The sequence below is a fragment of the Lichenostomus cassidix genome, chromosome 13 (genome assembly GCF_008360975.1).
Source record: "Lichenostomus cassidix isolate B80296 chromosome 13, HeHo_3.0, whole genome shotgun sequence".
In the NCBI taxonomy this organism is placed as follows: Eukaryota; Metazoa; Chordata; class Aves; order Passeriformes; family Meliphagidae; genus Lichenostomus; species Lichenostomus cassidix.
The window spans coordinates 2,067,413-2,136,325 of record NC_139494.1 but is presented as its reverse complement, the minus strand read 5'-3'; the positions used below and the strand labels follow the sequence as shown (position 1 = coordinate 2,136,325).

General features: G+C 57.6%; 2 protein-coding genes across 2 annotated transcripts in view; both read left to right on the top strand.

Annotated features, from left to right (window-relative positions):
• The window catches only part of PCDH1 (protocadherin 1), a 12,268-nt gene extending 3,689 nt beyond the window's left edge, over positions 1–8,579 (top strand). Inside the window, exons 2-3 of the mRNA XM_085073265.1 lie at positions 2,768–3,582; positions 5,099–8,579. Coding sequence (XP_084929391.1) covers positions 2,768–3,582; positions 5,099–7,369 — 3,086 coding nt within the window. The 3' untranslated portion in view covers positions 7,370–8,579. The remainder of the gene's footprint in view (positions 1–2,767; positions 3,583–5,098) is intronic.
• Positions 8,580–23,548: 14,969 nt separating this feature from the next.
• Positions 23,549–52,910, top strand: LOC146431043 (protocadherin-9-like). Its single transcript, XM_085073266.1, has 3 exons — positions 23,549–23,732; positions 47,261–47,303; positions 49,022–52,910. The coding sequence occupies exons 1-3, from the start codon at positions 23,697–23,699 to the stop codon at positions 49,405–49,407; spliced, it is 465 nt and encodes a 154-aa protein (XP_084929392.1). The 5' UTR covers positions 23,549–23,696; the 3' UTR covers positions 49,408–52,910.
• The last annotated feature ends 16,003 nt before the right edge of the window (positions 52,911–68,913 follow it).

Sequence of the window (68,913 nt, the reverse complement as noted above, 5' to 3'; positions counted from 1 at the left end):
CACCTGGGCCGTGGTCCTGGAGCGGGCATGGATGTGTGTACAGGCGTGTGACATGTGCACACCCTGCTTGGGCACACGGGTGGTGTGTGTGCCTTTTCCTATGGACACAGAGCCCTGCTCTGGGCAGATGCACAGCAGGAATGTTCCCAGTGCACACCTGGATACGTGCACAGCCCCGGAATGCTCTCAGGATGTGTGCACACCCCTCAAATGCTCCCAGTGCACACCTGGATGCATGCACAGCCCTGGAATGCTCTCAGTGCACACCCAGAACAGCCACACAGTGTGTACACACACTGCCCGTGCTGGTGCAGGGATCTGTGTTGTGTTTCTGCTGGGCTCCTGATCTCCTCAAGCCTCAGCCTGATCCAGGGAAGGAAGAGGTCTTGCTTTCCTCATCCCTTCCTCCAGGAGTCACACATTCCAGTGCCAGTGTGGGCAGTTCTGCATGGCCTCAGCCAGCTAGGAATGGTGTTGCTCTTCACGAAGGACGTGGCAGGACAAGGGAGCAGAGGCAAACTTGGCTTTAGGGCCACAGTTTCCTCTCCAGGCATGGAGATGTATTTTCACTGCGGAGGGAGAGCTCATGTCTTCCCCATGTCCGTGGGGAAGTGGAAGGGTGGAGAGGCCGGGAGCTGTTGGCTTTTGGGAAGTACCAAGGAGGACAGAGCAGGGTGCTCCACTTGCTGACCATCTGTACAATGCCAGGGCAACCAGGAATTGGGCACTTGCTGTGTGGCACCACAGAGGGGGATGGAGATGGAGCACTTGCCATGGAGCTCTTGCTTATCCTTGGGTGCAGAGTACGGAGAGAGGGAATGATGGCAGTGGGGAGAGGAGGGTGATGCTTGGGGCCTTGGCAGATGTTTGTGGCTGTTCGTTTTAGGACACTCAGCCACTGGGTTTTTGGGTGCCAGTGAGCTGTGTTGAACCCCTTCACACTCACAGCTCAGCAGAAGCTGTGTGGGTGCTGCTGGACCCCAGAGGAGGAAAATGTGTTCCTGGAACGGAAACCAAGGGACGGGAAAGCTGGTGGCCAAGCACAACAGCGATCAGGGGCTTGGTGGCAGGGCATGTGGCTTGGCACAGGAGGGGACAGTGTGTGGGGCTGGCGGTGTGCCTGGCATGGCCTGGGCAGTGTGTGGGCATGGGGAGGAGGTGCCATGGTGGGGGCAGCGGTGCAGGGGTGTCTCTGCAATGCAGGGGGGCAGAGCTCCGGCACCGCTGCTGCAGCAGCGGGGTGGGCACTGGCACTGGGTGGGCACCCAGTGCGTGTGTGCCATGTCCCAGACTGGAGTGGGAGGGAACGGGAAGGAACAGTGTGTCTGCAGCGAGGAAGGGAACAGGAGCTGCTGGCGCAGGGTGTGGGGTTGCCTAGTGACTGTGCAGCGAGGGGGATGCTGTGCTGCCGTTGCAGTGTGCGGGGCTGGGCACTGCCGGGAGCTGCCCAGGGGGTTCCTGCACTGCAGCGCAACCTGGGCAGAGACCCGCTGTCCCTCTGCCTGCCAGGGACACGGGGGTGGCAGTGCTCCGCGTGCAGTGCAGGAGGGATGATGCTCAGGGCCCCTGCATCCCTGCAGTGCCGGGTGGGTGGTGCCTCTGCACCTTGCAGTGCGAGGCTGGCAGTGCCACTGTGCTGGCAGTGCAGCGAGGGCAGTCCTGCTCTGTCCCTGTCGGGACAGTGCCCCGCGGCCCTGCAGTGCTGGAGAGGTGGCAGCCCTGCAGCCCTGCATTGCCCCATGGCCCTGCAATGGTGCAGTTCCTGCAGTGCAGACAGTGCCCTGCAGTGCTGGATGGGCGACATCCCTGGAGTGCCCCATGTTCCTGCAATGCTGGATGGGTGGCAGCCCTGCATTCCTGCAGTGTCCTGTGTCCCCGAAGTGATGGCTGCTGCTGTTCCTGCAGTGCAGGCAGTGATGGATGGGAGGGAGCTGGATGCTGGCAGTGCCCCGTGTCCCTGCAGTGCTGGGCACATGGCAGCCCTGCAGCCCTGCAGCATTCCATGGCCCTGCATCCCTGCATGGGTGGCAGCCCTGCAGCCCTGCAGTGTCTTGTGTCCCTGGGTGGGTGTCAGCCCTGCTTCCCTACAGTGTCCCATGCCGCTGTGGTGCCAAATGGGTGTCAGTCCTGTATCCTTTCAGTGTCCCATGTCCCTGTGGCGTCAGATGGGTGTCAGTCCTGTATCCTTTCAGTGTCCCATGTCCCTGTGGTGCCAGGTGGGTGTCAGTCCCCCATCCCCTCAGAGCAGGCAGAGCTCCCGTTTGGTGCTCCCGTTTCTGCAGTGCTGGCAGCTGCGTGCAGTGCCTGTGTGTCCCTGCCGTGCGTGGCAGGCAGTGCCCCTGCACTGGTGGCACACAATGCTCCTGTGTTTGGGTGGTGAGAAGCTGTCTCGGAGCCTGGCCGGCTCCCATCGGGTTGTTGGCAGCAGGCTGCCTGCAGTCCACCCTGTTAGTGTGCCTCGTTGGGTCTAATTACAGTTGGTGTGGTGACGAAGAGGGTGGACAGTGGCAGTAGTGGCTTCCTGCAAGTGACAGGGCTGAGGTTTCAATGACGGGTTACTCACTCCAGCAGGGCGTTGCAAGAACTTTGCAAGCCGGGACGGGTCCTTCGGGCACCGGAGGCTGCCAGGAGCCCTCAGCTGGGCCAGCCCCAGCAGCCCCTTCCCTTCGGGAGCCGTGCCAGCTCCATGTGCAGTCCCACATGGCGCAGCGGGATAAGCCAGGGAAGTGGGCTGCTCCCTAACCTCCGGTGTCTGTGTCTCCTCCAGCTCCCCTGCAGCGCAGGATGAACCCGCTGGCATCCTGCCTGGGCCTGTGGCTCCTCTGCCAGCTCCCTGCCCTGGCCTCGGGGACACGTGTGGTCTACAAAGTGCAGGAGGAACAACCCCCCAACAGCCTCATAGGGAGCCTGGCCTCCGACTACGGCTTACCAGACATTGGGCACCTCTACAAGCTGGAAGTGGGGGCCCCGTACCTCCGTGTGGATGGCAAGACTGGGGACATCTACACCACAGAGACCTCCATCGACCGGGAGAGCCTGCGGGAGTGCCAGCACCTCCTGCCCGGAGAGCCCTGCTTCCTGGAGTTTGAGGTGTCCATCACCAACCTGAATGGGAACGGCAGCCCGCGCCTGCTCGAGGGGCAGATCGAGGTGCTCGATATCAATGACAACACCCCCAACTTCGCCTCGCCCGTCCTCACCCTCTCCATCCCCGAAAACACCAACATTGGGACGCTCTTCCCCATCCCCCTGGCCATGGACCGGGACTCAGGCCCCAACGGCGTTGCCTCCTACGAGCTGATGGCTGGTCCGGAGGCGCAGGAGCTCTTTGGGCTGCAGGTGGCCGAGGACCAGGACGAGAAGCAGCCGCAGCTGATCGTCATGGGGAACCTGGACCGGGAGCAGTGGGACTCCTACGATCTGACCATCAAGGTGCAGGATGGGGGGAACCCCCCACGGGCGAGCAGCGCCCTGCTCCGCATCACCATCCTGGACATGAACGACAATGCGCCCAAGTTCGAGAAGGCCCTGTACGAGGCGGAGCTCTCTGAAAACAGCCCCGTGGGGCACTCTGTCCTCCAGGTGAGTGTGGGGGGATCTCCTCCTCCTCGGCACCCCTCCTGCCTGGCTGCAGGGACAGCCCAGGGAGCATTGGCATGGCTGTGGTTCCTCCAGGGAGGAGGGAGGGTTGGATGGAGGAGCCCACAGTGTCACCCGGGGCCAGCGGGCAGGCAGGTCCCTGGGATGTCACATCTGCTCAAGCGAGGCTGGAGAGAATGCACAGGAAGACGTGGCCAGAGCAGGGCTGCAGGACACGGCTGAGGGGCAGCAGCAGGGCTGCAGGGAGCAGGGTTCCGGGTTACTGGGAGGGCTGGGACCTGAGGGCCACCAGGAGTCTGGCTTGGGGCTAGAGTGGTCTCAGTGCTGCCTGCAGACAAGACATAGAGCCTTTCATGAGTTGCATTCCCTTGGCTGCTCCATGGAAACTCAGGAGGTGGGGACAGAGAGCATCCCTGCTGCCTGTGTTGGGGCTGGCCATGGCTCCGGGAGTGCCATGCTGTCTGCAGGGAGCAGGGGCTCTGCCCCATCTCGGGCAGTGCTGCAAACTGTCCCAGGGAGCCCAGGGAGCTGGATCTTGGTGGATTTGGCTTGGAGGGGGCATTGAGATGATAGTAGTTGACATCTGTTTATCTGCAGCTGCCATCTTAATAAGCAGAGCGCGGCCAGCTCTCATCTGCCTGCTAATTCTGATGTGAATTTTTTAAGAATTCATTTTTCACTGTTAAGAGAATGGGAGTTGGAAGCAGATAAGGGAGCTGCATGGCCGGGAGGAGAATGGGCTGAGACGCTGCTGCTGCCATTGCTCAGCTTTTATCTTTCAGGGGGAAAATGACTTCCGCCTGTTTTGTGAGTGGAGGTAAAAGGTGGAATTTACATTTAACAACTTTCGTTCTCCATCCAAATCTGCTGAGCAAGATAACGGCAGAGCAGCAAATGGTGCAGAGAAGAGGCTGCTCAGAGAGCCGATTAGGGAGGCAAATGTTAGACAAACCTCATCTTCTTTAGAAAGCAAATAATAGGCATAGAGGCAGGTTTATGGGGATGCAGGGCTCCTGGCGGGCGGCAGGGATGGACGGTGCTGTGCAGGGCTTAGGCAGCCCCAATCCCTGCTCGGCTGCATCCCTGGATGCCGCGATGGAGCTGCTGCAGTTCCGCACGGCGTTGCCTCCCTCCTCGCCCTCACCTGAGCCAGGCAGCTGCTCCAGCCTCTCCTCGGGGGCACAGCTGGAGCTATCCCTCCCTGCTGCTGGCTGGGTCTCAGCGGCACGGTTCTGGAGGATTCCCTGCGTGCCAGAGCCGGCCGGGAGGGTAGCTCAGCCAACCGGCCCAGCCGGTTTCTCCGGAAGAGCGAGGCAAAGCCTCCATGCCTGAGGGCGGCTCCCAGCTGCTCTGCCGGTCCCAGGCTCTTTGCCCCACAGTCGTTGGCCCCAGAAGAGGAAATCCTGGTTTTTCCCCAGGGAAGGCCACGGCAGTTTGCAGAGGGGCTCACTCCGCCGTGCCTTCCTCCATTGTCATCGTTTGTCCCTCTGTCCCCCAGGTGAAAGCCAACGACTCAGACCAGGGTGCCAATGCCGAGATCGACTACTCCTTCCACCAGGCCTCGGACATGGTGCGGCGGCTGCTGCGCCTGGACCGCGCCACGGGGCTCATCACCGTGCAGGGCCCCATCGACCGCGAGGACATCGGCACCCTCAAGTTCTCCGTCATGGCCAAGGACAAGGGCGCCAACCCCAAGAGCGCCCGCGCACAGGTGGTGGTCACCATCAAGGACATGAACGACAACGCGCCCTCCATAGAGATACGAGGCATAGGGTTAGTCACCCACCAGGATGGCATGGCCAACATATCGGAGGACGTGCCAGTAGAGACAGCAGTGGCTCTGGTGCAGGTGTCTGACCGAGATGAGGGCGAAAATGCCGTGGTGACCTGCGTGGTGGCTGGTGACGTCCCATTCCAGCTGCGCCAGGCCAGTGAGACGGGGAGTGACAGCAAGAAGAAATACTTCCTGCAGACCACCACGCCGCTGGACTACGAGTCGGTGAAGGAGTACACGATTGAGATCGTGGCCGTGGACTCGGGGAACCCTCCCCTCTCCAGCACCAACTCCTTGAAGGTGCAGGTGATGGACGTCAATGACAACAAACCTGTCTTCAGCCAGAGTTTCACCGAGGTGGCCTTCCCTGAGAACAATGAGCCCGATGACCTGGTGATGGAGGTGAGTGCCACTGACGCTGACAGTGGCTCCAATGCCAAGCTGGTTTATTCCCTGGTGACAGACCCCGCCTCCAAGGGCTCCTTCACCATTGACCCCGACTCCGGGGAGATCCGGGTGAAGGCGGTGCTCGACCGAGAGCAGCGGGAACGCTACGAGTTCTTGGTGATGGCGGAAGATAAGGGCAGCCCCAGCTTGACGGGCACGGCATCTGTGGCCATCAACGTCATGGACAGGAATGACAATGACCCCAAGTTCATGCTGAGTGGCTACAACTTCTCAGTGATGGAGAACATGCCGCCTCTCAGCCCCGTGGGCATGGTGACAGTCATCGATGCTGACAAAGGAGAAAATGCCCGGATCCAACTGTCAGTGGAGCAGGACAATGGGGATTTTGTCATCCAGAATGGCACTGGCACCATCCTCTCCAGCATTTCTTTCGACCGGGAGCAGCAGAGCACCTATACCTTCCGACTCAAGGCGGTGGACGGTGGGGATCCCCCCAGGTCTGCCTACGTGGGTGTGACTATCAACGTGTTGGATGAGAATGACAATGCCCCCTTCATCACCTCCCCATCCAATGCCACCTACAAGCACATCCTGCCCCACACCAGCCCCGGCCAGCAGGTGAGCAAGGTCAAGGCAGAGGACATCGACTCTGGAATCAACGCCGAGCTGATCTACAGCATCACAGGAGGCAACCCCTTCGAGCTCTTCCAGATCTCCCCTCAGAGCGGAGACATCACTTTGGAGAAGGAGATCCTGCGCAAGCACCACGGCCTGCACCGCCTGGTTGTGCGTGTCAACGACAAGGGCAAGCCCTCGCGGCACGGCACGGCCCTGGTGCACTTCTACGTCAACGAGACACTGGCCAACCGCACCCTGCTGGACACGCTGGTGGGGCACAGCCTGGACACCCCGCTGGACATCGACATCGCCGGTGACCCCGAGTATGAGCGCAGCAAGCAGCGGAGCAACATCCTCTTTGGGGTCATCGCCGGCATTGTGGCCGTCACCCTGGTCATCGTGCTGGTAGTCCTGGTGCGCTACTGCCGGCAACGTGAGGCCAAGAGCGGCTACCAGGCGGGCAAGAAGGAGACCAAGGACCTGTATGCACCCAAGCAGGCCAGCAAGAGTGGGAAGAGCAAGGGCAAGGTGAAGAAGAGCAAGTCTCCCAAGCCGCCCAAGCCTACGGAGGATGAGGAGGAGACGGGGCTGCAGAAATCGCTCAAGTTCAACCTCATGAATGATTCCGTCAGCGACAGCCCCCGCATCCACCTGCCCCTGAACTACCCTCCGGGCAGCCCGGACCTGGGCCGCCACTACCGCTCCAACTCACCGCTGCCCTCCATCCAGCTGCAGCCTCAGTCACCCTCCGCCTCCAAGAAGCACCAAGTGGTGCAGGACCTGCCGGCCACCAACACCTTTGTTGGCACCGGGGACAACAACTCGACGGGCTCCGAGCAGTACTCGGACTACAGCTACCGCACCAACCCCCAGAAATACACCAACAAGCAGGTAGGAGAGCTCATCCTGAGGCCGGCAGCGGCGCCCCCGCTGCACCGGGGAGCCATCTGGACAGAGGTGTGGGAGTGAGCGTGGACTGGCCTCCAGCCCTGCATGTGTTGCCCAGGGGGCTGGCGTTGGACTACCCCGGAGCCAAGCCACGGAGCCTGGGCATGGTGCAGGGAGGGGAAGGGGATGGTGTGGGGGAGGCCAAAAACTGTCCGAGCCCTTGTCAGAGCGCCCGGGGCTGGGTCCTGGTGGCGCTGCCTGGGTGACGGTGACGCAAAGGGTGCTGCATGCGTTTGCCTCTGCATGTGGGGCTCTGGGCAGGGAATGCCACCTGCCTGCGTCCCCTTTGGGGACCAACTCTAAGAGCACCAAGGAGGGCAATGCCCACCCTCCCATCCCTCCCTTTGCTTGGGCTGGCTTGTGGGGAGGAGGGACTGGTCCTGCTCCTGCCACGGCCGTGTTGCAGCCCTGCCCTGCTTCAGGGAGCAGTTGGGAAGGCTCTGGCCTCGCTGTTGCCAGCCCTGCTCTGCTGGTGCGGCTGAACCTGCCACCATCCCTGCGCCAGGGCGCCTCAAAGGGAGCTCTGCACCCGCTGCGGCTGCCCGGGCAGGTGGGGCTGGGTGGAGGAGCAAAGATCTACCTTTTTCCCAGGCTCAGGCTCTGGCTTCCCCCAGGCTCGGGCCCTCTGCCACAGCCGGCGCGGGGAAATCCAGGCTTCTCTTAGCACGAAAGCTGGGCCCGGGGCTGTGGCTCTGTGGGAGAGGGAAGGTAGATCCTCGTGGCGCGGGAATGGTCCGTGTGGCAGGGCTGGGGCTGTGCTGGGGGCTGGGGGAGAGGGGCACGGAGGTCTCTGCTGCGGTCGGGTCACTGCTCTTGGTGTCACCGGGGGGTTCTCTGCGTGTGGGCAGGGTGGAGGCAGGTCTTGGCTGCTCGCTGGTGTGCACTGGAGCTTGGAGCTGAGCCACGAGGTCGTGGGCTGAGCGCGGAGCTTGCAGGACCCTCTTTCTTGGGCTGTCTGGCCACTTAGGAGCTTGCACCACATTTCTGCTTTGGCACCTCTGTCCTTAACCAGCCAGGGAGGGAGATGGGGAGCGAGTGCCTGTGGCTTTGCCTTCTTCCTGGGGCCCTGTGGGTGAGGACCACCCACTCCCCCCCGTGCTGTACCCCCTGTGCCCCATGAGACCCCTGCCCCCTTCTTTGTACCCCAGTGAGCGGCAGGCTGGGCTCCTGCCATGGCGCTGAGCTCAGCTGCCCTGTTGGATTTGACTTCAATAAAGTTTTCTATTTTTGACCACTTGTGCCTTATTTTCCCTGCTGCCCCTGAAGAGGCTCTTGCTCCCAGCAATTTCCCAGGCATATTTTCCATGTCCTCAGCCACTGGAGCACTCAGGCCCTGCGGAGGCCAGAAGTGATGCTCACGTGGGCTGGCCATCTCCACCAACCCTCTACCACACCCCAGCATGGCCAGTCCAGAGGCCTCATGGTGCTGACCCTTCATCCCCAGGTTGACTTCTCCCATGTCCAGGCCCTCTGAGGATGTTCCTCCAGGACGCATTCCCAACATGTGTACAAACACACACACACACATGCACATGTGTGGATGTGGACACAGTCCGAACCACAGACCAGCCTGCCCAGCTTTCTTCCACCCCAACACCCTCCCTCAAAGCTTCTCCTGGTTGATCCCCACATCCTCTTGAGCCACACCCACGTCCCAAAGCCAGAGCGTGGTGGAGCAGATCCCAGAGCCCGGCTAGCGTGACCCAAATCCCGCCGGCACGGGCTGGCAGCCGCCTGCTCCCGCCGCCGCAGTGCTGCAATGAGGGCGCACGCGGTTGCAGATGGAGCCTTGGCGTGTCAGCAGCACCCAGATCCCAGTGCTCCCCCACCCTCAGAGGTGATGGGAAGAGAGGTCCTTCCAGGAAGGCTCGCTGGAGCCAGGTGGTCCTGCTCCCCATGCAGATGGCTCTGGTCCTCCTGGCAGGATGGATGGGGGTGATGCCAACGCTGTGGGGTTTGCTCAGGGTCTTATCTCTGGCTGGCTGGAGGAAGGACGGATCCTGATAGGCAGGAGCAGTCCAACACCACCCTCATACCATCCAACCACCCCATCTCAGGGACCCCCTGCCTGGCCACCCGTTCCTGTTTCTCCTGGTTTTTCTTCCCAACTGGGACACCCATCCCTGCTCCTGTCACACCAGTTCACCTCTTCCTCAGGGCCTCCACGGGCTGCACCAGGCTGCCGGGGCAGAGGAGCTCCGGCGCTGGGAGAGATTAGATCAGCTGGGGAAACCAGTGGTTCTGGCTTCGGTGGTTTGAGCCCTGTGCCAGCCTTGGCTCTCACAGCCTCCTCGTTTGTTTTGCTAACAGCATAAGGTTTTATCTTGAACCATCCAGGAAGTGTCTGGGCCTCCTGGGCAGGCAGGGCTGGGACCCGCGGGGAGATGCGATGGCTGCAGAGGAGGAAAGGAGACACCAGCAACCACCTCAATAAGTGCTCCCCGCAGGGCTGGGCAGGGCAGTCTGGGGGCTTGACTCAGCCCTGCTATCTGCTTCCCTTTGGGAACTTTCTGAGAGAAGTTTCCCTTCCTTCCTCGTCCTCGGCAGCCCTTTGATGAACCTGGGGTGAGAACTCAGGCGCTGGCGTGGGGAGCGGCTCTTTCTTCTGCCTGGCTCCCAGGCTCCATCCCTGTTTACCGGGAGGGGATATTCTACATCGTTTCCCAAGGCTGCCCCGGGTCCTTACAGCCCCCCACAATCCGAGAAGGCAGCTGGAGTGGTGTGAACTTGAGCGAGCTCAGCAGAGGCTCCTGCACCTGCCCGCGGGCTCGGAGCGCGGTGCAGCATTAATTACTCTCTGCGGGGGGGGAGGAGAGGAATATTGTAGCTGTAATGGACAGAAATGAAATCGTCTTGTTTGAGAATTTAGCTCGGAGTCTCCATAAATTGCAGGTTTAGGTGCTGGCAGATGTCTGGGAAAGTCTCCCACTGTCCTGGGTCAGTGGGTTTTCTCAAGGTCGTTCACGTGGAATGAGCTGATAAATGGATCCAGCAAGGAGCTGCAGATGGAGCTGAGGGTTCATGGGGGACCTGCCCTGCTTTTCCCCAGTTTCAGAGACACGCTGTGCTGGGAGCAGTTCCTCGAGACTGTGAGTCAGCTCCTGCTCCCGGGATCAGCTGAGCTTGGGTCAGATCTGGCTCTGCCAGGCCGAGATCCAATGAGGGAGGTGTCGCTGAGGTCCCAGGGGCTGCAGATCTCTGGATCTGCTGAGAAGATCACCCCAGCTTGTGAGCATCCCTGGGGTGCCCGGGGGAGCACTGGAGGGGTGAGGAGTGGGTTGTACAGCGTGCTGGGGCATTGCTGAGGATGCTGAGGGCATCCCGGGTGAGGCAAGAAGGTGCGGTGGCTCCTGGCAGGTCTGTGCTGGGGACTTTGGTTGATGGCAGGGAGTGAGAGCACCGTGGGGTGTTTGGGAGCTCAAAATGAAGAGTTTCGGTGATGGGAGATGAGCAGCCCCATGGTACAGCCAGAGGCAGCGTGGGTGTGCGCAGGCTGTGCTGCAGGGGGAGGTGACAGCGGGGCGTACCAGCCTGCGCCCCGTGCGTGGGCGGTGACAGCGGGATGCTCACAGACAGCACCCCTCCGAGGTGGCACGGAGGGGAGCGCGGTGTCAGTGACATGGGGTGGCAGGGACACACGTACAGGCTGTGTATGGAATGCAGGGGATGCCACCAGAATGTCCCCTGGGAGAAGGTGGCACAGGGCAGGGTACAACCCCTGTCCCCAGGGAGGTGGCAGTGGGGGATGTGCAGCCTGGACATGGTGGGATGTGGCACAGCCCCAGGGAGAGGGGCACAGGGCTGTGTACAGGCTGTGCTGTGGGGAGGATGGCAGTGGGGTGCACACAGCCCCGGTGACAGCAGGTGACAGCAAGGTGCTCAGCCTTGGGCAGTGTCTGCAAGGAGATGGTGGCACTTACTGTCCCTAACCTATCGAGGAGGTCATCGGGTCTCTCCTGCCTGTCCCCAACCAGTACTGGGGACCTTGTCCTTTCCTCTTTTGAAGGCTCACCCAGCCTGTGCTCCTTGCCTGGGGATCTCCACATGGGGCTGAGTGACAGCACTGCCCAGTTCCCCTCTTGCCATTCCTCCCTGCTTCTCATTCCTCCCTGCCCTCCTCCTCCTCTCCCTTCTCACAGCTTCAGCCTCTCCCCTCCCTGATGCCCTTAAAGCCATCATTGGCCTTTCCCAGCTTCGATCTGGGGACCTCCTCCTTTTTCCCCCGAGTCTCCCCTCTTCTTTCCCAGCTGCGTCTGCTCCTCTCCACCCTCTCTCCTGATCTCTCCCTTCGCCCTGGCTTTCCCCAGTCTCTCCTGACCGTGCTGGCCGCAGTACAGAGGGGTGCTGAGCCCTCCCAGCGCAGGGCTGAGCCCCTGGCTGGCTCTGCCGGCCGAGCTGTGGATCCTGTGGGATGAAAGCCCTGGCTGTGTGTGCAGCCGTTCTCTCCAAGCCTCCCTGATTGATATTCGCAGCACTCTCTGCCCGCTCGGCCGGGCTCTCAGCTGCAGTGCTGTTCCCTGGAGCGGGGCCCAGCCCTGCAGGCTGCTTCACCCCACACCCAAACCCTGGAGCACAACCTGGGGCTGTGGCAGGGTGTGTCCCGGTGGTCCCTTGGTGTCCCCAGGCGCTCGGTGGTCCCTCAGCCCAGAGAGCATCCAAAGCTGCGGACGGGGTGAAGCACCGGGGCTGCAGCCGGAGGGGGTGGAGGGTGGGGTGTTCCCGGGCGAGGACAGAGCTGGGATGTTCTGGGATGTTCTGGGATGGGATGGAAGGAGGTTGGAGTAATGAGAGGGTGCAGCATGTAGGGCAGGCCAGGGAGGGTGTTGTGGAGGGAACGAGGGCTAAGGAATGCCTGGAGCAAAGGGCACGGAATGGCTGGGATTATGTCAGGGGTGGGGAGGGCAGCCCTGGGAGCTGTGGGACAGCAGCAGAGGGGTGGGTGCTGTGCCCTGGTGTCCCTGGGGCCCCAGGGTGAATCTCCCCGTGTGGGACTGTGCCAGGACAGGTGACAAGGACCACCTTCGTGGTTTGTGGTGTGTGGGACACTCAGCCCCTGTGGTGCCCTGGCAAATCTCCCTCTGGCCAGCACATCCTTTGGAATGCTGAGCCCCTGCCAGGCTCCAATCACCTTCCTCCCCCTCCACCCCCATCCCCACACACCCCTGTCCTGGGAGAGCAGCTGCCAGGAGCCCTGGGCACAGCCCATGCCCGGGGCAGAGGTGGGCTCCCAGGCCAGCCAAGCTGCCATTGCACAACCCAGCTCTGCTCCAGGGAGAAACCAAGATGGTCAGTGGAGATAATTCCAAAAGAGGCTATTTCTGCAGCGCCCTGATCCTTCGGTGCCCCAGAAAGCACAGACAGCTCAGCTGAGGCACAGGAGGGTTGCACAGGGCTGAGGTCACCTCTGGCATCTTGGTGCCTCTTTTCTTGTCACCTCTGACTGTGGCTGCAGCATCCACCAATCCAACCTGGATGAAGCTCAGCCTTGGCTTCACCTCTGGGAGTGAGATCTGCAACTCAGACTCACTCAGCTTCTGCCCAGCAGGTCCTTCATTGACCTTGCCTTTTGCCTTGACCCTTTCCGTAGGTCAAGAAGGGCTGTAAGAAAAATGGAGAGACTTTTTCCACAGGCAGACAGTGACAGGATAAGGGGGAACCTTTTCAAACTAAAAGAGGAGAGATTTAGATGGGATATTGGGGAGGAATTGTTGGCTGTGAAGTTGGTGAGGCCCTGGCACAGAGTGCCCAGAGAAGCTGTGGCTGCCCCTGGATCCCTGGAAATGTCCAAGGCCAGGTTGGAGGGGCTTGGAGCAGACTGGGATAGTGTGAGGTGTCCCTGCCCATGGCAGCGGGTGGAACTGGATGGGATTTAAGGTTCCTTCCAACTCAAACCTTTCCATGATTCTATTCTCCGACTTTCTGAACATTTCTGGAGGTCTCTGCACCCTGGAGGACCTGCTTTCCATATCTCACCAGTAGTAAAGGCTTCTTTTCCCAGTGTGATTCCCAACTCAACCCTGTGGCTGAGAGCACGAGAGGAAGAGGAGGTCAGGCAGAGGACTAGAAAGAAAACAACTCCCCCAGATCCCTTAAAAAGCACTCCTGGTTGTTTTGCATCAATGCCTAGTGTGGTGGAAGCTGTTTACTGCCTCAGCCCTTCAGCTGCTCGCAGGGAAGTGTGGGTGGGTTAGTGGTGGGAGCGTGGGCTGTGACCTGCCAGGAGAGCAGGAGAAACCTCCACCACCCCATCATTCATCCTTCTGGCACTCCCAGCCAGGCCCTGTGGGTCCTGCCCAGAGATCCCTGAAGATGCCCCTTTCCCAGGGTGTAAACATCCTTCCGAGCACCTCCTGGCTTACAAAACACCCACTCTGATCTCCTATCTGCACATGGCACTCAGATCCATCCCAGTTCAGAGCCGTCCTGCGGGGCAGCAAATCCCCACCTCTCTCCCTGGGAGCTGATCCTGCCGCGGAGCTGTCGGAGCAGCGTGCCCTGATTCAGCTCCTCGGAGACATCTTGAAAGGCCCAAGCAACCTGAAAGCCTGGAGCTGTTTTGCTCCCACACGGCCTGGTTTTCACATCCTCCCAACTCCCCGGTGCTCGGGAGCAGCTGCCGGGAGGCTCCAGCAGATATCCAGCCCTGCTGGGGGGGAACCTTTTGGCTGAGCTCTGGCCTGAGATCCTCTGGAAGTGTCCTGCTGGAGCGATGTGTGATGTTCCTCTCACACTGATCCTTTCATCTTGCTGCTCCTTCTGCAAAAGCACTCGAGCCCCGTGGAAAGCACAATCTGTGTTTCAGATGTGTGAAGAGCACTTCATTTTCATCCAGGCTGGGCAAGACCTTTTGGGGTGTTGTGATTCCAGGCTCTGCAAGTGCCTGGAGGAGCTTGGGTGGGTTTTTTCCCAAGGATTTCAAGTGGATCATGGTTTGTTAGGGACTATCAGGGCATCTGTTGCCCAGAGAGCTCAGAAACCTTCACTGATGTGCAGGATGTTTGTCTGGAGCCATGGTCTGGTTTGGCCAAGGACGTGGCAGCAATCCTGGGATTTGAGGAGCTCATCCATCCCAGGGGTCCTGTTCCAGCAGGAATGGTAATTGGAGCAGTACAGGAGAGATAAGTGGCCCTAAGAAGCCTTCCTATGACTTGTCCTACCTGTTTGCTGTCTCCAGAGGAAGGTTTGCCTCACGCAGTATCACCCTCCATCAGGAGGTGCAGACCACTGGAGTGAGGGCTCTGCCCATCTCTGCAGCCTGTGGGTGCCCAAACCTCTGGAACAGGCACAATTCCTTGGGCAAACAGGAAAAGCTGCTGCCCTTTGCCTGTGGAAATAGAGCTGATTGCAGAACAGGTTTGCCCTCCGAGGAAAATTTTCAATTTGAAAGCAAATCAGGGAAGAATTGACAGTTTTCCCCCTATTTCCCAAGCCAATCAGAATATATATCATATATAAATGTATTTTTTCCTAGTAATTTCTAAAGGCATGATTCTGACTGACCTTTTTTGAGTTGAGCTCCATAATTAATCCTTGGCTGCAGTCCTGAAGTGAAAGGTACCTTTGCAAGAGCATCATTTTTTTATTTTCACGTGTCAGCAAAGATCTCCCCCCTGCCCCAACCCTGAAACAAGGAGCTCGCTTGAATAATGATCTGATTTCAGCAAATTGACAGGTTTTCCGTGGAAAGGCTTCCATGGAAGCATTCCTGGTTATCTCTATTTTTTTTTAATAGAGTCCTGAGTCTACATCTTCAGCCCCCCTGCTCCCCCCAGAGCTTTCAATGCTCCCTGTCAGCTCCACTGGGTGCAACTGGGAGCCAGATTAGCTCATTATTTTCCCAGCATTATTTTCCCACTCGGCAGCTGTTGGGTTCCTCGAGGGCTTTATTCAAGTGTTGCTCCCAGTCCTGGAAGCTTTTTCTCCCTGGGATCTTCAGATGGTTTTAAAGTGATTATGAGACCTCCTGCTGCGTCCAGGGCAATTTCCACTCCACACCAAGCATCTCCAGAATAGCTCCATTACCAGCTGGATGGTGACAGACATTTCAGGACAGCGCAGCCAGGCCAATTTAGACATCATTCCATAAAGATTACGACCCCTTTCGATTTTCCCGTTCGCCCTCGCGATGATTTATTTCCGTATTTTCCTTGCCCATCTTCATTTCACCCAAAGAAAAGCCAAATGGCACCTCCTGGATGGGCTCAGAGCTGGGATAGGCTGAGGGTTAGGCAGGCTCTGTCCCCAGGCTGCCTAAATGGGTTTCTAATTGCGTTAGATCTTGCTCTGAGTTAGATAAATTCGATCTGACCAGGCAGGTTGGCACCGGGCTTTGGCGGCTTCTTTGAGCATCATGCAAATTTCAGGAGGCTTCAGGGCACCTATGTGGAGTCAGGCCGCATTTTCCCTGGATTTATTCATTAAATAGTGCCTCGGGAGCTGATGTCCATTTGAGGCTGGCTGCTCTGCTATCATTATTTCGGCAGGACTTGGAGACTGGCTCTGCTGACTGCAAGGTCAGCACTCGCTAATTGTCAGCTGAGCAGCCACTTAGAAAGGGGAGCAGGTGTTTTTTGGGATAACACCTGGCTTTGGGAGGTGGAATTCCATGGATTCCTGTATGTCTTTGTTTGTGGATTCCTTCTCTGGTGCTTTGTCAGCAGTGAAAGGGCTGAAGGGTTACTGGGGACTGGGGATGGACATGGGGATTTGTGCCACCAAATGGGACCCTGTGAGCATCAGGGACCAGAGCTGTCACCCCAGGGCTGATGTCCCCTGTGGGACCCCTGTGGCTGTGGTGGAGGTGACCCCAAAAAACAGTCACAGATCACAGAGCTGGGCCTTTAACTGTGCTGGTGCTCTGCCCAGAATTGTCAGGGTTCTTTGGAGACACCACCTTCAGGGACAGAATTTTGGGAGGGCCTGGAGAAGTGTTTCGAATAAAGGATGGGTGATACAGGTGTGCAGAGTACCCCTTAGCTCAGAGATGGGTCTATCCATCCCCTCCCTTGCCCAGAGCAGGCAGAGCCCGTGGGACCTAATTCTGTGCTCTGCACCAGCTCTGCCCTCCATTCCTTCGTGTTGTGCTGCCAGGGAGCAGTGCTGGGAATGCAGCTGGGGCATGGCTGGGGCTGCTGGGCAAAGGGACACCTGGAGATGCTGTGGCAGGGCAGGGAGAGACCCCATGGCACCCCGGGGGAGGAGCAGAGGGTGACTGTAGATGCCAGGAGGTGACACCAAGGCAGGGCAGTGCTCACCTTTGTGCTGGCACACCAGCTCTGTCCCTCGGGGTGCTGCTGTGACAGGAAACGCCCTGAGCTCTTCCCATCACCTGCAGGGTGAGTGCAGAATGAGCAGTGGTGCTCTTGGGGGGTTTCTCCACCAAAAATCAGGCTGGACAATGCGCTGCTGGGGAGTCATGGAAAAAGATGGGAAGAGCTGCCTCAGCTCCATCCTCACCCTCGCACAGCAGCAGAACCCTCGTGGCTCAGATGAGCTGTGAAATGGTTGGCTCAGGGACCAGCCGAGCCCGTGTCCTGTTTCCTGCAGCTCGAGCGTTGCCCTGGGTGGTTTTGGCAATTCAGCTCCAGCTTTCCTCGAGGCTTGCCCTGGTTTCCATGGACATAATATTCCCCTCAGCCTCCTGCTCCGAAGGCTGCGCTGCGCTGCACGGGAGCCCTGCTCCTCTCCAGGCAAAGCAAAGAATTCCCAAGCCTCCACCCAGGGGAAGCTGGCTGCGGGTGGTTCAGAGCACTGTCCCTGGGCTTATCGTTCTCCCTTCCTCTCCGTATCCAGGGATGTTGCAGCGCTCCAGGTTGGTTTGTAAAGGAGAGGGGTTCATGAATCCATCTGAAGTTGAGTAACTCCCGCGCCACAATGGCTCCCTTGTCACTTATTTTGATATTCCGGGCGCTGGCTCTGACATTGCCTTTCACTCCCGGCCCTGTGAGTTGCTGCATTGTGGCGGCTGTTGGGGAAGCAGCTCCTTTGGCAGCTGCCTGAAAGGAGGCTTCTGGCGTGTGGGGAGAGGGCAGGAGCCTTTGGAAGCTGCCAGAGGAGCCCGGCAGGAGCGGATCCCGCTTCGGGATCGGCAGCGAGCGGGTTAACAAGGGCTGGATTTCCCCCACTGCGCTCGGGGAGGGGGAGCAGGGTGGTTCCCCTCCATTCCTGACAGCAGGAAAAGGGTGCCCGGGGCGGATTTTCTGGTTTCCTTTGTGAACAGTGGAATTTCTCCCGCTGCTCTCTCCCTGCCCTCCGCTCAGGGGTGATGCCGTGGGTTTGTGGGGAACTGCTGACACCCCGCATTCCTGCTCCCTCCTGGCACTGCTCTCGTTCGGGCTGAGTTTGTTTTCCCTGGGTTTAGCAAGGAGAACCTGCTCCTGATGGGAGCTGGAGATGCCTGAATGAAGGGAAGAGCAGGAGGGAGCAGAGGCGCTGAGGAGTGAGGGTTCCCTTAGCCCCATCCAGCATCCATGAGTGGGAATCCTCATGGAGTCGTTAAGGTTGGAAAAGACCTCCAAGATCATCAAGCTTGGATGTCACCCAGACCAGAGCACTGAGTGCCACCTCCAGTCATTCCTCAAACACCTCCTGGGATGGAGATTCCACCACCCTCCTCCCAGTGCCTGACCACCTTTTCCATGAAGAAATTTCTCCCAATATAACTTTTCCTAGCATGCCCTCATGGCAGAGTGCATCAGCACAGGCAGGGATTGGTGTTGTGGGGTTTGGGGTGTGCAGCCAGGACCGGGCAGGTTAGGGACAGCCCAGGAAAATTCCTCACCAAAACAGGTGAGGAAGTTTGCCAGACCCAAAACTGGAGCTGTGGGTTTGGTCCTGGCTCCCCTGGGGCTGGAAGAGGCACAGGGAAGGGCAGCAGGGCTGGAAAGGGCACAGGGAAGGGCAGCAGAGGTGGCCAGACCTGCTTGGTGTCTGCAGGAGGACCTGGCATTGCAGGGATTTGTGGAATTAGAAAGGGGCAGAGTGAGGAGCTCTGCTGTTACTGCTGTTCCCTCACAACCCTGCAGGGAGGAGAAGTTCAAGGCAAAATTAGCAGGCAGCAGAAGCGGGAGCAAAGGGAAGAGCTTTTCCAGCGAGCACATGGGCTGGGAGTTCATTGCTGCTGGAATCCGTGGAGGCTGGAGCAGGCACGGCCTCAAAAAGGCAGGAGAGCACTTCACAGAGGATGGGGGTCATCGCAGGGAGAGCTGCAAACGATTCCTCCTCGGGAAAAATCCCTGAGCTGCGGCACCACAAACCCGGCGGGATTTTCCAGGGGATGAACATGTCCAGCAGAGCATCCCTGCGGGAAGAGGGGGACAGGGGCTCTGCTTGTCCCTCAGGTGTGGTGCTGGGACAGGTCTCCCCATCAGGAATATCAGAGCAGGCACTTCAAAGGAGGGGTTTTTATCCAAAACCGCAGTTTCTCAGCTGAGAAAATAGACAGCTCTGCCCCAAATCCCATTCCAGCACAGTGGCAGCAGCTGGAAATAGGAAACCAATAAATACTGGGGGTAAAAGGAGGGAGTTACAGCAATTAGGAGAAATGAGTCGTTCTGGAGTGTAGAGAATTAATAAGCAATGCCGGAGACATTGGGGGAAAATCAATTATTGCAAAGTCAACACAATAAGTACTTTAAAAAATGCGTCGGGAAGAGGTGGAATCCAGGAACTGTCAATTCCAAGTGGAGATTGCAAAATGGTTAATTATGGAGAAAAATGCAAAAGTATTCAATAAATACTTGGAGTAATTTGGGCTGAGACATAACAACGTAGGATGTGGGACCTGCCCATGCGCTGGTAACAGCAAAGGCATTCAAAACAGAGAAATTTGGCATAATTGAGTGGAATAATTTGTACCGAGAGCGGGATCTCTCTGTTCCAGAGGTGTCCATGGAGTCTGGGATGGGCAGGACTGGCAGGGCAGTGATGCCACGAGCAGCTGGAAGGGCTGGCTGGGGCTGTGCAGTGCTCGCTGTCCCCAGCAGCCCCAGGGAACAACTGGATTAATGGCTAAAGCAGGGAACTGGCTGATGGAAATAGCACTGACGTCAGTCACTGTGCCTGATGGCAGGGGACACTGGGCACTGGCATTACGTGACAGGTCCGGCTTGTAAACCTTTCCTTAGGCATGGTCCTGGCCTCCACGAGGAACAAGGGCTGCTCCAGGCATTCCTGAGGGGCTGGAGCAGCAGAGCTGGCTTGTGTTGGGTGCAGAGCAGCTGGAGGCTGATGGATGTGCCCAGCTGATAATGGCGTTTTTATCATCATCATTATTATTTTTATTACTATTATTATTATTATTATTATTATTTTGCAGGAACGGTACTCTCAGGTTGGGCATCAGGAGGAATTTTTCCATGGAAAGGGTGGTCAGGCACTGTCAGGGGTTGCCCAGGGAGGTTTGCAGTCCCCATCCTGGAGGTGTCCAAGGAGCACGTGGATGTGGCACTCGGTGCTCTGGGCTGGGGATTGGTCACAGCTTGGACTCGATGACCTTGGAGGGCTTTTCAACTTGGAATTGTGTGATTATAAGCATGGAATTGTGAGGCAGATGAAGGTGTGGTTCATCCAGAGCTTAGAGAAGGAAAGCTTGGCTGGGATTCCCTGTGGAGTGAGGTTCTCCTGGAGCAGCTCCTCGGCAGTGCCTGCTGCCATTCAGCGCCGCAATCAACTGGAAGGAAATCTAAAATCACTGCTGATAAACCTGCGGCTGCCACGGAGCGTGGTGGGCTGGGAGACGGTGCTGAGGATGGAGCAGTCAGGCAGAGCAATCCAGATTGCTTGGTAAACTGGGCCCATTTAAACAAAGTGCATTTTAACACAGCCCAGAGCGAGGCTGTGCGCGGAGAAACAGGGAATGCTGGCTGATATCCCGGGAAGCACCGACTTTCAAATGCATTCAAGGGTCACGCTGCAGGACTAGCTCAGGGTTAAAAGGCTGGCACAGACCTCAGGTGGAAAAATCTGCGAGGCTGGAGGGGCAGGAAGGTGCTGGAGGAGGCCCTGGTGAGGTGGCACCTGCAAGGGTCACCTCTGATGATGAAAGGGGCAAAACTGGGGCAAGGAAAGATGAGAGCCCCGAAGCAGGTTTGTTGTCGGCAGGCTGTGGCTCAGACCTGCCGTGTTTGACTCCTCAGACAGAAGCTCGGGCTTGCCTTGACTGCCCTGGACAAGCAGCTCCTTGTGCAGAGGCCACTGCCTGCTCAAAGGCTCTTTAACCTCCGCAGAAAGGTCACATCAACCCCAATTTCTGTGAGCTAGGGCCAGACAAATCGATCCCGTGCCTTTCCATGACTGCAGAGCGGGGCTGTGCGGGTGGAGAGCTTCCCAGGGCTGGTGGGGCTGGGCACGGCAGGACAGGGACATCCCTGCCTGTGTCACACTGCCCTGTGGGGCTGCAGGGGACAGCTGGGGAGCAGCTCGTCCTTCCCTGCAGTGAGAGGAGCCCTTTCCAGGGCTGCCTGGCAGGAGGTGACATTTCAAGTAGGCGTTTTTCAGGTGAAAGCGCTGCTGTTTGGATGGAGCCCCCCGGGGGAGGGAGGGTGGCTGTCACAGGCCGGCTCGGGGACGTTGTTTGTTTGTGTTGTCGCAGCACCCCGAGGAGCTCGGCGTGTCTGGCTGGGCTGCTGCAAGCACGGAGTGAAAACAAGAGCCTGGAGCTCGGGATGAGCCGCGGCCAGGCAGGAAATTGGTTCCAGCCGGGCAGGCAGGGGACAGGGAAGGCTGGGGAGGGCAGTGCGTGGCTTTGCACACTCCCTGGGGGCTGCGAGGGACTCTGGAGGGTCACTGTCACCCGAGCAGTGCTGCCTTGTCCTCAGCCCCTCAGCCACCTCCCGAGAGGGGCTCTGCCTTCATGCCAGGGATCGAACCTTCTGCTCTCCAGCACTTCAGCACAGGGAGCCTGACCCCACCCTGGCAGTGTCCAAGGCCAGGCTGGACAGGGCTTGGGGCACCATGGGACAGTGGAAGGTGTCCCTGCCATGGCAGAAATGGGGTGGGATGATCTTTAAGGCCCTTCCAACCCAAACCATTCCATGATTGCACTTGGCCAAACCCACCAGTGTGTTTTTATCCATGGAGATCAACCTAGTCTTCCCTGCTGCAGGTGGAGGCCACTCCTTCTTATCTGCCAGTGGTCCAAAGCAGAAGCTTTTTCCTTCCAGCCTTTGCCGCCCATAACCTTCTCTTCCCTGAACCAATTTCTTGTTTTTAAAAATATTTTGTCGCGGTTTCTAACAACTGCTTGTCTGTTCTCTGCTGAAGTGGGGCACGTCTCCTCAAAAGCCGTGCCCAGCTCAGCCTCCTGGCGCCCAGCAGAGCTGGCACATCCCAGCCTGTCCACACATCCCAATATGGATGGATTTCTGGGCTGGCAGCGTGGGTGGATGCCCAGCCTGTGATGTGCTGTGATCCTCAGCCAGCTGTGATTACTCCTCACGAGGGTGCAGATGTGACAGATCCATCCCACATCTGTCACGCCAGCAGTTCATGGAAGCACGGCCCAGCAATGGACTTGGGACACAAGCTGAAGATTTCATTTGATCCCAGCTCAGAGGGCTGTCTGCACTAATTCCTTTGGGAATACAACTTCCTAAACCCTTTGCACCCACCCTGAATTTATTACAGTCAGGGATGTTCTGTGCTGCACCTCCACTGTTTGCTTGCATTACTTATGAGAAAATCAGCTAAAACAGTGTCAAAAAAAAACTTCCTCAAGTGGAGCTAGAACATTTACTGCTCCTCCTCCCTCCACGAGGCCTGCTGTCTTTTCAAAGGAAGGAGTTCAATGGCTTGACATGTTTGTTTGTGACAAACCTACAGTGGCTGTTACTCATTTCCTTGTTATCTTGTAGGTACTTACAAAGAGTTCTTTTATCTGCTTCAGTATTTTTCCAGGAACTGAAATTAAGCTAACTGTTTTATAATTCTCCAGCTCTTCTTTTTTCTCATCATTAAAGACAGGCGCTATTTTAACTCGCTTCCAGTCTTCTGGAAGCTCCCTGATTCTCTACAAATTCTTCAGGAAAAAAAATAAAAAGTCTTGGGGAAAAAGAAAAAAAAAAAAAAAAGCAGCCCTAACAGCTCTGAAGTTACTTAAATCAGGTCTCTAAGCATCTGTGGTGAATTTAATCAGGTCCAACCAACCTTAAAGCAGCTCATCTAAATGCTCCCTCTGTGTTCCTTCCCTCTGTTCGTCTCAATTCCTTCCCCTTCCTGGCCGGTGCTCGCTGTGTGTGGGACGCCTGATTGCCACTGATTTGTAGGAAAGACACCAGCACAAAAAAAAGGTATTCAGCCTAAACGATGTGCTGGCTCCTCTCTCTCCTCATCACCTTCAGAGCCCCATCAAATAATTCCTTTCCTGGGTTTCTCCCCACGTTTGCGGTGGAGAAGAACCGCGGTGGCTTTTTCTCGCTCTCGGTGTTTGTGTTTCGCTCCTGCTCTTGCCCCTTGAACTCGGGCTACCCTCTCCACTCCCCGGTAATCACGCCAAAGGAGGATTTGGTGCGAGGATTTGGAGCGGGATAATGATGTGGCTTAATGGCTGTTGGCAGGGAGCTCCTGCCGAGCATGAGGCAGAGCTGGGAAGTGTGAAGTGGAGCCTTTGAAATGCTGAACGAGCAGAGAAAGCCACGCTGGTGGAGAAGCCTGAGGATGGGTCAGGGTCAGGCCGGGGGCTGGCAGGGGATGGAGGATGTCGCTGTGGCTCTGTGCTGGACAGTGATGCCATCACAGAGGGTTTGGGGTGGCCTTGGCCACGTGGAGCTCTGGGGTTGGGTTGGGGACATGCTGAGTGAAGGGTGGGGACAGTGATTCAGGAGCTGTGCTGATGGGGGACATTTCCAGAGCCGTCCTGCCGTGGGAAGGGCGTCTGGGTGGGAGGAGAGGCTGCGACAGAGCTGTGGAGGGAGTGATGGCTTGGGGAACTCAGGGACAAAGTGTGCAAAGTATGCAAAGTGTGCAAAGTGTGCAAAGTGTGCAAAGTGTGCAAAATGTGCAAAGTGTGCTCCCCACGTGCGATGGGGAGCTCTTGGCTGGGGTGGAGCTCCATGCAGGGTGTGTCAGGATGGCTCTGGGGGGCTGAGGATGGGCTCGGGTTGGACAACCCCACTCTTGGCCTTCCCCAGCTGGGTGGGTGACGCAAAGCTTCTCTCTCGCCTGCAGTTACCTCATCGCCGAGTGACGTTCTCTGCAGCCAGCCAGGCTCAGGACCTGCAGGACCCCTCCCAGCACAGCTACTACGACAGCGGGCTGGAGGAATCCGAGACCCCCAGCAGCAAATCTTCATCGGGACCCCGCATCGGGCCCCTGGCCCTGCCCGAGGACCACTACGAGCGCACCACGCCCGATGGCAGCATCGGGGAGATGGAGCACCCTGAGAACGGTACGTGCTCACCCCTGCGCCTGTCCCCTCCCCTGGGATCTGTGCCCGAGGCTCCTGGCTCTCCATGATCCATGTCCCCGGGTGGAGCTCAGCTGGGACACGGCTTGGTGGGGATGGGCGATGGAGGTGAGGCGAGGTGAGGTGAGGTGAGGTGAGGCTCCAAGCGAGATTGCAGCAGGGAGGTGATGGGGAGGGGAGAGGGGGTGAGGGAGGGGAGCTGGGGGTTGGGAAGAGTCAGGGAGGCAGGTGGGTGTGAGAGGGGACAGATGGGTGTGGCAGGAGGCAGATGAGTGTGAGAGGGTGTAGGTGAGTGTGGCAGGGGACAGGTGGATTGGCAAAGGACAGGTGGGTGTGGCAGAGGATAGGTGGGTGTGGCAGGGGACAGGTGAGTGTGAAAGGTGACAGGTGGGTGTGGCAGGAAGCAGGTGGGTGTGGTAGAGGATGGGTGGGTGTGGCAGGGGACAGGTAGGTGTGGCAGGGGACAGGATGGTGTGGCAGGGGACGAGTGGATTTGGAAGGACACAGACAGGGAGTCCAACAGGGTCGTCTGAGATGGTTGCACAGGGGCCAGCAGAGGGGATATCCCCCAGCCCATGGGGAGATCCTGTGCCACAGTCAGGGCTCCCAGGGGTGCCTGTCCCCTCCTCAGGGGCGTTGGGCTGTGCTGGAGCTCCCCACGTGCGTTTTGGGTCAGAGCTGTGGGAGTTTCCCGGGGACAGAGGGCAGAGCAGGTTTAGTGGCACAGGCTGGGCTGAGGAGATCCGTGCAGTGGAGGCTCAGTGAGTGTGGTGGTGCTGGCAAACCCCAGAGCAACGTGTCCTGCTGTCACCAAGCCCCTCAGGTCACCTCCCAGCTTTCCCTGAGAGCCCCTGGAGGTGTCTGTGACATTACCTCGGGAGAGCTGCTTCCCCCGGCCGTGCTGCTCGTGCTGCCCCCGTGCTGCCCTGCCTGGCTGCAGCCCACTCCCCCGGCTGTCTGCTCCGGCCAGCTCCCATCGCTTCCGCGGGTTTGGTTCTGGCTGTGCACATGACATCTTCTCTCCTGTACCTGCTGCCCTCTGTGCTCGTGTCCCCAGGGGAGGTGGCTGTGCAGGTGGCAGGTCAAAGAACCTCTGGGAGGGAAGAGGAGGAGGTGGCAGAGGGTTCTCTTGAAGTCTCCTCCTGTTTCTGGGAGCATCCTTGACTTTGGGACATGTCTGTGTGTGATTTGAAATGGCTGAGAGTGTGTTCAGCTGGTTTTTAGGGAGCTGCAGACCTGCTTGGTCTCTCTATTATGGAAATCTCTTCGCAATTCCCAGGTTACTCCTGGAGTAACCCTGAAGTTCTCTATGTTACGATCATTGAAACAATGCATGGTGAGGTTCCCAAATCCTGCAGTACGAGGCACCCCCTGTCCAGGAGTGTTGTGCAGATCACTTCCTTCCCAAAAGTACCACTCAGTCACCTGGGAAGAGCAGTTTGGAGAAGTTCCTGGAGCTCTGGCACGGGGTGACAGTCCTGAGCTTCCCAAGCGTCCTTGAGTACCTGGAGGAGAGGCTGGGAGAGAAGTGAGCAAGGAGATGCCACATGGATGAGCTGAAGGTGAGGCAGGGGTGATGATGGACCTGGAAGAGGAAAGTTTGAGCCCTGGAATGTGACAGGAAACTCAGAGATGGTGAGGGAGTAGAAGGAGGAGGGAGAGGAGCACATGGAAGTTGGAGGACAGACACAGCTGTCTTGAGATGTTCCTTGGGGTGTTCCATGAGATGTTCCTTGGGATGTCCCTTGGGATGTTCATTGTGTGCCCGATGGGGATGAGCAGGGCTGAGGAAGGCCAAGGGACACTGCCTGGAGCACCTGGGAAAGGCTCCCTGCCCACAATCCCAAACCTGCCCTATAAACCAGCTCCCTGTCTCTATGCAGGGAGCCCTGGGTTTGTTCACCTCCCAGGAGAACAGGAATCACCTCACACCAACAGATCCATGTGTGGTACAGACACTGCAGAAGCTCCCAGTAAATAACCACAACCCTGCTCTGCTCTGCGTCCCCCAGAATGTCCTGTCTTGGCTCCCTTCCCATGGCAGGGGTTGGGATTCAGGCTCCAGTGGCCCCAGCAGCTGTCCTGACCTGTTTTGGGTGCAGAGGCTGTGGCAGGCTGAGGCTCTGGGGAATCCACCAGAATTTTTCTGAGCCGCTCTTGGTGCTCTGCACACAATCTGGCACGGTAGTTCCAGGGACCTGAGGGGCTGAGTCAGGGTTGTCATCCTCTCAGCAGCCTGTGAGGGGACCCTGGCACTGGGACAGGTGATTTGGGGATTGGGAGGCACGGGGGGTGTTAGATCAGCTCACCAGGGCTGTGTTTCCTCATTCTCCTGCCCGAGGTGTGGCACATCTGACCCCTCTGTGCTTCCAGCCAGGCCTTGTTTGTCCAGGGAAGGGTTGTGACTTGCTTCCTGCAAAGAGGAATGATGTGGGACCATCACGACCTTTTGGGGACTGTCCCACCATGTCCTTGCCTTGGCTTCAGCAGCAGCACCAGCCCCTCAAAGAGACCAGATCTTGGGGTTTTTGGGAAGCTGGGCAGGCTAAGCCGTTCCTGACCTTGGGTTAAAGCGAGGCGAGGCACTGGATCACACAGCCCCATCCCGCGGCACGCGTGCCAGGCTGACACCACTGTGCATTTTCTCAGCTTTCATCTGGTTATAAATATCCAACATAACAGGGCTTCCATTGCTTTCTCCAGGAGATTATCCCTGCAGCCGAACCAATCTGATAAGCAAGTATGCAAGGCTATTTATAGCTTTTCAACTGGAAGACAGATCCATGCCTCTTCTTTGTAGATGGTTCTTCACTTGATTAACACACATCTCAGTGTCCTCCTTTTTTGGACCCTTTCTGCTGTGCAGACTGCAGTAAAATGCTGTGCTGCAGGGGCTGAGCCAGGCCCTTTGCAGGAGGAATTACGGTGGTTCCAGTGAAGGCTTCTCCAGGAGCTTGGCACTGCCGTGGCAGCTCCTCACTCATCCCAGGGTTTGTCATCCTTGCTATTTCTCCTCTCTGCCCGCTGTTTCCTCCCCATTTCCCTGGGCTGGTCCCCACCTTGGTGGGGCACAGGGGACTGGGAATGGAGCTCAGTCTCCCACTTGGTGCTTTTCCCAAAGGCATCTGTTCCCCCCGGCTCCAGATTTGCTTGGATGGAAGGAGCCTGGGAGCACTGGTGCTCCAGAGAGGCTCTGCCCTGCCATGATGCATGCAGAGCTTGGATGGGGACAGTGCCAGTCACTCTCCATTGGCGACGCAGGGAATTTAGGAGGATTTCAGGACCAAAGATGAGTAATTTAGGGAATATTACATGGAGCCTGTTTCTCTGTGTGGTGCAAATGTACTCAGGATTGTGATTTATTGGATGAGGCGTTTCTGATTTGTGTTTTTCCATCCCCAAAATCTGTTTTATGGCTGTTATTTAAAGTGGGGACCCCTTGCCATTTTTAATGCATGCAGTTACAGCCCTGCTCAGAATATGGAATTAACCACCTCATGAGCTTTCCTGATGCTCTCAGTGCCATAGGATCTGCACTTCCCAGATGTTGAGGAGTTTATCCTCGCAGTTCCAGGGAAGAAACTCTGCCACAGGTGGGGAATGAAATAGAAAATTGCAATTTGCATTTTTCAGAGGTGGCTGCACGCTCTGGGTGACCCTGGATGAGCTGGCAGCTCCTCCCTCTGCCATTTTCGGGATCCTGGTGTTCCAGAGGCATGAGGCAGGAATCTGGCTGCTCCCAAATGCCAGAGCCCAGGCTGCTGCTGGTGTCTGAGGAGGGAGCAGAGCTTGGCTTTGGGACTTTGTGGCAGAGCTGGTTTCAAACCCTCCTGCCTGGTTCATCACTGAGGGCTGTTCTGCCAAGCTCGGCCTTTCCCAGTGCTCTCCCAGCTCCTCAGAACACCTCGGCACAGCTGGAGTGGATGGATGGATGGATGGATGGATGGAGATGCTGCTTCCTGGGGCTCAATAAAACCCCATCAGTCCAGGTTTTCCTGTGTTTCAGGGAAGATTGAGATGGATGCCTTGCAAAGCCAGGAGGAGCAGCTTGTCTTACCCGTGTGTGGCACGGCCATAAATCCCAGGCTGTGATTTCTGCCAGGACCATCCCTTTGGGAAGATCCCACTTTGTTAGCTCAGTGTGAGACACCCAGGTGAGCCCCGCTGGTGGAAGGTCCTCTCTGCCCCCAGTTTCACCAGTCTGCACTTCAATTCTGCCTCAGCTCCTCCCGTTTCTTCCCATGGAGTGCCACAACACCAGAATTCCCCTCTCCTGGTGTGTACTCAGACATCCCATTCAGGCAACTCAACATTTAAAGATCTCTTTGAAAGAAAACTGAGTCAAGTCCCTCCCTGTGAGCAGAGCCAAGGCAAGAGATTTTGGCAGCTGGGTCTCTCTTCCTCTCCTCCCACCCTTCCTCGCGCTCCTCCCAGCCATTGCCATCTGCTGCTGCCACCACCACAGACCTGCAGCCTCATTCCTGGCCAGCAGCAACATCTGGCACATCCTGGATGTCTGTGGTGCTTTTTGGCAACCCTTGCTGGAGCAGCCCGGGGAGAAGTTTCCCTCCTCCTCTTTGCTCCATTTCTGATTATAGTTCAAGCCTTCCGTTCCTTCAGCTCATTTTCCTCTCCACATGGTCTCCAATTCCCCAACAAGCTCTTAGTGGGGTGGATGTGTCCAGGTGATGGCCCAGAGCTCCCCAGCAGCACTTGGTGACATCCAGAGCAGCTCCAGGTGCAGGGATAATGAGTCTGGGAGTGTTTGTGCTCACAGTGTGACAGTGGCACAAAAACAGGGCTGCACCTGGCTGTGTGTGCACCCTGCAGGGCCGTGGAATCATGGAATGGTTTGGCTTGGAAAGGACCTTAAATCCCATCCAGTGCCACCCCTGCCATGGGCAGGACACCTTCCACTATCCCAGGCTACTCCAGCCTGTCCTTGGACACTGCCAGGGATCCAGGGGCAGCCACAGCTTGTCTGAGAACCCTGTGCCAGGGCCTGCCCACCCTCACAGGGAGGAATTCCTTCCCAATATCCCATCTCTCCCTGCCCTCTGGCAGTGGGAAGCCATTCCCTGTGTCCTGTCCCTCCATCACTTGTCCCCAGTCCCTCTCCAGCTCTCCTGCAGCCCCTTTAGGCACTGGCAGGGGCTCTGAGCTCTCCCTGGAGTTTTCTCAACGCTGAACACCTCTGTCTCTGAGCACCTTGGGAAGGCGAATGGCTCAGAGGATTGCTGAGCCAACCATCCCTTTTTCCTGCTCACCACGAGGATAGATTTGCAGCCCTGGGCAGTCACTGCCTCCTGCCTCTGCTTTAGTGCCAGTCATGAGCTGCTTTTTAAGGTTCTCACTGCGATTGTTGTTCAATTCCTCGAAGCCACCAGATGGGATAGAAAAATTACATTCTGTCTCCTTCCCTGGCACAGCGACTCCTCTAGATCTTAAAACCTATTCTCTTTTTCCTACATTATCTTTAAACGTCCCTTTTGTCTTGCAGGAAGAGTTCCAGGCCCATTTTCAGTCTGTGGAGTGGGTTTTTTTTTTTTGCAAATGCACCCTGCAGCACTTTTACTTTGTTGCAGAGGCTGAGGAATGCCTTGGAGTGGGCTTTGTCTGGGATGTGGGCTGTGGGATTCCAGCTAGATCCATGCCATTCCTGGTCCTTGTTGCCTGGGAGCCAGCAGGTCACACCTCTGGCTGGTGGGTGGCTGCTGCTTGGACTCCCCTCTAGCTGTGACATTGTGGGTTTGGGGTTTTTCTAACTGATCTTCAGCCCTTTTTAACACTTCAGGGCTGGAATTCATTTTGTGATAAGCAGCAGTTGCCACTCCTGCCCGGCTTTAGGGTGTCCACACCCTTTGTGTGATCATGTTCTGCTCCTCATGTGCCTCTGGAAATTCTCTCTGGGTTCCTCAGGGATCTTCATCTCCACAGGCACCTGCATTTCATCTGAAGAAATCAGGAACTTCTCTCCTTTCCACACTTAACGTTGGTTCATCCCCAAAGCTGGTTCCTGATTTGCTTAATCACTGCTGGGAAAAGATTTTTATCGGGAGACACAACATCCAGCAGATTGCAAATGGCCCGGGATTACCCCATCCTGGTTTCAACATTTCTGCCTGAGCTGGAATTCCAGCCTCCTTCTCGCCCTATTTCCTTATTTTCCATATTTTCCAACGGCTGTGTCTGGGGAAACTCTTACGCCAGAGCCGCTCAAGGCAGGGCGGTTGTCCTGCCGCGCCAGCCAGGTCACCTTCCCTAATTGTCCCCAGGAGCCTGGGGTGACCAGGGGACGGCTGCTCCCCTGCCCCAGGGTCAAGCACATTGCTCCCAGCTCCAGAGAGTGCCTTTAATCCTCTCAAGACCTTCTAAGAAGGCTGCTCCTCGCTTCAGACGCTGTCCGAAATAGCTGGAATAATTTATCTTGCCTCGTGGGATTATGTGGCAGCAAAACACGGAAGGTTGTCCTCAAGTTCTCCAAAGATCCTTGACACACCCTGGACATTTCTAGAGCAGTTATTTGGAAAATCCAAATTTCCCTCTTGAATTCTGTTTGCTTTGTTTCCCATTTCTGTCCCTGAGCCTGTGGGGTGGGATTGTGGAAGGTCCAAGAGACAAAAATGCCCAAGAGACAAAAAGCTCCGTATTTCAGTGGGAAGGTGCCTTTTCCTGGACAATATACAGTCCCTGTGGCTCTGTGAGTCCCTGCTGCATTCAGGATTGGATTTGGGGAGTTTTCTGCTGTTTCTTGTGATCCTGGGCTGGGCTGGGAGTTCTCCATTCCCTCTTGCTGTCCATGGCAAGCTGGTGGAAATCTGTGAATGTCCTCTTGCTTGTGTTATGTCCTTCACATCCTTCCTGCTCTGGATTTACTGGATGGAGGAAATGTTATCATTTTTCTCAATCTTTATTCCCCTTTCCATCCTGCCCAGGCTGCTGCTGTCCCTGTGCTTAGTGAGTGCACAGCTCAGGGAGGTGACCCTGCTCGCCATCCTGATTTTCAATCCTGCAGAGACCCCAGGCCTGGGGAACAGGCTGGGAGCTGCTGACCCCAAACTCACCCTGCTCTTTGGAACCACTTTTAGGCTCGGTTAGCTCCATGGCAAACTTTGACATTTTCCCTAAGGGAATCGACTGCAAACAGAGGGGAATAGAGAAGATTTTAGCTAAGAGTTATAAATGAGCTCACTGGGGGAAGGCGACTTCTGCTGTCCCAGGGAAGGGAGGATTTCCCAGTCTCCCAGGCAAGGGAGACCAAACCGTGTCATGGAACTCCTCCAGTCCAAGGCAGGAACATTTTCCATCACATTCCACCTCGGCAGGCCTGGGAAAGGCTTCTCACCTGGCAGAACATGACCCCAGCCACATTAAAACAGGGAGCCCAACCCACACAGGACTTGGCATTTTCCTTTTCCCTGGCAATGGTTGCAAATTCCGATGCAAATGCCCATGCAAATGGTCATGCACAGCTATTCTTATCTCTGGGCCAAATCTCAACATCCCTTCTTTGGGAGAAAGTCGGTTTTCCAAAAATAGTTTACGTCAGCCTCCAACTATTCGTGGCTTCATCTCGAGTTCGTTAAACCAAGTTCAGGAAGAGTTTTCCGAATTAGATCTGCAATGGGAACAGCAGGGTGGGGCCTTTCCTTGCTGGTACCACGTTCCTCTCCAGGGAGGACATTTCCTCGGGGCGAGGGGTTGAGTGAAGCTGCTTCAGGCTCTTCTTTTGTGTTTTCCAGCACATTTTCAAATGTTCACTTGAACTTGGGAACTGCCGCCATTGCTTTGGACAGGTTGGGGACAGCCAGGAGTGGGATTGATGATTTCTGTTGGTGACCCCATCACCCCCTGTGTTTTGGGAGCAGAACAAGCAGTTCCCCTCCCGTCCCTCTTGCTTGGCTCACGCTGTCCCTGTGCCATCCTGCTGTCCCAGCACAGCTCCATGGGCAACTGGACAGGGGAGTGACCAGGCTGAGGTTTCGCTGGGTCACTTTTTTTGCCCATTTTGCTGTCCAGACAGAGCGGTTTTCCCACCCTGCCTGCTCTGTGGCTCCACAAAGATCTGAACTTGCAGGAAGCCGGGATTCTGCGGGAGGCAGGGATTCTGAGCTCGGCATTCAGCTTTAGAACACGTCTAAACCAGAAAAAGCCACCGAGTGTAAAAGCAACAGACAGGCAGGATCCCTCAGCAGCCCCAGACTATTTGTTGTTTTCAAAGACCTGCTTCCTTAGAAAGCTCCTTTTGAAGTAATTTGACGTGCCATTTCCAGCTCCTGTGTGATCTACCGCAGTTATTCCCCCTTTATCTGCCTCCCAATGCTCCGGAATGTCTCCATAAACCTGCCTGGCAGTGCCTCTGCCCGTGCGAGGGACCTGCATTAGTGTGGGATTTAAACTTAATGCCCGAGGAGCTTACAAAGTCTCCCATTTGAGCTTCTCGTGGACTCCACACTGCAGTTTCTTTCTCATAAAAATAGCAGGTGGCTGAGTTTGAAGGATCGGTCAGGTGTGGATCCCTCACATGGAAAATCCCTCTCGCCGGCAGGAGATAGAGGATAAGGGATTCATCCCTGTCCCCGGTGAAATCAATGGCAGCTTTGCTGTTGAGACAGGTCAGGTGTCAGTCTCAGTTGTTCGCTCTTCCCCGGGATTTGATCCTTTGTGCTCTCACTATTAAAGAATCTCTCTTCCTGTCTCCTTCCCACGGGCTCTCATCCATCCTGATTTGAAGTCCCCTCCGTTAAGTGGCTGCAACGCCAGCGCTCCGCTTCCCCGGCGGAGAGGACACTCCATAAATCTCCCATTAGTCATGGATGTGGCGAGCCATCCCCGGGATAGGCTGCTGTGCCTCAGAGGTTATCAAACCGTGGCAGCCCTTGCGTTTGCCTCTCCTTTCCGAGAGCTCTGCTTCCCGCCAGCACCCAGGGCTCATTTCCCGGGAGCTGAGGCGACCACGCTTTGCTCAGGGACACAACAGCAGCCACGTGGTGCCCAGTCCCTGTTCCCTGGCCGGTGTGGCTGCACCTGAGCTCCCTTTCCAGCACCCCTGAGCAGGACAGGAAGCTTCCAACAAGTTGGAATGGGGGAAGTTTATGTGTTCATGGCTGGAAGGCTCCGTTTTCCCGGGAGAGACATGCAGGGACATTGTTGGTGTTTGTTGTCCCCAGTGGGATGGAGAAGGGGCTGTGCCTCTGCCCAGGGTGCAAGATTCCCAAATAATCCCTGTGAGACACTTCAGCCTCAATCCTTGAGGAAAACGAGGGCTGAACCTCACTGGTGGGAGCACAGAACCTCCCAGGCTGTTATGTACACCCAGTCCTATTTGGATGCTCCTTCCAGGGCTGTTCCCCTAAAAATGAACAGCCAGATCTCATTCCTGGGCTTGGAGGCCAAAACCAGGGAAAGCTCTCTCCCAAACTCACCCCCAGACTGTGACAGGAATCTGGTCTGGGAGGGAGCTGCTCTGATCCAGGAGAAAACAGGCTCGTGTCAGAATGAGCTGGATGATGAGGACAGTGCTGGTGGTAGCTCTTGGAGAAGCTTGGATTTACACTTTGCACCTTTATTTCAGCATGAGGCTGGTGGTGTCGGGCTAAATAGTGTCACTTTTCCAATAATTTGGGGCAAACTGGCAGGGATGCTGTGAATCAGGAGTGAATCAGCTCAGGTGGCCAGTGGGTCAAATCTGTGCCTCTGGTGTAGTCTGTTGTGTGTTAGTCAGATGTAAAATGTTGTTCCGTGGATGGCAATGAACTCTCGGACAGGGAACACGGGGAGAGGCTGGGGAAGGGATCCAGCAGGATGCTGGAATGCACAGGGAACAGCAGTTCTCCATCAGCTGTGTGTGCCTGGGTTAGAACAACCTGCTTGGACGTGAGGCAACGAGGAGGCAGCAGGGAAAGGAGGAGGGGGTCAGGATGTGATCCTCGCCCAGGGATGTCGGAATGGCTGTCGTGTTGTTTTATCGCTGCCGAGGAAAGAGAAAATGGAGCAGGGAATGCAAAATGACAGAGAGTGAGGAGATGTGATATTTGCCTGATGTATTTTGCTGGTAATTAGTGTAATGCCAATTAGACAGAAGTAATCTTTTATTTTTTTCCCTCTTCAGCTGTATAAATGATTGCTGGAATGTATGCCAGCTCAAACCGAGATATTAAACTTGGAGTGATGTGGAGATTCTCTGCTCCTTGAGGATCTCTAGATGAAATTACCCAGACAACAGGGATCTTGACAAAAGTAAGGCTGACTCTATCCAGCAAGAAAACGAATCAAAGCCAAAGGAATTTTTGTATTCCATGTCTGGCGTCTTGCTGCTTATTAGCCACACAGGAAGGAGCCCCCGCAGAGATGCAGCAACATCAGTGGGAAAAGTCAAATATCTCGCCTTTCCTGCAAACAATGCCACTCGCAGGCTATTGTTCCCCTATCAGCTTCCCCGAGGAGCAGATCCCGAGCCCTTCCCGAGCTCGGGCTGCAGGTAAACCCTGCCGCCCACACGCATTCCATTTGTCGTTCTCGGAGCTCTGTTTTCTCCCGTGCTAACCCTCGGCGGGACAGCAGCGCCGGGGCTGTTTTGCCTGCGGGTCCCTCGGGATGTGAAGCTCTTTAATGATGATGAACAGCTTCCTTCAAAGGGGCAATTGCTGGCCTGGACCTCTCCAGTCGCGGATCCCTCGGAGCTCTGTACCTGGGCAGCTCTGGCTGCTCCTTCAGCCACTGCTTTGCTCCGTGCTCTGCACAGATTTTCCTTCGTAAGAGCAGACCTGCTCCTATCATCTCCTTCTGCCTTTGGAAAAATAACTGCTAAAAATGATGCCCTTGGACCGAGTCTGGAAATTTTCATCCATCTCTGTTGGACCGTGAAATCCAAATCTCCTCATGATCATCCTGCCTCTCTCTGGAGCTGTGCTCTGGGGGTTTCAGGGCTGGCAAATCCCCTTTGCCAACCTGCCTCTGATGTGGGGGGGGATGCTGTATCCCACTTGTCCCGCCTGGATTTTAGGATTTTGTAATCCTCGCTGGCTCTTTAAAGCGTGTTTTATTCATGGCAGCCTTTAGGAGTGCCTCTGGCAGGCCTCCCTCGAGTGGTGCAAACTTTATTGCGTCTCTCCTCCAGCAGCCTGTAAACTGCTGCACCCAGGGGTAGCTGGAGGTTGATATTCCCTATCGGAAGCGATTATCTGTCTTTTCCCCACTTTCCCACAGGGGCTTCTTGCTGCCATCCTAATAACAAACATAGGGCACAGCAATAGCTATCAGGATGGGGTTTTTTTCCCAAATGAGCCTTAACCAGTCTGCCCCATTCCTAAACCTCCCCATATCCCCCTGTTTGGTCTGCCAGACGGATGCTCTGGCGCTGATCCTTCCTGCTTTTCCAGGAGAAGGGGAATTCTCCCCACTCCGGGCTGTTTAGTGCTGGCTGGGGAATCCCAGCAGGAGGGCAAATGGTCCAATTCAAGCACCAGGGTTGATTTCTTGCCGTGAATTTTGGCTGCACCATGGGAGGACATGACCGGCGCTGCTCCTGCCACGTGCCAGCCACAAAACCTCTCCCCGTGGTGCTCCCACTGCGGATTTTCAGCCTCGGAGTCTGTGGGCGTTTGAGGCGTCAATAAGGAGCGTTTCCAGCTGCTTTGTGGCACGGCTGCACTGCAGAGAAAGGGGCTGGGCAGTCCAGGGGTTCAGGCTCTGGATCTCAGAGCAATCAGCAGAAAAACAGCCTCATTTGGCATGGGATCATTCCCCCAAAATTTCCCCACTGCATCCCTGGTCTAACGCTGCCAGGATTGCTGTGTGCTGGATTTCAGGTGGGTTTGGCTCCCCGGGGCTGGGTGTGCATCCCTCAGGCACAGGGAAATATCCCTCAGACATTTCCCCAAGAGCCTCACCCTGCATTTAGTGCCTGTCCCCTGGTCCTTCGAACAGCCACCAAAAATTCGGTCAGGGATCTGCCTCTTCCCCCTCGGTGTCTGCAGGACAGCTCGGGCAAGAGGCAGGACAGGCTGTTGAAGAGCTGGAATGACGTCAGGGTGCTCCCTTTCCTCGGAAGCAGCCCAGGAAAGATCCATGGCAAGGAAACAAAGCGTCCGCATGCAAATCCATCCTGTCATTTCCTCTCCCAGTTTCCTTGGGGTTTGGCTTGACTCTCTTCCAAGGGCTCTTCCTTCTCCCTGCTCTGTTTCTCCCCGAGTGGTCTCGGTTCCCTTTGTTTGCAGATCCCCCGGTTCAGGCGAGCCCTTTTCATAACCTTGTGATTTCTTTTGTCACTTGAACACCTCCGTGACTTCAAAGGCCGGGAGCAGCACTTGGCTCTGCAGCTCCCGGCCCCCCTGCACCAACAATTTCCACCCATCCATTGTCCTGCCAGGGAAGGATTATTAAATTGTTGATGGAGCCGAACAATGGCTTTGTTCAAAGGCAGACATGCGAACGCCACTTCTTTTCTCCTTGACACAAGAGCTTTAATACCCGGGAACAATGAGAGGCAGCCACCAAGGAGCAAACATGGAGAGGGCTCACAAAGCCAGGCTGGTATTCCCAAATCCCTGTGCACATGAACTGGAGCTCCTTGGAGTGCTTTCCATGGCTGTAGGTGAGGTGAGAGAGCTGGCCGTGCTGAAAATGGATTGACAATAATTTAAATATTGCCTGTTAATACTGGTTTGTGTGATTAGGACACGAGCAGGGGGTGGGAGAGGACAACCCTTTGCACAGAATCATGGAATTAAGGTTGGAAAAAACCTCTGAGGTCATCAAACCCATTTATTCCCCAAGCACTACCATGGCCAGCACTGACCCATGTCCCCAAATGCCACATCCCCACGGCTTTGAAATCCCTCCAGGGTGACTCCACCACTGCCCTGGGCAGCTCTGCCAGGGCTTGACCATCCTTCAGGGAAGAAATTTCCCCTGATGTCCAACCTGAGCCTCCCCTGGCACAACTTGAGGCCACCCATCCTGTCCCTTGGGAGCACAGCCTGACGCCCTGGCTGTCCCCTCCTGTCAGGAGTTCACAGAGCCACAAGGTCCCCCTGACCCCCTTTTCCCCAGGCTGAGCTCTTTCCCAGCCCATCCCCAGACTGTTTTTCCCATTCCCAGTGCAGTGCTGGCTCTGGGTGCTCCTGTGGCTCTGTTCCTGGTGCTTGGAGTGTGCCAGGCACACACACACAGCTCCAGCCAGGCTGTGCCTTCCGAGCAGCTCTCAGAGCCTGGAAAGAGGATCATTCCCCGCACTGCGCAGCCTCAGGCTCTGACATTTTGTATTGTACAGGCTGCTTTCCGATTGCTTATCACCTCAGCTGCTTTCCAACTCCACGGCTTCAATTTTCCATGCTGAGTTTCCCTCAGGTTGATTTCTTTTTCTGTTTCTCCTGACTTTTCGCGGAGCTGTTCCAGCTGGTTTTGGAGAACAAGCCGCGCTGTCTCAGCCCCGCTAACAAAGTGATTATGAAAATTTCCTTTCAAGACCCATTAGCTTAGCCACGCTCTGGGAGAGAGGTGTGGAATTTGGCATGGGAGCTGCCAGCACTGGTTGGGGGCTGCTTGTCCCAAAATGTGCATTGAATGTACTCTGGAACACATCCCTGCGGAGCTGCGCCCACACTGCCGTGTGTGGCCTTCAGACAACAGCATTCCCAGGGTTTATCCATCAGGAGAGTGGATTCCCACTGACAGAGAGGAGGCTTAGATTGGATGTTAGGAAAAAATCCTTCCCTGGGAGGGGGTTGGGGCCCTGAGGTTGCCCAGAGATGCTGTGGCTGTCCCTGGATCCTTGGAAGTGTCCAAGGCTAGTTTGGACAGGGCTTGGGGTGACCTGAGATGTGGAAGGTGTATTTGGGCATGGCAGGGGGTGGGACTGGATGAGCTTTAAGGTTCCTTCCAACCCTAACCATTCCATGACTCCATGATTCTATGATCCATGTCCTCCTTTGGAAACCTGGTACAGGAGTTTGCTGTTCTTGCTCCATGGGCATCCATCCATCTATCCATCCATCCATCCATCCCCATCATCATCAGCCCCAGGAGCAGCTGAGGGAGCTGGGAAAGGAGCTCAGCCTGGAGCAAAGGAGGCTCAGGGGGACCTTGTGGCTCTGCACAGCTCCTGACAGGAGGGGACAGCCAGGGGGTCAGGCTGTGCTCCAGGGAACAGGGACAGGAGGAGAGGGAACAGCCTCAGGCTGGGCAGGGGAGGCTCAGCTTGGCCAGCAGCAGGAATTTCTCCATGAAAAGGGTCCTCAGGCCTTGGCAGGAGCTGCCCAGGGAGGTTTGGAGTGCTCATCCCTGGAGGTGTCCAAGGAAGGGCTGCAGGTGGCACTGAGTGCTCTGGGCTGGGGACAAGGTGGGCATTGGGCACAGCTTGGACTGGATGATCTTGGAAGCTTTTTCCAACCTCAGTGATCCTGGGATTCTGTGGGAGAGCTGTTTTGGGGCTGGTCCGGGGTCCTGTTCCTGCTGGGAGATGCAGCCAGCCTGTTGTGTCCCACCCAAGGCATTTCCTTGGCTCTTTCCCAGGCCAGGACATCTCCAAGACCCACCCGGAGCAGAGCTGTCCCCACATCATCCCATGTCCAGCACTGGGGTCTTTTCCTGCCTTCCCAGTCCCCGGGCTGCCAGCACAAAGGAACTCTTCCTTTATCTCCTTCTCCCTGTGATTGTCCTTCCCGGGCCTGTTCCCTCCCTTCTCCCGCTCTTCCCGGGAGCTGGCAGAGGCTGCCTCAAGCTCCAGTGCCCTCCGTGATGAGCTGCTGCCAGCCAGGGAAGCAGGGCTGCAGCTTTAATTAAATGATAAGGGCAGAGCCCCGGAAGTGGGGAGATAAGTGCAGTGGTGTCTGCCACCACACTTGCCCGGGCTCTTTCTAATTAGCTTTGAGAAGCTCTGGAGAGGCAGATTAACCCTTGGAGATGCTGGATGAGCACTGGGATGGAGCAGGAGGAGGGTGGCCAGGCCAGCCCCAGGGGTGGGGGGTGCAATCCCACCCATTTGGGATGGGATGGGGCTGGAGGGGACACTCTGTGTGCTCCCAGGACAGGGGGGATCAGACCTGGCCTTTCCTGGGCTCAGGCACAAGGCAGAGCTCAAGGATTGTGTGCTCAGGTTCCCCCTGGAAGAAGCATTTGCTGCTGGGAGACTCCCTGCCTGCTGGGGGGACTGTCCCCAGCCCCAGGAGCAGTGACAGGAGCAAGGGACACAATCCTGCTGTGGCTGAGCTCTCCAGGCCCTCCTGAACCTGGAATCCAGCGATGCTCTGGACTTGGGGACATGGGTGAGAGGACCACTGTGTGTCACCAACCGGTGATAATATGGACTGGGAGCTCCCCAGGACCTGGTGCCACCAGGGCCACAACTTGTCCCCCGCTCAGGTCTGGGTGAGAGCCGTTCCTGTGTCCCCAGGGAGCTCTGGGACAGCCATTCCTGTGTCCCCAGGGAGTCCCTGCCTGGAGGGGGGCACAGCTCCTCCCCTCAGACCCCCACGGGAGGAATCCCGTGCATCCATCAGCAGAGAGGTGGGAATGTGGCAGGAGCTGTTGTGGAGGAATTTGGGCAGCAGGAATGCGCATCCAAGGCATGCATGAGCTGGCAGCCCCCGGGGATGGCAGGTGGTGCAGCTTTCCCATGGGATTTACATAACCATCATTAGCCCGTGCAGGAGCTGCTCCAGAGCCAGGAGAGCCCTGCATTCCCACCTGTCCCTGCTCCTGGGGCAGGGGAGGAAGGAAAGCAGCTCCACTGCCTGCAATTCCGTGTTTTTAGGATCCCTGGGCGCTCCTAAAGGCTCAGGAGTTGGTGCTCACCTGGGTGTTGCAGAGCAAAAGCTGGGAGATGGTTTGGTTATTCCACGGGTTGTTTTGGACTCCCCAACTTTTCTGGTGGATATTTGTTGTCTGTAGGATGGCCAGAGGGTAACGTTTGGATATTGCTGGATCCAGGATTTCCTTTGGAGCTGGATTTGTTTGCTTTATGCAAAGTGAGTGAGGAGGATTGCCCAGCAATGCTCACTGCTCGCCTTTGATTTCTGCTGTGAGTTTTAGCTGCAAGGACCTGATTTTTCATCGTGGGCATGTGCCAGGCACCAAATATTTTGAGAAGTGCCAGTGAAATCTGCCCGGATATTTCACTTCCAGAAGGAGGGAAGGAAATTGCTAATTTTTTCTCATTAGGAAAGCAAACCTCTCCATCCTCCAGCTCCTTTTTAGAGGAGGAATTTTCTGTGATCTCTTGACCCTTTCCTTGTCTCTTCCCCAGTTTCTGCAGCCCCCGGGGCAGAGTCTCACTGGCAAAGCAGCTTCTTCCCTGCTCAGTCTCCCTGGAATGCACAAAGGGACCCCAGGGGAAATATTTCCCACCGGGGTGTGACTCTGGGCTGCATCACAAAGCACTTCCATGGGGAGAATTAAGGTTGCCTGGACAATCCTAATTTTGGCATTTCCTAACCTTTGAACCCCGTAATCCTATTAAGGTGCTTCTTACAGTAATTATTCAGCAGTTTAATGTAATAATTCTGCTTTTTATAGCCCAGCAAAGGTGGAAGCCCCTCTGTGCCAGGCTAGGGGATCACAGGGGTGGCACCACAAGCACAAAATCTGTTACAGAGGGATTGGATTTTTTTTGCTGGGTATCCCAGGGAAGTTGTGGAGTGATGGGATTTTGGGAGCTTTGTGGGTACCTCCGTGTGTTGCTGAGCCCTGTGAGCCCTGCAGGGACACACTCAGTGTCCAGAAACATCCATCTGGGTGCTCTGCCTGCCGTTCCTGTGGCCATGTGGCCATTGCCACACGCTGCCTGTGACCGCAGCAGGGAGGTGACTCCTCCAGCTCCAGCTCCAGCAAACACGGGGAGAACACATCCCTTGGGAGCTGGGCAAAGGAAAACACAACCCCTGGGAGCTGGGCAGAGGACAAACACATCCCTTGGGAGCTGGGAAAAGGGAAAACACATCCCCTGGGAGCTGGGAAAAGGGAAAACACATCCCCTGGGAGTGGGGCAAGGGAAAAACACAACCCTTGGGAGCTGGGCAGAGGAAAAACACATCCCTTGGGAGCTGGGAAAAGGGAAAACACATCCCCTGGGAGCTGGGCAAGAGAAAGCACATCCCCTGGGAGCTGGGAAAAGGTAAAATACATCCCTGGGGAGTGGGGCAATGGAAAAACACATCCCCTGGAATATGGGCAAGGGAAAAACACATCCCTTGGGTGCTGGGAAAAGGGAAGAACACATTCTCTGGGAGCTGGGAAAAGGGAAAACACATCCCTTGGGAGCTGGGCAAGGGAAAACACATCATTGGGAGCTGGGAAAAGGGAAAATGCATCCCTGGGGAGCTAGGAAAAGGGAAAACACATTCCCTGGGAGCTGGGCAAGGGAAGAACACATCCCTTGGGAGCTGGGCAAGGGAAAAACACATTCCCTGGGAGCTGGACGAGGGGAAAACACATCCCTTGGGAGCTGGACAAAGCACCTCAGCTCCACCTGTGCTAACAGTGCTGAGCCTGGTGGGTGCATCTGTCCACGCCCATTGCTGGGTGGTGCTGGGATCCCCTCGGCAGGAGCTGGGAAGCTGTCTGCAGCTCGGGAGCGTTGGAATGTCCTGCAGGGCCGGGGGCTGATCCGTGCTGGCAGCCCGGGGGCTGGCAGCCCATGAACTTGGGAGCTGCTGCTGTTCTGCACGACGGCAGAGCCAGGGGGCTGCAGGGTCCGGGGGAGATGCTGTGCATGCTCCATCTCCCAGCTCCACCAGCCCGGGCAGCTCTCGGGATGCGCTGGAAGAGCGGGTGTTGCTCGTTCTTGCCCCGGGAGCTGGAGGTGTGGCTCGGAGCCGCAGTCAGCACCTCGGTGGGCAGTGCCGGGTCGGGCTCCGATAGCGGGAGCCATCTGGAGCGAGGGTGGGAAGTTTGGGGAGCCATCTGTCTGGGTGTTGTAGCGCTAGAATCGGTCCCGCAGCCGTCTGGCTGGGTGTTGTAGTGCGAGGAATGGTCCTGCAAATCGTCTGCACGGCGAGGGGTGAGGAGCTGCGGCTGGGGAAAGCAGGGGCTGCAGGGAGCTCTGTGCCTGTGCTCCCAGCTCCACGTCTTTCTGGGCTCATCCATCTCTGGAGCAGCGCTGGGGACACGGGCAGAGCTCCAGCAGCTCCCGCAGGGCCTGACAGGGACACTGGGAGAGCTCTGGGCTTGTCCCTGTGGGAATCAGGGGCTGGGAATGGGTGAGGAGCTGTGGGAGGTGTCCTGCATCCAAAGGGTGTCCAGCTGTGTCCTGGGGGATCAGGCCAAGGGAGGGATTGTCCTGCTCTGCTCTGGGGTGGGGTGGCTTCACCTCCAGTCCTGGGGCAGTTTGGGTGCCACAATATCAGAGATCCAAAGCTGTTCCAGGGTGTCCAGAGGAGGGACCTGGGGCTGGGAAGGTCTGCAGGGCCAGCGAGGAGAGGCTGAGGGCCCTGGGCTGGTTCAGCACAGCACAGAGCAGAGGGCAGAGCTCAGGGAAGGAGGGAATGGATGGAGGGGAAGGTTTAGGTTGGATATCAGGAAAAGGTTCTTCCCCCAGAGGGTGCTGGCACTGCCCAGGCTGCCCAGGGAATGGGCACAGCCTGAGGCTGCCAGAGCTCCAGGAGCGTTTGGACAGCACTGCCAGGGATGCACAGGGTGGGATTGTTGGGGGTCTGTGCAGGGACAGGGGCTGGACTGGGTGATCCTTGTGGGTCCCTTCCAGCTCAGGATATTCCATGATTCCTTTGTTCCCTGCTGGGATACTGCATTGGCTGTGCCCCCCTTATCTGGGGACTGTGAAGGGAGACGTTGTGTCTGAGCCTTGTGAAGGAGATCCTGAGCCACCTGCAGCAGCACAGCTCCCCTCTCCCAATGGCCCTGGCAAGGGGAAAACGTGTTGGGAATGAGCCCTGGAGCTCCTGTACCTTGAAGGAAGCTCCTGCTGGCCTGGATGGGATGGGGTGGGGATGGGGATGGGGATGGGGATGGGGATGGGGATGGGGATGGGGATGGGGATGGGGATGGGGATGGGATAGGATAGGATAGGATAGGATAGGATAGGATAGGATAGGATAGGATAGGATAGGATAGGATAGGATAGGAGTGGGGCTGCAGGTGTAAGAACATGGGATGTTGGGATGCACAATCCCAGCTGCTGTTCCTCAGGGTGCAGTGAGGAGGGAGGGCTGCAGCAGCACCGGTGCCTGGAGGAAGCAGCTCCGCAGGGAAGTGGTATCTGGAGGGAACAGCGCTGTAAAACATGGCACCTGGAGGAAATGGCTCCATTGGAGCAGCGGAGCCTGCAGGGAGGGAGCAGCGGGGGGAGGCAGCACCTGGAGCAGCAGCAGCACACAACATGGCACCTGCAGGGCGTGGCACCGTGGGGGACCTGTACCTGGAGGCAGCGGCGCCGTGAGGGATGGCGCCTCCCGGGAATGGCGCTGCGGGGATTGGCACCGGGAGGGAGCAGCGCCGTGGGGGAGCTGTACCCTCGGGAGTGCGCCGTGGGGGACACACCTGGGGGACACACCTGGGGGACACACCTGGGGGACACACCGGCAGGGAGTGGCGCTGCAGGGAGTGGCACCTACGGAGAACATTGGCACAGGAGGATGGGGCCCGTGAGCAGCTCCACCGTGGGCAGAGGGAGCAGAATTCCCAGGATTGGTGCCTGGAGGAGCAATGGTGCAGAATTCCCAGGATTGGTGCCTGGAGGAGCAATGGTGCAGAATTCCCAGGATTGGTGCCTGGAGGAGCGATGGTGCAGAATTCCCAGGATTGGTGCCTGGAGGAGCAATGGTGCAGGAGAATGGTGGAGTAGGGAATGGTGCCAACTTCCAGGAGCTGTGTAGTGGGAAGGGAGTCCTTGGGAAGAGCTGTGGCTGTTGCACAGGGAGGGGACAGTGCTGCTGGGAGAGGATGTCACGGGAGGTCGCCACTGTAAGGGACACCCCAGAGTGGTCTGCAGAGGGCTCCAAGTGGGAGAAGGGGAATTTCCAGGTGGCCTCAGCGTGGTGGCCAAGCTGCCTCTTCTGGGAACACTGTCTCCTTCCCTGGCTGAGGACAGACCTTTGGAATTCCTGGCACCCCAGTTTGCAGCGTGGACTGTGCTCCATCCCTGTCCCCAAGGCCAGCACAGCTCTGGGCTTTGGGGCTCTGCTTTTGGGGTGGCTTAGAGGAGCCCTTGGTTGACATCAGGGCCCGGTGTTCTCCCCAGGGAGGGAAGAAGGCTCTTTCTGATCCCAGCTTTGGGAAAGCATCCTGCTTTCCCTCCCAGCTGCTCTCCCCACACTCCCATTCCCCATTTCTCCACCCCACCGAGCCTCTCCACTCCCTCCTGGCATGCTGTGCTTCCCTCCTCCTCTTCTCCGGGCTTCCCTGCATGCTCTGCTGTGCTCTGCTGTGTCCCAGCCCCACTGCCTGCCCTCCCAGAGCTGCTCCAGCACATCCCCTCCCTCCCAAGCCTTCTCCCGTGCTGCATCATCCATCCCTGCTCTCCCAGCACTGCACGGTGCTGCCGTCTGACGCAAACAGAAGACGCGGGAGGACTAAACTGGGTTCAGGATGTTGCAGATGGTGGCACAAAAAACGTGCTCAGGGCTGACTCTCAGCTCTGCTCGGGGCTCCCAGGCTTGCAGAGGGTGAGGGAACCTCTGCCCATGTCGTGCAGGAGATGGAAATGCTGCTGGCTGAGGCTGCTGCTTTTGTCTTGTTCCCAAAGTGCTCCAGAGCTCTGCTGGAGTTCCTCACTGAGGTTTTAGAGGAGCCCTTGGAAGTGGCTGCAGTGGGATGAGTTCCTGGCCTGGGTGGGGAGAGAGAGAGGGTAATCATTAACATCAGCACCAGTATGGAGCTGATAGGGAGCCAGCCTGGCACGATCTGCTTCCCGAGGAGCAGAGGTGCCCTGGGTGGCAGGAGATGGGAGCAGCATGGCAGCAGGACCATGGCTTTGGAGAGCCTCCCTTCCCCCCAGAGCAGGGCCCAGGGGGCATCTCTGAGGGCATCCTGGTGTAAAATCCCACCCAAAACATCAAAGGGATTCACCATCCCCTAAGGAGGAGAGAGCAGGAGGCAGCTGACAAGGAGATGGATGGCAGAGAGGCAAAGCTGTGGGAAGGGGAGAGCTGGGAGGTTGTGAGGGCTGTGAATGCCCAACCAGCCACTTCCCTGGCTGGGGAGCACAGTGTGGAATGAGGATAACCAGGATGGGCCAAAGCTCAGGAGAACACGGCAGCTGCACAAAGCTTTACTTGGTGTGGCCAGGACGTCGTGGTGCTGCAGAGGGTGTGGCTGTCCTCTCCATCCCCTGGGAATATTGTCACACTCCAGGGCTTCAGAGGCACAGAAGTGCATTTTGGGTGGAAGAGGGAAACCCTGAGTACCCCTTGTGTACCCCAAGGTGTGGGCTTGCCTCCTCACCACCCCACAAAACTGGGAAAAACTAGTGGCAAAATTCCCATCAGAGAGGGATTTGTACTTGTCTGGTGGCTCATAGGAGTCCCTGAGCCACCAGCATGTGCTGAGAATTAGGCCATGGGGTCGTGTTTTCCCTCAGTCCCAGCTATTCAGGAATTCCACCCTGCCCCGTTCCGGGCTCATGGCACAGAATCCACTCCTCGGTGGCTCTGCAAGCGAGGGGACAACGCTGGAAAAAGGCTCCAGTGCCAGGAGCAGACAATGGGAAAAGCAGAATAAAAGACCCTGAACACAGCGTTCCTGCTTGATCCTGCCATTCCCAAGCTGCTGCTGGCACGAGGAAATCTCCGTAGCTTTGTTCCCTGCAGAGGTGGATTTTATTTTGGTGCTGCCAGTCCCCTCCGTGGGCTCGGCAAAGCTCCTGCTGCCCCAGGAAGAAAGGATGGTTCCCATCCACTCCCCTGGGAGCACAGAGCCTTTCTGGGAGAGGAAATGATGGCCAGGAGGAAAGCTGGTGAGGAAGGGATGGCGATAATTCCTCTTGGACAGAAGTGAAAGACCTGGGAACACAACCTCAAAGTGACCAAGCCATTGTGTGGTCACCAGGGCACCCTGTGGTCCTGAGAGGAAAACCTGATGGATCCTCTTGCATTCAGGTTCCATTCTCTTTCGACTTGCACAGAGCAGGGGTGAAAATGGAGCTGCTGTGCCTCTGGCTTTGTATCTCACATTCCAGCTGTAGCTGGGAGAGAGAATCAAGGCAATTCTGCAGGAAATAGGGCAGCTGGTGCATGGCCAGCCCCAAAGGTGACCCCGAGGATGTGCCCTGCCAAGCCGTGCTCCCATGCTGCCCGTGCCACTGCTGTACCCCTGTGCTGCTTTTGTGCTGCTGCTTTTGTCCCTGCAGTGTGAGCATGGCTGTCCCCTGCGCCCAGCCTGCTGTGAGTGTGAGCACCGCCGAGCATCCCGCTGGGATGGAGCCATGTGTGTCCATGTGTGTGTCCATGTGTGTGTCCATGTGTGTGTCCATGTGTGTGTCCATGTGTGTGTCCAAGTGTGTGTCCATGTGTGTGTCCATGTGTGTGTCCATGTGTGTGTCCATGGGTGTGTCCATGGGTGTGTCCATGTGTGTCCATGTGTGTGTCCATGTGTGTCCATGTGTGTCCATGTGTGTGTCCATGTGTGTGTCCATGTGTGTGTCCATGTGTGTCCATGTGTGTGTCCATGTATGTGTCCATGTGTGTGTCCATGTGTGTCCATGTGTGTGTCCATGTGTGTCCATGTGTGTGTCCATGTGTGTGTCCATGTGTGTGTCCATGTGTGTGTCCATGTGTGTGTCCATGTGTGTGTCCATGTGTGTGTCCATGTGTGTGTCCATGTGTGTGCCATGGTGTGTCCATGCCATGTGTGTCCATGTGTGTCCATGTGTGTCCATGTGTGTCCATGTGTGTGTCCATGTGTGTGTCCATGTGTGTGTCCATGTGTGTCCATGTGTGTGTCCATGTATGTGTCCATGTGTGTGTCCATGTGTGTCCATGTGTGTGTCCATGTGTGTCCATGTGTGTGTCCATGTGTGTGTCCATGTGTGTGTCCATGTGTGTGTCCATGTGTGTCCATGTGTGTGTCCATGTGTGTGTCCATGTGTGTCCATGTGTGTCCATGTGTGTGTCCATGTGTGTGTCCATGTGTGTGTCCATGTATGTGTCCATGTGTGTGTCCATGTGTGTGTCCATGTGTGTCCATGTGTGTCCATGTGTGTGTCCATGTGTGTCCATGTGTGTGTCCATGTATGTGTCCATGTGTGCCTCACAGCCCCGATCCCTCGCAGTGTCACCACCCAGGTGGCTTCAGGTGTCCCCGTGTGAGTCCTGAGGGCCACTGGGCTGCAGGGAGGATCGGGACAAGGCTGGAGCAAGCAGTGAGGGACGAGCAGCGGTGGCCAAGCAGCCTGCAGGAGGCTGGAGCAGGGCCGGGAGAGGCCAGGGGACTCCTGGAGGCAGCGGGGAGCAGGGGACAGGGCTCGGAGCAGTGACAGGGGGTGGCAGAGGCTGAAGGGGGTGTGGAGGCTGGGCTGTGCACTGATGTGACCCTGTCGTCCTTTTTCTGCCCCTCATTAGAGTCCCCTGAGCGGAGCAGGCTGTGAAGGGGGGCTGCCAGCAGGTATGTCCGTGTGGCTCCCGCCAGGATATCCCAGCTTCCAGGGGGAGCTGCCGTGGGCACCAGGGATGGAATGTGGCTCCAGGGGGAAAACTGGGCTGCCTCAGCCCCCAGAGGAGCTGAGGATTTGGGGACAGTCCCTGGGGGCTGTTTTAGGGCATGACGTGCTCACACAATGGTTTTGTGCTGATTTTGCCCCTTCATCCATTCCCGTGTCAAGCATTCCCAGCATTGCCTGGAGCCTCCTCCTGCAGAGTCCTTCCCTGCATCCTGTGTGTGAAAGCTGTGCCAGGGTGACTCGGGTGTGTGGCAGTCCCAGACTGGTGACAGGAGGGAGTGCTGGGAGCAGAAACCCCACCATGGTGCTCTGGTTTGCTTCTTCCCAGGGCTCAGGGAGTGCCCGTGACTGTCCTGCTTTTGGGATGAGGGAATTGTGTTTACCTCAGTGGAAGGGGGATGTCCCACATGTCTCAGGTCCCCAGAGCTCTTTGGCATCTCCCTCCATCAGTCTGTATATCAGCAGAAAGAGCTCCATGGTGGTGGAGACATGGAGAGGATTTTTGGGAAGCACAGGGACACCTGGAAGTCTGAGCAGCTTCAAGGTCATGAGCAGCTCTCCCTTCCACCCCAGCATCAGCACCAGGCTGGATCTGCTTGTGGCAGCAGGCAGTGCTGTGTCCCAGGGCACCATGGGGTGTCCCAAATTGGGGTAGGAATCAAGGAATGGCTGGTGACTGGGATGGCTCTTGGAGGGACACTCAGCTCTGCATGGAAACACCGAATTCCAGCCTCAGGAGCCTTGTGACAGGAGCTGCCTGTGCCAAGGACACCTGGCCGAGGCTTGGTGACACCTGGGGCTGGTGTGAGAGGACATCCCAGCATGGATTGGTGTAACTGGTGCTCAGCTGTGCCAGAGCAGGGAGCTGTGGTGCCCTCAGGGGCAGGGCTTTGGTGCCCAGGGCACCCCTGGCACAGGGGCTCACGGCATCTCCAGCCTCTCTGGGGCGGGTGTGGCTTGGCCTCTGTGTGCTCAGGGATTTCAGGAGACCTGGCTGGCCTTGTGGCTCCTGCTGAGGGTGCCTGGGGAGGCTGGAATGTGGCCTGGAGTGCCTGGTGGGAGCAGAGCAGGGATGCTGCTCAGGACACACGGCTGTGCCTCAGGGCTGAGTTCAGGGCAGCTCTGTCTGCACAGTGAAGCCATCAGTGGTGCCCAGGGGGAATTCCTGGTGCTTAGCAGGGTCCAGGTGGTGCCCAAACCGGCATCACAAGAGGTGGCAGCGTGTGTCCTGCTGTGCCAGTCCAGGCTGGGCAGCCTCCCTGTGCAATCCATCTCCAAAGGGGCTCAGTGGGCTCTGCCCTGTGCTCTGTCCCCCCTTTTCTCTGTGGCCTTGAGCTCTCCTCCCACCTCTGCTTCTCTCCCTGGCTGTCTGGGGATCTGGCTCTGGGGTGTCCGTGGGTCTGGCTCCAGGATGTCCATGGGTCTGGCTCCAGGATGTCCGTGGGTCTGGCTCCAGGATGTCCGTGGGTCTGGCTCCAGGGTGTCCGTGGGTCTGCCTCCGGGGTGTCCGTGGGTCTGGCTCTGGGGTGTCCGTGGGTCCAGCTGTCCCTCCCAGCACGGGTAGGACAGAGCTATCCCGTCCCAGCCGCTCATCCCGCGCTCCATCCCCGCATGCCCAGCCGGGTTCCCGGGGTGTAACGCTGCTGTCCCTTGTTCCCCGCAGATCTCCGGCCTCTGCCCGATGTAGCCATGACTGGGACCTGCACCCGGGAGTGCACGGAGTTCGGCCACTCCGACACCTGCTGGATGCCCGGCCAGTCCTCCCCCAGCCGCAGGCCCAAGAATGCCCTCAAACTCTCCACTTTTGTGCCTTACCAAGACAGAGGGAGTCAAGAGCAAGTCGGGAACGGCAGCCCCAGACTGTCGGAAGAGCGCAGCACCAAAATGGCCAACCTCCGCCTGCTCCCCACGTACAGTGCCTTCTCCAATAGTAGCCATGAGCCCTGCAAGGACTCTCCCATGGAGGAAATTCCTCTCACCCAGACCTCGGACTTCCAGCCAGCCACCACCCCCTCGGCCCAGACCACCAAGAGGGAGATCTACCTGTGAGGCTGGGCGGGAGGGGCAGGGAGCAGAGGCCAGAGGAACGTTTTCCACTTCAATGCTTTATGGCTCCGGCCGCTTCTCCAGGCAGGGGGCTCTGCGGGGAGCAGGGCAGGGCGAGGCAGGGATGAGAGGAGCGCCTTTTTAACCCCATGTTGCCCGGGGCTGGGGGTGGGTGGGGAGGGCGAAAAGCATCCCAAAAACCCCGATTGCCGAGCATCCCGAACTGCTGCCGGGGAGGGCTGGGCAGGCTCCTGGTGCGGAGGGCACGGAGAAGGGAGAGAAGGGCTTACGTACCAAAGGTCCACGCAGAGCTGGTGGAGTTCCTGGGGCATAGGACGAGGGGTGTCCCCGAGCACGGGGAGCCAGCTGCCTGTCTCTTTGCTGTAGACTCCTGTAAATACGAATCTTAGGAATGACATTCAAGTCCTGCCTGATCGCAACTTTTTATTGTCCTTGAAACAAAAAGACATTTAAAGAGAAAGCAAAACACAGAGAAAAAAAAAAAGCAGACAAAAAAAAAGAGGAAAAACAAAACAAAAAAAAAGAGAAAAAAAAAAAAACAAACCACAGGGAGCAAGTTCCAGCTTTGAATGGTTTCCTGCGTGGAAGAGCCCCTGGGAGCGCAGCGTCCGGCCCGCACTCATGTTCTATATTGTAAATAGAGATGTGATCAGTCCCTGAAACAGCAGCTGGGGAGCTGGAGGAGAGGGGCAGCATCCCGGCCGGACTGTAGGGACTTTGCTATTTTTCAGCCTGGATCTCTTTCTGAACGTTGTCACTGTGCCCACAAGCTGCAGGGTCCCTAGGGACTGCCCGGTGCCATAGGTGGGGCTGCTTTGGGGCTGGGGAGGTTCCCCGGCGGTTCCCCGGCGGTGGCCCTGCGCCTGGCGGGTGGAGCAGGGGTGGGGAAGCCCCCAGGAAGGGACCGGCTGGGTCCGGGGAGGGGATGTCCCCAGGAAGGGACCGGCTGGGTCCGGAGAAGCCCTCAGTCCGCCTCTGCTGGCAGGGAGGTCGCCAGCGGCTCCGGCTCTCAGCCCATCGCCTCGGGCCTCCTCCGGGGCAGGGGATGCCCGCGAGGCCAGGCTGTGCCGTGCCCTCGACCTCCGTCCCATCCGCCTGTAAAGCCACCATTGCCTTTGTGAGGAGGAGCTTTGTCTCAGGGTCACACCGGGGGCCGCCGAGCCCCTGCCCGCTGGACTCCCGCCGCCCTTAGGCCACAGGGCCACTCTCACGGGGTCCAGCTTTCTCTTCCATTGTCAAAGGTCCACCGGTCTCCCCGGCAGGTCCCCGCTGCCCCGGCATCCTCAGCTCCCGTGCAGGGTCCCCAGCCGGGGCGGGGGGAGAGGAGCTCCAGAGGGGACCCCTGGCTCTGTCACCGCTCCCCGGCAGCCGGGCACGGTCCCGCTTTGGGGGCGCGCCCCCGGCAGGAGGGGTCCGGGCCACTCGCGCCTCATTCCTGGGTAGCCCTCCCCAGTGTCCGCCCGCCGGGCCGCGGGAGGGGCCGTGCTGCACCCTTGTGCTTCCCGTCTTCAGCTCTGGCATCTTCCCGAGGGAGCCAGGCCAGCGGTCACCGCAGGATGGGCCTCCCGTGGCGGTCCCTCCGTCCCCGCGGCGCTGGCGGGTGGCTCTGCCGGGCTCGGGGGGCACAGGGACCCCGCAGGGCCTGCCCTGCCATAGCTGTAGTGCCTGTCGGGACCCCCTGCCCAGCCTCCTCCCCCTCCCGCACCCCGCTCTGAGCAGCTCCTCTCCCTTCGTTGGGGCGATGGCAGGATGCGGCCACCTCCCCGCGCGGCTCCTGGAGGGGACACGGTGCCAGCCGAGCCCGGGGACAAAGGAAGGGCGGCAGAAGGTGCCTGCTCGCACCCGCTGCCTCGTGTCCCTCGTGTCGCTCGTGCCCCAGCCCTGCCTTCCCCGGGTGGCACCGCTGCCACCCCGCATCGCCCGCGGCCCCGGCACCTGGCGGTGCCCCCGGAGGAGGCAGGACCCTCCTCCCGGCTCCCGCTGCTGCTCCGCCCGGCCGGGTGACCCTGGAGGCGGGTGGGATGCTCCCGGTGGATGTCCATCCGCCCGGCCGGGACTCCTGCTCTGCCCAGCCGGGCCGCGCTCCCCGCTCGGGCTGCCTGAGCAGGTGCCGCTCCCGAACTCGTTTTTATTGTAGCTCTGTAGTTTCAGGGCCAAACTGGGCAGAATGTGCAATTTGGCCGCGCTGGCCACGATCTTTGACTCCACTGCCAACTCGGCTGCTCGCGCCTCCCCTGGGCTCAGGCAGTGGCAGTGTCCAGTGTCCCTCTTGGGGACCCCCGGGAGAGCCACATCCGAGGGGGGCTTGTCCAAGACCACCTTATCCCGGCGGGTGGGCTCCCTACCTTGTGCTGGGGTCTCCAGAGGGATCCCGAGGCTGGAAGCCCTGTGGCTGGAATTGCTGTGTTGTCTCCTGGAGCGCCTGGCGATGTCCTCAGTGCGAGCACGGTGCGGGTGGGGGGAGAGCAGAGGGGTCCCCGAGGGATGGGGGTGAGGATGGGGTTGGGGATTGGTTAGGGGAGGGGTTTGGGATCGGTGAGTCCTGCAGGGGTGCACAGAGGGCTGGTGGGGGTTTGAAGGGCAGCACAGTGGGCAGAGGGTTGTGTGTCTGGGGCTGCAGAGGGGTTGGTGTCTCGGGGCACTGTGTGGCTGTGGGGAAGGATGGAGGGACAGTGGGAACTGGGGTGTCAGTGGGGTGCCAGGGGTGCAGATGGGTCCCTGGGGAGAGGGTGCTGGACATCAGTCCTGGGAGAGGGGGGATGGAAATTTGTCCCGGGGGGAAGCTGCCAGTGTCACTGGGGATCAGTCCTGGGGGAGGGCGAGGAAGAGGTGCTGTGGGAAGAAGCTCATTTGCACAATTATAAGCCAGAAGGATAAAGCCTCTGTGCACGTGGGGAGGGCACAGCTCCCCACGGGCTCCAGTCCAGACAAGCACAGGGAGGAGGAGGATTCACTGTATCTCACACTGCACTAGGACAAGCCAGGGGGAAAACCAAAGGTGGGAGCCAGGGAGCAGGCGGGCTGCGTGGGAAGGATCTAAGCGACCCCTTTGTAGCTCTTCAGTGTTGGTTCTATTTATACGAGATTTCATTTCCTTGCTTGTGATGCCTTGTTTTTTGTACAGTTTTATGTACATGCAGGTGTAGCTTTTCTAAAGGAGAAATCCTATGGCAGAGTAAAGTACCCCACTATTTTTCAGATGGTGCCCTATGTCTAAGGCGACGCCTCTTGCTAAGGTTGTACTGCTCAATGTGTGATGCATTTCCCTGTGCGGGGAAGCCGCCGGGCCTTGGGCTTGGCTCTCCCCGGGCGCTGTGAGCACAATTGATTCCCTTGTAACTCTTTCTGTTCGGAGCCGTGAGCATGACACCGTCGTGATGCCCTTTCCGTTCTCTCCTGTTCCGTTCGTTTGCTGAGCTGTCGGATGACCAACTCCATTGTAATTAGCCCTTCCTAAAGCTTTACAATAAAAGTGTGAAAACCCGGCTGCCTGTGCCTGGCTGGTGCTTCCCGTGCTTCCCTCTGAGCATCCTCAGGGAGGAAAGGGATGGAAAGGCTTTGGGATCTACCTGCCTTCCTCCTGCTCTTGTCTCCCTGTTTTCCAGCTTGAGGGTGTTCCTGCACAAGTGCAAGGAGGATAAACCCCCAAAGCTCTTTCCCACACACCTGTGTCCTTCAAGGCCAGGTTGGATGGGGCTTGGATCATCCTGGGACAGTAGGAGGTGTTCCTGCATGGGGTTGGAGCTGGGTGAGCTTTCAGGCCCCTTCCAACCCAGCCATTCTATGGTTCCATGGTTCTGATTGATTTTATGATTTAAACCCAAAATATTTCAATGAAAAGACACCTCCAGACCCAAGGCTGCCTGCACCTGTCACCAACCAAGATGGGAACCTGGAAAAATCCCATCCAAGTCCTCCAGACCCTCTCCCACCTCTACCACTGCTGCTTGGAGACTGTCACTGCTTCCCACCCTTTCACCACCTCCTTTTCCCAGGCTTGGCTGGGTTTTTCAGGCATTTCAGACCCTTTGGAAACCTCTGGGCCACCCCAAACCATGGCACATTTATGGCTCTTCCTGCCCTAGCTCCATGGAGCTCCTCCAGCCATGGCTGTGGTGTTTCCCTGCCTGCCTTTGCACAGGATCCTGACAATCCCAAGCTGTGCCAGGAGCTTTCCTGGCTCAGGGCAGACTTCTCCCCTCTCTGGTCGGATCCATACAGGTGTTGCACATGTGGGCTGTGCTGAGCTCACACACAGCCTTGCACCTCTCTCTGCTCAGCTCTAGGCTCACTGTGCTTGGACCACCAGGCAAAGGCAAGACTCATTCCCAGCTTGGAAGGCTCCAGGAAGGAAGAGCTCCCACATGAATATGGAGCTCGTCCTCCCCTCCCTTCCTTTGGAGCCATGCCCTTCCCAGGGCTCTGCTGGGCCTTGAGAGGGAATCCAATGCCCCCCATTCCCCTTGGATCCCCCCTCGGGGTGAGGCTGGGGGGCTCTCAGCTGCCCCTCCATGCAGGGTCAGGTCAGCTGGGCACAGGGCTGTGCCCAGGGATCCAGGATTGCTGCCATCCCAGGGAAAGAGGATCCAGATGCTGAGGATGGTGCCAGGCTGGCAGAGCTGTCAGCACCCACCTGCCCTCAGGAGAGATCACCAAAGGGTGTCTTCCTCAGCAACACAGTCCCAGGCTCTCCCTGGCCTTCCTGAGCATTCCTGGCCTTCTGCCATGCCCTGCAGTCACTCCTCATGCTCCCTCCTCCTCCTCAGGATACCCACACCCCTCGCTGACCCCACCTTTGGGGATTTTGTGCCTCTTTCCCCTCTCTGCTGTCCCTTCCCCACTGCCTCCTTGCCTCTCCTCCCGATCGCCGAGCTCTCCCCTCACCCCACGCCAAGCCTTCCCGCTCCTCCGGCACAGCCCTGAGCTCGCATCCCGCCGGCTCCGTGCCGGGCTGGAGCCCTCCGGTTTCCATGGCAGCGCACATCAATTACCGGCTGGGAAGGGGCTGCGGATGCTGCGGATGCTGCAGCTGCCCGGCAGGGCCGGGTTTAGGGCACAGGGATGCCAGCAGCACCACCCTGGGGGTGGCATTTGGTGCCCACAGAGCCCTGCAGGGGGAAGTGGAACAGGAATCTCCCGCCCCAGGGTTGCCCCGCCTGGCTGGGCTCCATGGAGGGATGTGGCCTCGGGGTCCCTGCTCGGCCCTCGGGGATTCATTCCCGGCTGGAGGTGCAGGAGATGGAAGCTCCTGGCCACCCCTCGGTGGCTGCCCTGGTGTTGTGCACATGCAAAGAGGGTCACGGGTGACTGGAGGGGACAGCGTGTGACAAGAGATGGGCTGGGCTGGTGCCAGAGCTCTGTGGTGACCTGGCTTTTCCAGGTGCATCTGCTTTAATTGGGTCCTGGCTTACAGCAGGAGCTGGGAATGTGCCAGGCCAGGGACATCCATTTGGATGGGAAATTTAATTCCTGTGCCTCCCGAGGGACTGACCTCGCGGCCTCAGCTGTCCAGCTGCCTGCACAGACCTGGCAGGGTCATTCCCAGGGTTTGCATGGTGTCAGGGATGAGGTCTGGAATCTCTTGCTGGCTCCAAGCAGCACTGACCAGAGGCAGTGGCACCATTTCCTCCCAGACTGCCTTTCCTGAGGGTTTTCCCAGCAGGACTTCGCTCAGCCTGAAGCACTGTGGAGTTTAAAGCTTTATTTTCAGTAGCCACAGAACCACAGGATGGTTTGGGTTGGAAGGGACCTTGGAGATCATCCCATCCCACCTTCTGCCATGGCAGGGACACCTTCCACTGTCCCAAGGTGCTCCAAACCCTGTCCAGCCTGGCCTTGGGCACTGCCAGGGATCCAGGGGCAGCCACAGCTTCTCTGGGCAACCTCAGGTCCTCCTCACCCTCACCATCTGTGCTCATGTGTTCTCTCCAGAGCAATGGGCATTTCTGGAAACAGGGAGCCAGGTGGGAACCTCAGAACTGCCTGGTCCATTCTCCCTCAGTCCTTAAGGAAATTAAAAGATGCTGAGGTGGTTCCTGGGCCAAGCAGCTCTGGTGGGAGCAGAGACTGAGCCAGCAGAGCTCTGCCCAGAGCTGGCTGAGCAGTGAGCCCTGCCAGGGTGGATTTTTCCTCGGATGAGCAATAGGACAGCTCTTTCTGCTGTGATGATGGCCGCAAATCCCTCCTGGCATGGAAGCAGGGCTCTGGATCCCCGCCGAGCCAGCCTGGTGCTCGGGGTAGAGGTTCCAAAAGGATTGAAGAGCTGACACCACTTCTTTTATCACGAGATGCGTTTTTCTCCACGCTTCCCCGAGGCAGCTGCCGAACCTCCAGAGCAGGACCATGGAGAGAGCACGGCTGGGGTTCAGCAGCCGAATCAGGGTGAGGAGCAGAGCCTGGAATGCCAGAGGAGAGGGAATGAGGCACGGGGAAGCGGCTCTGTCCCTGTCCCGCCCGCCGGGGCTGCCCTGCCCCGCGCATCCCTCCAGGCACTCCGGTAATAGGATGAGCGAGAGACAAGCCCGCGGTGGCCCTGGAGCCTGGCCCTGCATATGTTGCGGTGGCCTCTGGGGGAGATTGGATATTGTGCTCCAGGAGAAGCCCCTGTAATCGCCCGCAGGATGATTGGGATTTGCAGCAGCTCAGAGGAGGCAGGGGGGCCCAGCCCCAGGCAGTTTGCTCGGTGTCTCTGCTCGTCTGGCACTCTGATGAAGGGGATTAGGAGATTTAGAGCCAGCCCAGCCCCCTCTCTGGGGGGCTCTCGAGCTGGAGCCCCGGCAGAACGCACGGCTCCCTTGATTCCCACAGGCGGATTGATGGGGATGAGGCCGGGGTGCTGCTCATCATGAGCAGAGCTCTGCTCCTCTGCCAGCAGGGAATTGGCATCCTCCGGCACAGGAGAGGCTGGACATGGCCAGGGGATCATCCCCCACACTGCTGTCCCCATGCCTCATCCCCAGAGCAGAGCTCTCACCCCACACTGTCCCCAACCCCTCATCCGCAGAGCTCTCACCCCACACTGTGCCCATCTCTCATCCCCAAAGCCCTCACCTCACTCTGTCCCCATCCCCAGAGCTCTCACCCCACACTGTCCCCATGCCCAGAGCTCTCACCCCACCCTGTCCCCATCCCCGCCCTGCTCCCAGCCCCTCCCAGTGCTCGGAGCCCCTTTATCCCGGTGTGAACCTCCATGGCACCCTGATTTAATCCCACCAGGAGGCACAGCTGCCTGGCCCCAGCTCTCCTGCCCATCTGGCCGAGCTGAGCCTGGCCCACAGCACAGCCCAGCCGCTCCCTGGACAAGGCAGGGCTCCCGGGGGCTTAGTGTGGGTTTTAATGGGATTAGCAGGAATGAGAGCCACGCTCTGCTCCATGGACAGGGAACTGTGCCCTCCCTCCTCCCTGCCTGTCCATCACCCCAGCGGGTGTCAATCACAGCCCAGCACCCACATTCCTGGGGAAAGGCAGCTCTGGAAAACTCCTCCAAATGAACGGATGAGATGTATTTGCTATCTTGGCTCCCTGAGCCCTTCTCACCACTCTGATCTCATTATGGACACAGCTGAGCTCTACTCACACTCCTGAAACAGCCCCAGATCTCAACCTTGGACTCCAGAGAGAGAAGGGTTTTCTCAAAGCCTTTAAAAAGGAGGTTTTCAAAGGGGTTGGACATCCAACCCTTCCTCAGTGCCCTCTTTGCAGCAGCCTTGTCACAACACGACATTCCAGGGACACCTCCTTCACCCAGGCCAACTCCAACTCAAACCACTCCATTTTTGGGGGGAAAAACCCCACAATTCAAAGCACAGGGTGGGTTTGCCAATGGAGGATGTCCATCATTAGGAGATGAATAGCAAAGGCCACCCTGCCTTGCCCTGGGATGCTCCACTGCCAGCAGCCACTTCCACCTGCACCGAACGTGAGGGCAGGAAAAGGGAATGTGAGGCCTTCAAGGAAAGCCTGGAAGGAAGCAGAGGGCTCTGTGCCAGAGGGACTCAGCTGTAACGGAGCCAGGACAGCAGGGATGGATCTGCAAAGCGCTGGGAAGGGCTGGTGTGCAGGGCAGGGATATCAGGAAGCAGGGGGAAAGTGTCATCAGGAGGGATGGAGGCTTCTTTCCCTCCTTATCCCTACCCTAAATCCTTCCCCGTGCTCTCCATGCCAGCCCAGTCCCTGATCTGCTCCTGGTTCTGGTTCTCTGGGACCGTGGCAGGTCCAGCTCCTCCATCCACACACAGATCCCATTTCCCCATGGTGGGATTGCTCCCTGAGAGCAGATCCATGACTCCCTCACGGGTGGATCCTGCAGGATTTATATCAGCAGCCACCCCCAGCCTGGGACACAGCATTTCTTTCCCAGCTCTGCACATCCCAGCCATTTCCAAGCTTGCTGGGAAGGATGTCACCTTTCCCAAAATCTCTCTGGCTGCCAGGGTGGGTCTGCCATGGCTCAAGCTCCCTCGCTGTGTGGAGCTCATCCCAAATGCTGATGGCATCAGCTGCACCCCAAAAGTCTTTGCTGGGGGTGAGGTGGCTGGGGAAGGACAGGCAATTTCCAAGGAGGAAAAGCCATGGAGAGGCTGTTTCCCCCAGCCTGCTGGAGCCTGAGAGCTGCTGAATTATGCTCATGACTCAAATGTGCAGGAGATGAGGAGATGATCAAATCCCACTCGCTGTGCCAGGGCTCCGCCTCCGGCCGAGGGATGCTGGAATCTGCTCCGGCAGCCACCAGGCAGGGCTGAGTGCAGCGGGAGGCAACGCTGAGACCCTTTGCAGGTCCTCAGACAGCCTTGGGGACACAGTGACATCCCAAATGGGTCACAAATGGGGTGGAAAAGCAGCCCCAGCTGAGTCCTTGGTTGCTGGTTTTGCCCTATCCAGGTAAAAGCCGTGAGATCCTCAGCCTGCCTGGGAAACACCAGGAAACACCAAATCCCACAGGTCTCATGCTGGAATTGTGGGATGTCACACCCACCTTCCTCCCTCCTGGCTTTCATCCCTTATATTTGCCTTCTTCCCATTCCCTCCCTTCCCAAGGACCCCCAGAGCTTTCCTGGTGCCTGGAGAGGTCCTGGTTGTCTCAGCAGTGTGTCCCCAGCCCTGGTGACCTGCAATGTGTCACCAGCCAGAGCCTGGCCAGCCTGACGTCTATCCTTTGTCCCTGTCCTCTGACACCAGCCTGATCCCAGCCATCCCACTGCCCCGAGCCAGAAGGAGAGACACAGAGCTCCCACACAGCCCAGAGCCAGGCTCACGCCATCCTGCCTCCCCCTGTCTGCAGCTGGACACTCTCTGGGAGAGTTCCAGGGCCAGGGGTCAGTGGTGGCAGGAGATTTGTGCCGCAGCAGGGACATGTGTCCAGGAGCCATTCTCCACTTGTTTAACCTCGCGAGAGACAGCGGCGAGTGGGAGGCTGGAGTGGGGACAGCTCTGCAGCCCCTCTGGGCACAGCTCTGCAGCCCCTCTGGGCACAGCTCTGCAGCCCCTCTGGGGACAGCTCTGCAGCCCCTCTGGGCACAGCTCTGCAGCCCCTCTGGGGACAGCTCTGCAGCCCCTCTGGGGACAGCTCTGCAGCCCCTCTGGGGACAGCTCTGCAGCCCCTCTGGGGACAGCTCTGCAGCCTGGCACTGGGCACAGCTCCCGGGCCCGGGGCTGGAAGGGGGTCAGAGCACGGGCTGGGAAGGAGGGAAGCACAGGGTGTGCTGTGAAGAGGGAGGAGCAGTGAGGAGGGCATTTCCACAATCCCTGAGCATCCCAGGCTGCGATGGGATCAGAGGAGCCATGCCAGGAGCAGCCAGGGACACGTGGAGAGGGAAGCCCAGGTGGCACCTGCAGATCCTGGGATGGGATGGGATGGGATGGGATGGGATGGGATGGGATGGGATGGGAAGGCCTCTGTGGGGTCCTGCACCCCAGACTGGGCAGCTGGGTCTGCCCAAAACCCAGCAGGATGGACACGGGGAGAGCAAACGTTCCTCAGCACCTCATCCTCCCCCTGGGCCAGGCTGGGGGTGTCAACAGCAGCCTGGGGACAGTGACAAACGTGGGGACAGCAATGCTGGGGTTGGCACACAGACATCCACTCACCATCCTCCTCCTCAGGGGTACCAGCAGGGCCGGGTGTGTCAGGCTGTGTTGCTCTGTGCCTGGCCAGATGGCTGGGGGGGACACAGAGCATGTCCCCGTGTGTCCCCCGAGCTCTGGGTGGGTGTCACACACACACAGAGCATGTCCCCGTGTGTCCCCCGAGCTCTGGGTGGCTGTCTCACACACACAGAGCATGTCCCCGTGTGTTCCCCGAGCTCTGGGTGGCTGTCACACCCAGCCTGCTCTCCCCCCGCCCCCAACCCCAGGCGGGTGCAGGCGCTGCTCACAACCAGGGGCTGTTATTATTCTTTATTAGTTTTCCTGTCCGTCTGACATATTCTTTATCACTCTGTCTCAATCTTTCACTCATCCTCCTGCTCTCCCTCAATCATCCCCGATTAGTTTTTCTGTCTGCCTCCCATTCCCGGATTCCTCATCAGGCTCTCCCTCCCCCGCTCCTCCCGCTGCCCTCCCTCCCATCCCTTCTCCCGCACCGCTGCGGGAGCCCGGGAGCCTGCAATGCTCGGGAATTGCGGGGCCATGGTGGCTGTTTGCCAGGAGCTCCTGCTCCATCTCCATCCCTGCCCTGGGAGCTGCCAGGAGCATCCCGGGGATGCCGAGCGCCTGCAGCCTGGCGGGGATGGTGCTGAATCGGCTGCAAATCGAGCCCGTGGCTCAGAGCAGCTCAGGAGGAGCCAACATCTCCTTGGAGCCCCTTGGATCTGCTCTGCTCCTGCTTCCCTATCCTCCTGCAGTGCATCCCAGCACTGCCCGGTACCTCACTCCCATTCCCATTCCCATTCCCATTCCCATTCCCATTTCCCTACCAGTGGAAGTCCCTGAACAGGCTGGGACTGGAGGACTGCGTGAGGCTGAAGGCAACTTGCCAGTAGCCCGAAGAGGCCTGGCTGGCAGCCCCAGGCCAGTTCCCAGCTTTTAATGCCTCATCCACAGCCTGTGCTGCTCCTGCCGGGATGGCCCAGCCTGCACCGACTGCAGTCAGCAGCCACACGTGAGGGGGTCAGAGCCAGGGATGGATGGGAATGGCATCCTGGATCCCGGGAAGGCCAGAGGCAGAGGATGGATGCACTCATGGCTGCATCCCCCAGCAGAGAGGATACAAATATTTCACCTCATCTCCCTCCCGCTGGGAGCCAGAGGTGGAAGGCTGCAGTGCTGGAGGACTCAGGGAAGGAATGGGCTGCCTGTGGCACCCAGAGGGAACCATCTGAGGGACCCAGACTGGTGGCAGCTCCTCAAGGAGATGGGATCTGCTGGGCTCCCCGGGCCCTGAAGGGAGGAGGTGCAGCTCTCTGCACCCCAGCATGGAGAGAAGGGAGCTGGGATTGCAGGAAAGCCCCTCGGTGCCACAGCAGCCCCTCTTTGGGGATGAGTGGAGTGTTCTGACCCCTCAGCTGGGACAAGCACGGCATTTCTTCCCCTGTCCCCCCGGAGCTCAGTTTTGGGCAGCAGCGACCCTCTGTGTCCTGATCGCCCAGCTCTGCCCTCGCTGCTGCTGCCGGCTGAGAAACCTCATCCCTGCCCAGCCCCGAGCTGCCTTCCCTGGCACCCCCAGCCCCGAAAAGCCCATTGCCGGGGCTGCTGGGGCTCGGGGTCACATCCCCATGGGATGGCAGTCCCCCTCAGCGGGACCCCCGTGGCACCGGGGCTGCGGGTCCTGCGCTGCATCCGCTGCCGTGATGGATGTGACAGGCGCGGGGGTTGCCAGGAGATAACATCCTCCTCCTCCTCCTCCTCCTCCTCCTCCTCCTCCTCGGGCTCTGCAGCCAACGCGGCTCGGCGCTGGTGAGGTAATGCAGCTCCGGCACTGCCCGCCCGGCCTCTCCCTGCCAGCATCCAGGGAAATGGGAAAAAAGGGGGGAAAAAGCCTTTTCAGCCATCCCCGTGGCCGTGGTGGCTCTGCCTCCCCCGCTCCGGGCACGGCCAGGGAGGGGCTGCAGAAAGCAGCACCCAAAATGCCCTCTTGCCCTTCCCGGGGCATCCCCGACCCCCTGCTCGGGTTTTGCCTCTGCCATGGGAAGATCCGAAGAGGTTTTCACGGATCTGGGAGGGAGAGAGGGAGGCAGACAGCCCCTCACGCACACAGCGGCTCATGGAATAAATATCTGGCTACAAATTATCTGCTGATCTAATAAAAAAGATATTACCTAGCTCTCCAAACCTGGTTTCAAATTATTCCTCCTGCTCGGCTCAGTAGCCTACTGGGAGATCACTGGCAGGTTAATTTGCTATTGAACGGGTCCCAACTGGAATTAGGCTCCAGCCTGGCTCTGCTTTCACTTGACACTTAATGAAAGTCGCTGTTATTCACTCCTGCCTCTGAACTTTATGCACTGCACCACGTTTCACAGGTGGCAAAGAGCTGACCGGGAGATTTTCCCTTGGATCCAAGGCTTGCATGGCCTGAAAGGTGCTGAGGTAGAAAATAAACTGCCATTTGTGTGCTTTTCCACGAGAACTCGGTGTGTTCCTACCAGAAGTGGCCTTTATCTGGGGACTGTCATTTTGATTATTTTCTATCTGAGCAGTGCCCCAGAGGTGTGCATAGCAAATGAAAACAGATAAAGAGGCTGAACGAGGCCCAGCTCTGCCAGAGGCCCCGGGAAAGCAGCAGGGCTGAGGGGGGAGAGTGGCAGGGGGACACCTTAAAGCCACCATCCTACTCCAGACAGGGAAGGGGACACAGAGCAGCTCCGTGGGGCTGGAGAGGTGCCTGGTGGTGGCACTGGGAGGAGGGATGGATCCCAATCCCAGCTCTCCCCACACCCCTGGGATGGTGTGCAGCTGATGACAGGGCTGGGGTGAGCTCTGTCCCTGTGGGATTGGAACAACCCCATCCCTGGGCGTGGATTTCTGCATGGACAGACCCTTTGCCCTATCCTGGGCTCTCCCACCATGGCTCCTGCCTGGAGATCCCCAGCAGCAGCTCCCTGCAGGGCTGATGGAGCATCCCAGGGGAGCACAGTGCCAAATCAGGGTCTCTAACACCACAGGCACAACAGGAAATCTGATCTTTGCAGCTCATCTGTCCAACCTTTGGAGGTTTTACCTGTCCCATCCCCCCTTCCTCACCTCTGCTCTCCTTGCTCAGCCCTGTTATCCCACCATGTTCTCCCTGCTCCATCCCCTCATCCCAGACATCCCCTCATCCCTCCACGACCTGAGCCATGGGTCAGGAGCTTCCCCTGCTGCCCAGGCATGGTTTGGTCGGGGTTCAGCCCCATCCCTGCCCCCAAAAACCCATCATGGACAGCAGCAGAGCTGAATCAGCAGCCCTGACATTTCCTTCTTCCCCTGACACCCCAACTCCTGTGAGCAATTCCATCTCCCTGTGTTTCCCCCCTTGAGGCACTGGGAGACAGCGATCCGGCTCCTGCCTGCGTGATTGATCAGCAAAGCTGGACAGATTGAGTTCATTTAATCTGCCTCCTAAATCCCATCCTTCAGCCCCTTCAGCATCTCCCTCGTGTCTCTCAGGGCTGTATCTCCTCGGGACAGCAGTGCCTCCAGCTGTGCCCAGGAGCCGGGTGGGAATGCTGCTGCCAGCACCGGCCCAGTGTGTGTGGCATGGCTGCACTGGGGCTCTTTGGGTCCCTAAGGGGCTTTGGGGACATCCTCTGCTGTCCCCTTTGCCAGCTCCGAAGCCCTTCGGATGTGATGGGTGGAGCCCAATGCCCTTATCAGTCCTCTTATCTCCTGTGCCAGGATGGGTGTTGAAGGGAAGTGCCAGAGCAGCGGGGCGGGAAGAGGAGCTGCGGGACGCTCTGGAATCACTCCTCTCTCCCCGCAGCATCCCAGCCGAGCTCCAGGCACTGGAGAGCTCCTCCTGGGCAACCCCAGGGCTCTGCCTGGGATTCACTGCCAAATCTGGGCCAAAATCCCTGCTCTGGGCTAACCCAGGGATGGTTCCTGTATTTGTGGGGGAAAATGATGCAAAATGATGTGAATCCTCATGGAGATGAGGGTGTGGGGCTGACCCAGCCAGCCTTCCCTGGTCCTGCAGAGCCCAAGGCTGGAGAGTGGGATCTGTCCTGCTCCAAACACTTTGTCCAGATGCTGTGGAATTCAACATTCCCATCCTAGGAGTTGAATGTACCTACAGTTGCCGTTCCCACCTCTGTATCCAGTGAGGATTTTCTACTGTCTCCTCTGACTGTCTTGATCCCCCCAAGGTATTCCCAACTCCAGAAGTCCAGCCTGACACCACTGCAAGCAGCAAGATCGGGATCTGTGCTCCCTGTGGCAGCTCCACGGGGAAGAAGGAAGGAAGAATCTTCTCCCCAGTTCCCTGGGCAGTGAGGAGAGAGGGCAGGAATTCCAGAGGTAAGTCCTGGAGCAAAGCCACCTGCAGAGCCCACAGAGGCTGGGGGTGCTGTGCTGCTCCCTTCTGTCCCCACAGTCCCCTGGGATGCTGCCACAATCCTTTGGTTTCCTGAAGTCTCCCTGGCTATCTCCTCCACTGCTGGGTTGAAGATGGAGCAGTGAATTTCTCGCTGGTGGGATTGCTGTCCTTCCATGCAGGCTCCTGGACTTCCTTTTCCCAAACCCTCAGTCATTTCCTGCTCCTCTGTAACTTAAACAACCCCATTGTGAGGCTCTGCTTTATTCCAGAGCCTGGTCCCACCCTGAGCCCTCTGCCTGCCCCCAGCCCTGCTCAGCTTCTCTGCCTTTCCTCAAGATTCCAATCTGACAATCTGACAATTGGACAAGACTTCCTTTGTTTTCTTATTGTCCACAGAAACTCTTTCTCTCCCCTTTCCTTTTTTTTCTCTTGGTTAAAGGCAGACTTTAGAAGGCTCTGCAGCGCTTCAGCCATTTGAGAGTCATCATTAATTTAATCTTCTTCCTAATTTATTAATGGCTCCTACTTTCTCGCCAGTATTCGAGACTCCCCTGGTATATTTGTAAAACCCATCTGATTCCCCTTCCCCTCTTTGGCAGCATGAGTTCATCTGCCTTCCCTCCCCCTCTCCATCGTGTTGCAGTGAGTCACTGTCCCCCATCTCCAGGACATCACGTCCCATCCCATCACATCCCAGCCGTCACAGCTCCCAGCACTTCTGCTGGCTGCTCTTTGCCTGCTCCTCGATAGGTGACTTGCAGGAAGCTGTCCTGTTGCTGAGGGAATGTGTCAGGCTCTCCTCATCCCACCCCAAAAATGCCACCCTTTCCTGCTCAGGGATGGGGGGGATGGAATGCAGGGTCTGGATCTTGGTGATTTATTCATTGCTCCAAAATTCCAGCCCTGCCTGAGTAGGTAAAGCAGCACCAGACTGGAGAAGAAATGAGCTCAGGGGTGCCCAGGTGGGAAAGGAGGCCAAGGGCATCTGGCCTGGGTCAAAATAGTGTGACAGCAGGACCAGGGCAGTGCCTGTCCCCTGTGCTGGCCCTGCTGAGGCACCTCGAGTGCTGTGTCCAGTTCTCTCATGGTCAGAGAGACACTGAGGGGCTGGAGAGTGTCCAGGGAAGGGAATGGAGCTGGGAAGGGGCTGGAGCACCAGGAGCAGCTGAGGGAGCTGGGAAAGGAGCTCAGCCTGGAGCAAAGGAGGCTCAGGGGGACCTTGTGGCTCTGCACAGCTCCTGACAGGAGGGGACAGCCAGGGGGTCAGGCTGTGCTCCAGGGAACAGGGACAGGAGGAGAGGGAACAGCCTCAGGCTGGGCCAGGGGAGGCTCAGGTTGGACAGCAGCAGGAATTTCTCCATGGAAAGGGTGCTCAGGCCTTGGCAGGAGCTGCCCAGGGAGGTTTGGAGTGCTCATCCCTGGAGGTGTCCAAGGAAGGGCTGGAGGTGGCACTGAGTGCTCTGGGCTGGGGACAAGGTGGGCATTGGGCACAGCTTGGACTCGATGGTCTGGGAGGCTTTTCCAACCTCAGTGACCCTGGGATTCTCTGAAATCTCTCCCAGTCAGCCATGCCCTGGCAAACAGAGCTCCCAGCTGAGGAATGGAGGCACAGATAAGCAACCAACACCCCCAGAGCAGGAGAGAAGTCCCAAGCCTGACGTGCAACAGCAGAGATCTTAATTTAATCCATCCCTGCTCGATATTCCCTGCAGGGCACAAGATCCCAGATGCTGAAAATCCTCCTGAAGTGCTTCAGGGCTGGCTAGAAGGGGTTTCCAAAGCTCCCATTGCTTGGAATGTGGTAATGGATGAGCCGGGGGGGGGCTGATGGCTGGGAAAAGGATGGGTGGCATCTTTTGGGACAGTGTATCATGGGATCACGGGTTCATGGGATCATGGGATCATGGAATCATGGGATAGTGGGATGGCTTGGATGGGAAGGGACCTTAAAACTCATCCCATCCCACCCCCTGCCATGGGGGGACACCTTTCTCTTTCCCAGGTGGCTCCAAGCCCTGTCCAAGCTGGCTTTGGACACTTGGGCTTCTGCTGCAAACCAACTGGGATCAGACTGGGAGGTGTCACCGCTGGGGACAGGAGTGCCCCACTGTCCCAGTCTGCCCAGTGCCACCTGCACTGCCTCCCCCCCACCCTCCTCAGCCCCAGCTGCCTGTGATGCCATGGCTGGGATCCAGCTGGTTCCTCCCCGGAGCACATCCCACATCCTCAGAGACCACGGCGAAGGAGAGGAGCTGCAATTTCCCAGGAAATGCTGAGGATGTGACTTTTCCCTTTTTTTTTTTCCCCTCCCTTCATTTGCAAATGAAACAGGCCCATCAAAGTCTGAGTGTTTTCTGGAGATGAAGTTCGGGAAGTGTTTCTTTTGGATTAATCCAAATGTTCCGTGTCAACAAAGCCCGAATACGTCACTGCAATTTGGACTGTTTCAAACAGAACTACAAGGAACATTTCGATTCCGTTTTGTTCCTAAATGTCATTTGGAACAGAGGGAGAAATTCCTCAGCCTGCAAATGTCGAAACAGACGTTTCGATAGCACAAGGATACTTAATCCCATTAAAATAAAATAAGATGGGAATAGACATGTTTTAGTCTGTTTTTCTTTTGATTCGGGCGAAATCACCATAAAAGATAAAATCCTGAACAGTTAAAGGCAGGATGGATCTGGCAGCTTTGCACCAGGGCTGCAGCTCAATTCCATCATTTCCAAGCTGCTGCTGGAAACGCTGGAAGCTGCAAGCCTTGCTCCAAAGCTGCCTCCCAAGGACAGCTCCAGCACCGTGGGACTGATGAACTCCTGGGTCACTTCATCCCAGAGCACAATCAGGTTAGGGGAGAAAAATATTCTCAGGAACACATTATTATTGTCACAGTAAAATTGTGTTTGCCAGAAATGAGCAGAGCAGAGCCTGGCTGGCAGCAGCTGAGGTTCCTTTCTCCCGGGATTTGCTCGGGGTGGTGTCAGATCTCTCCCTGTATTCCCAAGGTGGGAATTTCCACAGCTCCTCACAACTGCAGTGCCTGTCCCCACACCAAGGTTTGGGCCACTTTGTCACCACCAGGTCTTGCCTTCAACCCTCACCAGCTCTCCTCCCCCTCTGAAATTCCCTCCAAAACTCCCCATTTCCCATGGTTCTACCTCCAGGCTCCCCAGGTTTTCAATCTGTTGACCAAGATATTGCTTAAAATATCTCTTTTTTCCTTTTCTCCCCTCAAAATTGCACAGTTTTCAGCCAACTGTGTTTTGACTGCGCTGATGAGGTTTTTCACGGAAATTGCTGGCAGCTGGAAAATGCAGCCCCTGCCTCAGAGGGAGCCATGGCTGTGTCCCTGCTCCCTGCACCCCCAGTGATGGATCCAGCCAGGATCCTGGGCCAGGAGCCCAAATCCCACGGGAGAACCTGGAATTCCATTCCTGGCCATCAATGCACTCGCAAATCTGCCACTGCCGTGAAGCTGAGGGGACACCATCCCCATCTCCATCCCCATCCCCATCTCCATCCCCATCCCCATTCCCATCCCCATCCCCATCCCCATCCCATCCCCATTCCCATTCCCATTCCCATTCCATTCCCATCCCCATCCCCACCCCATCCCCATTCCCATTCCCCATTCCCATTCCATTCCCATCCCCTTTCCCATTCCCCATTCCCATCCCCATTCCCCATTCCCATTCCCATTCCCATCCCCATCCCCATTCCCACATCCCCATCCCCATCCCCATCTCCATCCCCATCCCCATTCCCATTCCCATTCTATCCCCATCCCCATCCCATCCCCACCCCATTCCCATTCCCATCCCCATCTCCATTCCCATTCCCATCCCCATCCCCATCCCCTTCCCCATTCCCAATCATTCCCATCCCCATTCCCATTCCCGGAGCACCCACTGGGAACGGGATGAGGGCAGCCCTGGGGACACACAGAGCATGGAGAAGGGACAGGACTGGTGTGTCAGGGTGTTTATTCCATTCTTTCCAGCTGGAGAAAAGCAGGAATCAGGGCTCATTCCCAGCTTTTCCCCGTTCTCAGGGCACATCCCTCCTGTCCAGCTGCAGAGCTGCTGCTCCAGGCACTCCTGGGAATTCTTTATCCACTGAACGACTTCCCTGCTTCTTCTCACCTGCTTGGGATACACAGCAAGTGATGAAGCTGGGATTGTTTGGGGTTGGCTCCCCAGCCAGGCTTCGAGGATCCCAACTCCCGTTTCTGGATGCTGAAGGGATGTGGATAACAGCAGGGATGTGGAGAAATGGCTGAAGTGTCAGGAAAAAGCACTGCACCTGCAGCAGCAGCTGGGTCACCCCATGGGGAACAGGAATGGGGGTGCCAGGGAGGTGGCAGGAGGGGACAGGGATGTCCTTTGTCCTCAGCACCAGGATCCATCCCTCAATCCACACCCATTCCCAAGGTCTCCCTGGGGTGGACAGGGATGGCATTGCTGAGCTGCGAGCTGGAAGCTCCTGAGGATAACAGAGAGAGACTCAGCAGGTTCCTGGAGCTCCTTTCCCAGCTGAGCTGCATCCTCCAGATCAAATTATTCCCCTGGGATGTCAGGAAATCTCTTCCATCCCCTGAGCAGGGCCCAGGCAGCCCCTGGGGGTTTGTTTGGATGAGGCTGGTGGCACTTTGGGGTCACTGGAGTGGCAGTGGGGCTGTGTTTCCAGCCTAAAACATGGAGACAATGTCCTTGAGGGAATGAAGGCCCTGGAGGGAGGAGGTGAAGCCCTTGGGCCTCTCTGCAGGAATTCCCTGGAGGCAGGAGCACCTTCTGCCCAGGAAGGGAGCTTTTCCCATAACCCATCCCCTCCAGAAAAGGGCTGGGAGCACCCAGAACCCTCCCTGACATTTCCCTCTCCACCCATCCCCCATCCTGGCTCCCACCCTGCTGTGTCACCGTGGGAAGCCAGGCAGTCACTGTCACCAGCCTGCCCCGTGCCCAGGCCTCCTCCAGGAGCTGCCATCCCGAATTCCTGGGTCACAGAGCTGCTGCCAGCGCCAGGGAGCCACCCGAGGGGAG

Coding starts and splice junctions, on each gene's coding strand:
- LOC146431043 (XM_085073266.1), top strand. CDS start 23,697: ATGGCAGCATCGGGGAGATGGAGCACCCTGAGAACG. Junction 23,733..47,260: donor GATGGAGCACCCTGAGAACG/GTACGTGCTCAC, acceptor GCCCCTCATTAG/AGTCCCCTGAGCGGAGCAGG. Junction 47,304..49,021: donor TGAAGGGGGGCTGCCAGCAG/GTATGTCCGTGT, acceptor TGTTCCCCGCAG/ATCTCCGGCCTCTGCCCGAT.